At 36.5% G+C, this 71,776-nt stretch overlaps 6 protein-coding genes across 11 annotated transcripts; 5 read left to right on the top strand and 1 right to left on the bottom strand.

The window, feature by feature from the left end:
- Positions 1–16,448: 16,448 nt before the first annotated feature.
- On the top strand, positions 16,449–19,112 carry LOC104119109 (uncharacterized). Its single transcript, XM_009630527.4, has 2 exons — positions 16,449–16,922; positions 18,491–19,112. The coding sequence occupies exons 1-2, from the start codon at positions 16,569–16,571 to the stop codon at positions 19,049–19,051; spliced, it is 915 nt and encodes a 304-aa protein (XP_009628822.1). The 5' UTR covers positions 16,449–16,568; the 3' UTR covers positions 19,052–19,112.
- Positions 19,113–23,033: 3,921 nt separating this feature from the next.
- Positions 23,034–26,589, top strand: LOC117273163 (uncharacterized protein At5g23160-like). The gene is made up of 3 exons (XM_070200498.1): positions 23,034–23,091; positions 23,204–23,388; positions 26,398–26,589. The coding sequence occupies exons 1-3, from the start codon at positions 23,034–23,036 to the stop codon at positions 26,587–26,589; spliced, it is 435 nt and encodes a 144-aa protein (XP_070056599.1).
- Positions 26,590–32,120: 5,531 nt separating this feature from the next.
- On the top strand, positions 32,121–32,615 carry LOC138909313 (uncharacterized). The gene has a single exon (XM_070200497.1). The coding sequence runs from the start codon at positions 32,121–32,123 to the stop codon at positions 32,613–32,615; it is 495 nt and encodes a 164-aa protein (XP_070056598.1).
- Positions 32,616–46,425: 13,810 nt separating this feature from the next.
- On the top strand, positions 46,426–50,662 carry LOC104119112 (ankyrin repeat-containing protein At5g02620-like). The gene is made up of 5 exons (XM_018778595.3): positions 46,426–46,992; positions 47,120–47,278; positions 47,803–47,994; positions 48,273–48,709; positions 50,075–50,662. Exons 1-5 carry the CDS (start codon positions 46,761–46,763, stop codon positions 50,660–50,662), a joined length of 1,608 nt encoding a protein of 535 aa, XP_018634111.1. The 5' UTR covers positions 46,426–46,760.
- Positions 50,663–51,523: 861 nt separating this feature from the next.
- LOC104119108 (ATP-dependent Clp protease proteolytic subunit 2, mitochondrial-like) lies at positions 51,524–55,281 on the top strand. Its single transcript, XM_009630526.3, has 2 exons — positions 51,524–51,930; positions 54,725–55,281. Exons 1-2 carry the CDS (start codon positions 51,636–51,638, stop codon positions 55,141–55,143), a joined length of 714 nt encoding a protein of 237 aa, XP_009628821.1. The 5' UTR covers positions 51,524–51,635; the 3' UTR covers positions 55,144–55,281.
- A 4,983-nt stretch (positions 55,282–60,264) lies between these two features.
- Positions 60,265–68,210, bottom strand: LOC104119107 (ankyrin repeat-containing protein NPR4-like). Of its 6 annotated transcripts, XM_009630523.4 has the most exons (9): positions 67,939–68,149; positions 67,802–67,861; positions 67,209–67,322; positions 66,634–67,125; positions 65,790–65,951; positions 64,841–65,047; positions 63,785–63,838; positions 62,106–62,548; positions 60,265–61,116 (listed from the first exon to the last, which is right to left on the bottom strand). In XM_009630523.4, the coding sequence occupies exons 3-9, from the start codon at positions 67,273–67,275 to the stop codon at positions 60,502–60,504; spliced, it is 2,040 nt and encodes a 679-aa protein (XP_009628818.1). In that variant the 5' UTR covers positions 67,276–67,322; positions 67,802–67,861; positions 67,939–68,149; the 3' UTR covers positions 60,265–60,501. The 6 variants fall into 6 exon arrangements, with proteins under 6 accessions (XP_009628818.1, XP_070055692.1, XP_009628819.1 ...); XM_070199591.1 differs by having other exon boundaries at positions 67,802–68,149; XM_009630524.4 differs by lacking the exon at positions 67,209–67,322.
- Between the last annotated feature and the right edge of the window lie 3,566 nt (positions 68,211–71,776).

The raw sequence follows: 71,776 nt of genomic DNA, 5'->3' as shown, positions 1-71,776 counted from the left end.
TTCCACTATGTCTTTCTTCATCCGCCTCCAACAATAGTATTGCCTCAAGTCCTGATACATCTCCACGGCACTTGGGAGAATGGAGTACCGCGAACTGTGAGCCTCCTGAAGAATCAACTCACGCAACCCATCTACATTGGGCACACATAGCCTTCCTTGCATTCGTAATACACCGTCATATCCAATAGTGACTTACTTGGCATCACCGTGCTGAACTGCGTCCTTAAGGACAAGAAGATGGGGGTCATCATACTGACGCTCTCTGATACAATCATAAAGAGAAGACTGAGAAACCACACAAGCCAAAACTCGGCTCGGCTCAAAAATATCCAATCTGACAAACTGGTTGGCCAAGGCCTGAACATCCAAGACTAAAGGCCTCTTTGCTACCGGTAAATATGCTAAGCTTCCCAAACTCTCCGCCTTGTGACTCAAGGCATCGGCCACCACATTGGCCTTCCCGGGATGATAGAGAATAGTGATATCATAATCCTTAAGCAACTCTAATCACCTCTGCTGCCGCAAGTTAAGATCCTTCTGTTTAAAAATATGTTATTGACTCTAGTGATCGGTGTAGACCTCATAAGGGACACCATATAAATAGTGCCGCCAGATCTTCAAGGCATGAACAATAACTGCTAATTCAAGATCGTGGAAATGGTAATTTTTCTCATGTACCTTTAATTGTCTGGACACATAGGCAATCACCCTACCGTCTTGCATCAACACTACGCCGAGACCAACACGCGACGTATCATAATAGATAGTATAAGACCCTGAACCTGAAGGCAACACCAATACTGGGGCTATAGTCAAAGTTGTCTTGAGCTTTTGAAAGCTCTCCTCACATTCCTCGGTCCACCTGAACGGAGCACCTTTCTGGGTTAATTTGGTCATAGGTGCAGCAATAGAAGAGAAACCCTGTACAAAATGGCGATAATACCCCGCCAAGCCAAGAAAACTCTGGATATCTATAGTTGATGACGACCTGGACCAATTTTGCACTACCTCAATCTTCTTTGGATCTACCTTAATCCCCTCACACGAAACTATATGACCCAAGAATGCCACTGAATCTAGCCAAAATTCATACTTTGAAAATTTTGCATATAACTTCTTTTCTCTCAAAGTCTGAAGCACAGTCCTCAGGTGCTACTCATGATCCTCTCGGCTCCGGGAGTACAACAGAATGTCGTCAGTTAAACACAATGATGAATGAGTCAAGATAGGGCTAAAATACATTGTTTATCAAATGCATAAATGCTGCTGGAGCGTTGGTCAACCCAAAAGACATCACGAGAAACTCGTAATGACCATACCAAGTCCTGAAAGCAGTCTTCGGGATATCTGGCTCCCGAATCTTCAATTGATGATAGCCTGAATGCAAGTCAATCTTAGAGAACACTCTGGCATCCTGAAGCTGATCAAATAGGTCATTAATACGTGGCAATGGATACATGTTCTTCACTGTAATTTTGTTTAACTGGCGATAATTGATACACATTCGCATAGAACTGTCCTTCTTCTTCATAAACAAGACAGGAGCACCCCAAGGCGACATACTAGGCCGAATGAAGCCCTTATCAAGCAACTCTTGCAACTGTTCCTTTAATTCTTTTAATTCTGTTGGGGCCATACGATATGGTAGAATAGCTGAGTGCTCGATAATAAATCAATGCCAAAGTCAATATCCCTGTCAGGTGGCATACCCGGAAGATCCGCTGGAAATACATCTGGAAAATACCTTACTACCAGAACTGACTCGATGGTAGGAATATCAACACTAACATCTCTCATATAGACCATATACGCATCACACCACTTCTAAACCATTCGTTGAGTCTTAAGAAATTAAACAACCCTGCTAGGAACATAATCTAAGGTACCTCTCCACTCTAGCCGCGGTAGACCTGGAATAGCCAACGTCACCGTCTTGGCGTAACAATCAAGGATAGCGTGATAGGACGACAACCAGTCCATGCCCAAAATAATATCGAAATCCACCATACTGAGCAATAATAAATCAGCTATGGTCTCAAAACCACTGATAACAATCAAACACGACCGACACATGCTGTCAACAATAATAGAATCACCCACAGGTGTATATACATAAACAGAAGAACTCAAAGAATCACGGGATACACCCAAATACGGGGCAAAATAAGATGACACATAAGAATAAGTGGAGCTTGGATCAAATAAGACTGATGTATATCTATGACAGACCGGAACAATACTTGTGATAACAGAATCAGATGCAACTGCCTTCGTCCTAGTAGGAAGGGCATAATATCTGGCCTGGCCTCCCCCTCTAGGGCGACCTCTACTTGTCCGACCTCCACCTCTAGCTGGCTGTGTAGGTGGAGTGGCAACCGGTGCAGTAATCATGGCCTGAGAAGCTTGAGGGCCTTGTGGAATAGATGGGGCCTAAGAAATCTGTGGAGGCGCACCCCTCCTAAGTCTGGGGCAATCCCTCATTATATAACGAGTTTCATCACACTCAAAACAAGCCCTATGAGGACGTGGCTGCTGGGACTGACTCAGGCCTGATCGGCTGGACTGACTACTGAAAGCACCCCGTGAAAGAGGTACAATAGACACTGGTGGTGCATAATATAGAACCTGAGGTCTGGGAGTAACTGGAATACCACTGGAAGCTGGAAGTGATGAATGAATAGGATGGCTCACATAGCCTCTACCATGATGGGCTGCAGCTGGGGCACGAAAACTGTTATATGTGCCAGAATCTCGAGGTCTATTGGCTTCCCTTTCTTCTCTCTCCCTAGTCCGCATACCCCCCAACCTCTTAGCGATTGACACCACCTATTGGTATGTAATGTTCATCTCCAACTCTCGGGCTATACTGAATCTGATACTAGGGTGGAGCCTCTCAATAAATCGATGGACACGCTCTCTAACAGTAACAACTAGGGCAGGTGCATGCCTGGATAGATCACTGAATCGGACTGCATACTTCGATACTTTCATAGAGCCCTGGCGTAACTGTCAAACTCTGCGTGCCATGTATCTCTGAGACTCTGAGGAACATACTCCCTCAAGAATATATCTGAAAACTGAGTCCAAGTGAGCGAAGCTGCCTCAGCCGGACTAGAATCAACCCTGCCTGCTAGAGAGCCAAACATGCTCAAAAACTAGGCAAGAATTTCCTGAAGTGCAGGGGTAGTAACAGGCGTCTCAAGTGCCTGCTCTCTAACTGGAGCTATTGTTGCTCCTCTGCAGCAACTCGTGCAGGTGCTCTGGCTGCACCACGTGGTCTTCCTCGGCCTCTGCCCTGACTCCGACCTATTGTGGCTCCAACAACGGGTGCGGGAGTCTGATCATCGGATCCAGTTGTACGTGTCCTCACCATCTGTGAGAGAATAGAAAGGCAATGGTTTAGAATTTCGAAGTCAACAAATGCTCACAATAAGGAATCAAAGAAGTGAACCTTTTCCTAACAGTCCCATAGCCTCCCGAAGATAAGTACAAACGTCTCTGTATCGATCCGCGAAACTCTACTAAACTTGCTTGTGACTCATAACACATATGAACCTAGAGCTCTGATACCAACTTGTTACGACCCCAATGCTGTGATGGCACCTAGTCCTTAAGACTAGGTAAGCCTAAAAATTATACAAAATAATGGAATAAAAAACTGAAACTCCAATCTCAACATATAAAATAAATAAAACCGCGATTCAAAATAGTTACAACTCCTAAAATCCGATAGAAATAAGTCACAAGCTTCTAAGAAGAATACTAAGTGTCTTTAAAATTCAGAGTCTAATGAAGATAAGGAAAACAACATAATAAATATAGAGGGGAACTCCGAGGTCTACGGACGCTGGTAGATGTACCTTGAAGTCTCCACGTACAGACTAGCTCACTGATTGATACTTAGTCTGGTAGGAAGTACCTGGATCTGCACAAAAAGATATGCAGAAGCGTAGTATGAGTACACCATATCGGTACCAATAAGTGCCAAGCCAAACCTCTGTAGAGTAGTGACGAGGTCAGGTCAGGGCCCTACTGAAAATAATAAAAGACAGGGCGAACAGTTTAACAATATAATAATAATAATGATAATGAAAGTGAATCAAGTAAGGAGTATGTCACAATTTAACTGCACAGAGTAAGGGCAAATAATACAGCACGGAAGAAAAACAGGAATTTACATATTTAGGGAAAAACAAAACAATCAAGAAGGGTACACCAATAGAAAAATATCAACAAGGGCACTCCCGAGGTACCGCCTCATAGTCCCAAATCATAAATAAATTCACAATATTCTTTTTTCTTATATCACCGCGGGAGCCTTCACATTTAATTTAAAAGAAATCATTTTTTTCCAAAATAGCATCCTGCGTTTTAGCCACCCTTATCACAGCGCATGGCTTCTAGTAGTTCCCCTACTAGCCACGCTTATCAAGCCCACCTTATCTCACCGCATGCATTTTAACACCCAAACCTTATACTACCGCATGCGTATTAATATCACAATCTGCACCTCAAGTGCCCAAATATTTTAACTTGCCAAATAATTCAACCACAACATTATTTTCTACAATAAGGAGCTCACGACTCAATCACAATGTATACAAAAATCTTAACAAAATATTCGGGTGTGAATAACTTAACAAAAATAATATTTCACAAATTTAACACTTTGCCTCAATACCAAATTTTAAATGTCAAATACTTCATATTAATAATTGTTCAATTAAGAAATTTAACTTTCAAATAATGAGCACAAAATAAAATAAACAAAGCTTCAATTAAACAGGTAAAGCAATTAGCAGAAAAAGGTAAAACAAATTTAAAATATAAAAATAGACCAATGATGGTGAGTATAACAAGATAAAATAATTTAATTAATAAGTGACAGAGATCTACACAATTTAAAATCAGAATTTTCCACATTTAGCTCGTGTACACACTCATCACCTCACGTACACGGCTTTCAATACATCACAATTTTCATAACAATACCAATCCTAAGGGGAATTTTTCCCACAAGGTTAGACAAGTCACTTACCTCGATCGTGTAATTCTTTACTCTACTTTGCCTTTGCCTCGTGAATTGTCCTCTGAAAGTCTCATATCTAGTTACAATTAATTCGATTCATTATATACAAATTATTGGAATTAATTCCATATGAAAACACTAATTTTCCAACAAAATCCGAAATTTAACTCAAAATTGCCAGTAGGGCCCACGTCTCAAATCGGATAAAAGTTACAAGATATGAACGAACATTCAACCACGAGTCCAACCATACCAAACTTACTACATTCTGATAACAATTCAGCCCTCAAATCTTCAAATTTATTCAAGAGGATTTTCAAAATTTTCCAACTTAAATTGCCAATTAAATGTTAAAAACAACCATAGATTCGGGTACTTTAACCAAAATTGAGTTAAGGACACTTACCCCAATATTTTTCTTGAAAAATCTCCTGAAAATCGCCTCACCCGAACTCTTAAAATCCGAAAATGGGTAAAAATGACCAACCCCCAAATTATATGTTTTGTCCAGGTATTTTCGCATTTGCGGACCAATTGTCGCTTCTGCGGAGTCGCATTTGCGATCGCATTTCCGCTTCTGCGGAGAAGCACCGGAAAGCTTCCTTCGCACCTGTGGACAATGGTTCGCTTTTGCGCAACCGCTGGTGTGACCCCGTCTACCGCTTTTGTGCTTCTCTCGCTTCTGCGGTTCATTCTATCGCAGAATCGCCTCCGCTTCTGCGGAGCTCGTTCCTCTTCTGCAACTCCAACTGGGAAGCCCTTTGTCCTCTTCTGCGAGCTACAGCTCGCTTGTGCGAGTCCGCACCTGCGGTCAGTCCCTCCGCAGGTGCGATGACACTAGAAGCTGCAAATTTCAGAATTTGCCTTAGTCCAAAAATTAATCCGATTTCAATCCGAATCACACTTGGGGTACTCTAGACCCTGTCCAAATATACCAACAAGTCCCGTAATATAATACGGATCTACTCGGGGTTTCAAATTACATCAAACCACATCGAAATTATGAATTGCACCTCAAATCTCACTTATGAGTTTTCAAGTTTTAAATTTACAAAACTCGTGCTGAAACGTATTAAATGAATCCGGAATGGCTTCAAATTTGGCACACAAGTCATAAATGATATAACAGACCTATTCAAATTTCCAGAATCGGATTCCGGCCCCGATATCAGAAAGTCAACTCCCCGATCAAACTTCTAAACCTAAATTTTTTATTTTCGCCATTTCAAGCCTAATTTAACTACGGACTTTCAAATAATTTTTCGGACACACTCCTAAGTCCAAAATTACTATACAGAGCTATTATAATCATCAAAACTCTATTCCTGGGTCGTTTATATATAAGTCAACATCCGATCAACCATTTCAACTTAAGCTTTCAACCTTGAGACTAAGTGTCTCAATTTATTTTGAAATCTCTCCGGACCCGAACCGATTACCCCGGCAAGTCATATAACAACTATAAAGTATAAAATAAGCAGTAAAGAGGGAAATGGGGCTACAGCCCTCAAAACGACCAGCCAGGTCGTTACAATAATTAATTATATAAAATTTATTTTTAGTTTATATATTGTTATAAATGTATCAAATTTGTATGAAATTTACTTTTAATTTGTATGTTGTTGTACCATACAATTTTGTATGCGGCTGCTATCACTTAATCCTAGATAACTAACTGGGTCAATTTCCTTTCATGTCTGCGGTAATATTGGACTTATTTTGGGATAAACATGTATTCATGCTGCTAGGTATCAGGTCATTGCACTTCTTTCCCTTTAGCTTTATAGTACACTAGCGAGACTAAAAGGAGTACACGCCCAAAAAGTAGGTTCCAACAATTACATTGCTTGACAGTGACAATTAAGGAAATGTTACAAGCAATTAAGGCCGCAGAAAAATAAGGAAAGAGGAAAGGAGAAAAAAAGAAGAAAATTGTGTAACTAAACCCCCTAATTTAAGGCACTAATAATGGATAATATATAGTTTGTAAGTAATCCTTGTTTAGGGCAGGTAATATATAAAACTAGGACAATTTTGGTAAATTAGTTTCAAATATAACATAGGAAGGAAAAAATTTCAATATTTAAACAAGGCCATGTGGAATTCAAATTAACTTGTAAACACGAAAGAAAGAGAAGAAAAGACATACAATATTAATAGAGGTTTAGCTATGAATTCTATTTTGAGAATGAGAATGCTAACCATATTTCTTATTGGAATGTTATGGTTTAGTTGCTTTGTGAGAAGTGAACTAAATACCAACGAGGCGAGCCATATATGCAATGGAAATCGGTATGATAAGAGTAGTCCTTTGACTCTAACCTTAGGTTATGTTCTTGAAGCTTTGACGAATAGGCTGTTTGGATTGACTTATTGTAAGTGCTTATTGGCTTTTAATCATTTTTTTAGTTTTTGTAGTATTTGACAATGATAAAAAGTGTTTAAAAATACTCACTTTTAGGCATGAAAAGTATAAAAATAAGTCAAAAGCCAAAAGATGGATATTACCATCTTATGACTTTTGGATAGGGGTGTACATAGGCCGAGTTGGTTCGGATTTTTTAGTTACCAAACCAAACCAGTGGTATTGGGTTTTTAAATGTATAAACCAAACCAAACTAACAAAGTCGGGTTTTTTAATCTAGATTTTTCTCGGGTTTTCAGCTTTTTTTTTCCGATAAAGTCTTCATAGCACAAAATATGTAACTTGTGCTCCAAATATTTTTTTAATCCTAGTAAGATACAACTATATAATGTATTTTCCAAGAAAACAACACAATAATATGAGATAAGTCATAGCATTATATTAAAATATTCAATAACAAAGATAATAAAATTGCATAAAGTAAATATTGTTAATTAATTAGACATAACAAAATTAACATAATCTAAAAGTCATGCTAAAATAAGTACAGCTAATTAATAAGTACTATTAATTACATAACTAAGCACTAAAGAAAAAGATAAACTAAGTTATGCATTTTTATTATAAACCAATGTAAAATTAAAAAATAGATATCCAACACTATCATCATTCCTAACGTTGAATTGAATTTCTTTTGTTAGCATTAATATTGATTTGAATTTTATTTGAGTTACTACATTTATGGGCTATAAAATTTATTTACCATTCAAGTCCAAACTTGAAATAATATGTTACAAGATAAAAATGTGAAAAAATTTAAGAAATATTTATATATTACATTACAATAAATATTTATATGTATAAATAGTTTTAAAAATTGTATAAATGTATTATCAGGTTGGTTTGGTTTCGGTTTGATTTTTTTTTAGTTAAAACCAAACCAATTATGGTCGGGTTATTTTTCCAAACCAAACCAAATCAAACCAAACGACAGTCGAATTTTTTTTTTTCGGTTTCACTTGGATTATTGGTTTGATTTCTCCGGCTTGGCCAAACAGACTATAAGTAGTGTAAAATCTTTCTTTGTTGACTGTTGAGTACTTGTAATGGTCCCATTGGAGGTCAAGTCAAGTTTGTTGACTGCTCAATGAGGTATGAACAGTACTCTTTCAGCCAAATAAACCAGAGGCTTTGTTTGTTAGCTCGTGTTCTACCACGTGTACATTTTCCTGCAAGGGTACTGATAACGAAATTAATTATCGTTGATCTTCTAGTATTGTCTTTCTAGTGATTGTTACCATCCATCATCTTATTCTTTTCGTTGCCATTGTTTTACTACTGCAATGGTATTGTTGAGTTCAAAATTTTATGGTGTGGTTGACTTATCCTCATAATTAATGTGATTTCTTATGTCTGCTAAAGTTGCAATATTTTTCCAGTTTATGTTTGAAGATTCAGTACTCCAACTACATTTCTCACTCCGTCCGTTTCAATTTATATGTCTTAGTTTAACTAGATACAAAGTTTAAGAATGTACAAAGAACTTTTGAATCTTATAGAGTTATAGTCTTAAGCTAGATCATGTGTATAACATACAAAAAATTAACAGAGCTAAAGACGAAAAGTAAAATTAAAATTTTTAAAAAAATGAGAAAGAGAGGAATAAGCAAACGTTAAACGCATTAGTACCTTCTCTTGCGAGCTGATGCAAGTAAGGTGGCTCACGGACGGAATATTGGGCCTGTTCTGGGCTCCAACAACCAGTCCCCCCCCCCCCCCAATAAGAGAGGCTTAGTAAAGATATGAGCCAATTGAGAAGTGTGAACTTAACGTGGACCTATGTTACGCAAATTTTTCAAGATGCTACTGTATTCATGTCAGATCCTTAAAAAATGCAATATTTTTGGAGGATCCGACATACATTCGCTGGTATTTTTGAAGAATTCGAACAACATAAATATAGACTATACTAATCGATCAATTGGTGAGCATCTCCAGCACATGTTAGTTCATTTCCATGTGCTTCAGCAGATAATAAGGCATTATTGATAGGTTGTTTCTTAAGACTCCAGGACACAAGGCTGCCACCCAATAACAAGAGAAGAGATAACCAATTTACATGGTCATCCCAGGTGAAATTTTAAGTTACTTAACTAATTTCACATTAATACACAAAAAAATACTAAACTATTTTTTGCGAGAAAAAAATCACTTAATTTTATCTAAGTATCACGAAAATCACTAAACTAATTTTCCAAAGAAAATGTCAGTCAACTTTACCTAAGTATACGAAACTCACTAAATTATTTTTGTAGTAAAAAAAATCACTTAGTTTTGCTTAAATATTGCATAAAGTCACTAGCTATGAGGAAACAAATAAGAAATTTTTCATGATACTAAGTAAAATTGAGTGACTTTCTGGTTACCAAAAATAGTTTACTTAAGACTTGTGATACTTAGCTCGAGTAATCTTTTTATTACAAAAATAGCTTAGTGACTTTCATACAATAAATTCAAAGTTGAGTGACCAACCGTTAATCACCCCGACGATAAGCACCACCTAGAAAAGACTTCTCTCTCTTCTCCATATAATTGCGTCCACGCCAAAACTGAACCAATATTCACTAAGATATAAGCAAGACCATGCCAAAAATAGACAATCAGTACGAAATGGAGATATATATGCCGTACGTCTTTGCCGGCGACGTATACGTAATATTAAAAAAAGCATACATTGTATGTTATCTATATATAGCGTGGAAAAAGACAAGCCAATTAGACCTAAATAATGGAGTATTTAATTTCATTTGGTGGAGAGATCAATGAATGGTTAAATTTATTTAAACAATTAAGAACATGTGAAACGTAACTCAAATTTGTAACACAAAGAAACAGAGAGGCTAGCTATGGATTCTATCTTGAGAATAAGCGTGCTAACCACATTTCTTATAATTGGAATGTTAGGGTTTAGTTGCTTTGTGAGAAGTGAACCAAATACCAATGAAGTGGACCATATATGCAATAGAAATGTGTATGATAAAAATGGTCCTTTTGCACTAAGCTTGGCTTATGTTTTTGAAGCTTTACAAAATGTGACTCCAAATCAAGGTTATACTTACTATTCTACCTCTCCTTATCCTAATAATGCTTTAGCTTATGGCCATGCTACTTGCAACCCAATTTTAGAATTTTCAGACTGTGGCCTTTGTTTAAGTAGTGCAAAATCTTTCCTGTTGAGTACTTGTGATGGTCGTATTGGAGGTCAAGTCAAGTTTGTTGATTGTTCAATGAGGTACGAACAATACTCATTCAGCAAATAAACCAAGGGGTGTGACCAGGAAATTTCTCGTTGATCTTTTGGTGTTATCATTTGTATCTTTTTCCGTTCATCTTCTTTTCTTGCCATTGTTAATGTGTTTTATTAATGGTGTTGTTGAGTTTTAACATTAGTGTTGTCGTCGACTTTCCTTGTAATGTGACTTCTTATGTTTGTTAAGGTTTCAATAATTATTTCCCGTTTATGTTTGAAGATTCACTCCTCATTTCCTGAGATCTAATTTAGCCGGATATATGGAAGAATTGGATATAAAAAGAAAAAGGTGCTACTTTAGAATGAGTCAAGCTTTATCACTTTAATTTATCATTAATTCTTAACTAAGATGAAATTACCCACTAATTAACTCATAATAGTAAGTATATATTGTTAGGATCGGGAACCCGGGTAGTGCGGAATTTAGCCAAACAACGGTATAATGACAATAACAAAGACAATTGAAGTTGATAACAACGACAATTAAAGCATATAAAGAAGACACCAATTTAACGTGGTTCGGTCAAAGTGACCTACGTCCACAAGCGGAGATGGACAATTTACTATAACAATAAGAGTACAAAAGAGAGTACAAAATTAGAGTAAATACTCTAATTAATCCTAAATACCCTAAGGGAATAACCTCACAAGATCAATCCAAAGAAAGGGTTCACACAAGTGCTTCCCAACACTAACTCTCATACAAAACACTCTTAATAAAGGAAGAAACAAGAAATGAAGACTCAAGTCTTGTTGGTGTGTATTCAAATGAGTTGAGAGTCCTCATTATATAGAAAGAGAAGAAAGAAATGCTTGGCCAACAATTGACCACATCCTCTCAAAATACAAGGCCATTTATTTGGCCAACAAGGCCTTAAATAAAAGGCTTCCCAACAAGGCTCACAAATAAAAAGCCTAAAAATAAGGTCACCTTTTACATATATTGAAACAACTGAAATACGAAAATTAAGACAAGCAACAACCATGAAAAGTAATAGCCCGGACCACCAATTATAAAGAGAAAAGAAAATGAAGAAGCTGAACTGAGCAATTGTAGATTTTGATATGTATTCGGAAGTGGAAGGGGGCTTTTACGTCGCGAGATTTTAAAAAAAAAATTAATTTGAGTCCCATATTGGTGGAAAAATATATATGGGACTGCTTATATGGTTTTGGACAATTCTTACCTTATGAGCTAATTTTTGGATTGAGTTAGACCTTAAGGTTCATTTCTTTAATATGGTATCAGAGCCCAAGTTTATCCCAATTTACCCGATGTTGGGTCTACTAATTATATGGTCTTGGGCAATTATTTTTCACTCTTAAGAAAATCTCTAGCTTGTGAGTTGATCCTTGTGTCCGCATCTGTTGGTTAGATATAGTTTCAATAACAAATATAATATGTACAAAAGTAACCAAATTAGGCAGTGGTTTTTCGACTCTTCCTCCAACATGCACATAGCTGAAACTTAGTTCATCGAGCCTCTATGTAGAGAGAAATTAAAGAAAATTTTCTGGCCAACTATTTGAATGGTTTGATGTGTCAAAGAAAGGTTTAAATTTCTGGCAAGTTATATGGTTGTACTAGTTTCTTTTCTTTGGCAAAGATTCTTTAGAATTCATTGGAGAAAAGTTCCTAATACTTATTCTTTTGTCTGTTTCATATTCACAAGAGTGGCATTTTGTTTTTTGTTTTTTTGAGATTTTGAAGATAGTTTGACAAAGTCACAAAGTTGGACCCGAAGGTATTGTATGCAGACACGAACTATGGCCGTCAAAGCTGTCAGCTTTGAGGTTACGCATTACTTCCATATATTCTCAGAAAACGACTATCGTTTGAGACATACATATCTTCATTCTTTTCTCAATATATATATATATATATATAGGGGAGGAGCTAGTGTGTAGGTTTTGGATTCGGTCAAACTCAGTAAAATTTATTAAATATGTATAAAATATTAATTTAAAATTTAATAACTTAAAAATATTAAAATTTTGAGCTCATAAATTTTAAATTCTGGCTGTGTATATTTATGTATATCTTAATATTCAATTTAATAGATCTTTCAAGTTCCAAGTCAACATTATCCAGAAGTGGATATTCAATGAAGGCATGCGATTCACGTCGAATTGAAATATATTGCTGCAACCACGTTTGGTATTATGATATTACTCCACTGGCTAACGTAACAAATGCTCTTTACTTTATATTTTATAGTGATACAGATTTGTTCAGTAAAAGAAAGATGCAAATAAAGAGTTAAAAACAGAAGAAGAAGTCTCAGTACTTACATACTTGTAAATGTTTGGATTGTTTTTTTTTTTTTTTTTTTTCCCACTCGGTGTCCGGTACCCATATTGGGGCCCGACTAAATCCAGATTCGCGTCGGGAAGTCCCACATTGGGGATAAAGCGCTCTCTAACAAAGACGACTTCATGCCCAAGGACACGAACCCGAGATCTCTCGTTAAGGATGAAAGAGTACTTACCACTTTACCCCAACCCTTTGTTTGGTTCTCAATATTATTCATCAAATTTGAAAAGTGGATATAAAATCCAAAACGATATTTTCCTAATGAATCGCACTTCTTTTGTATTGTACACAATTTGATCACTTGAAATTTTTCTTGCTAACACCTCAATTTAAGCCTAGTAATTGTACAACAATATATTAATGTGAAGGCGAAATTAATATTATAAATTTAAGGATCATTTTGTAAGTAATTATACACTAGATTAAAGCCAGTAATCTAAAATCCAAACAGCCAGGTTAATCGTAAATAATTATACGTTATTAGTGTATATAACTTAAATATATTATTTATAATGTAATAAATAAGTGATCATCTAGTAAAAGGAAAAAGAGAAAGTAAAGAGGGGCTCAATAGTAATTAGATTCCTCGTACCAAAGGTATGACCTAGTGGTCAATGAAGTGGGTTAAGAATCACGAGGCCGCAGGTTCAGCGGAGGTAAAAACATTAGTGATTTTTCTCATTTGTCCAAGCGTTAGGAAACAAAATTACTTGATACTTGTACTTTTAGAAGGCAACAAATATCTCGTAAAATTAATCGAAATACGCACAAGCTGACGTAGACATCAAGGTTATCCAAAGGAAAATAGTCATTAGATTCCTCGTGGAACGCCGTATATTGGTAACCAAACACACAAACCTTTAATTAAAGAACGATTAAACCATATGAAGCAAAATATAAAATTGCTATGCAAAACATGTACCTTCTTTGTTTTGTATTCTTTAAAAAAATATTAGGGTTTTAGCCAAATTTTGACTTTTAGAGTCATCTTTACCTAGACATGATTGAGTATTCGAGTTTAGTACACAAATATGGAATTGAGAAGTTTTGAGTTTTGGTTTGGACCCGCCAGTGGGAAAAAAAACAAATTTTGCATTATATTTAGGGCCCTTAAATGAAATTAACGGAAAATGAAGTGTTTGAATATAAGAATATTTACTTGTAGGCCCTCTAGTTTCCTTTTTTTGAAGAATTAACCCAAATAGCCGCTCACCCTACCACTTAAACTAAAAATAGCCGGTGAGTGTACAATATATGCATAATTTATGTATTACATGTGTATAATCTATGTATATGGCTACAAGAAGTAAACAATTAATATGGCCGGCTATTTGTGTAAAGATCCCTTTTTTTCCAATTAAGTTTTTTTATGTCTTAGAATTTTCTTCTAATTAGTTGTTCAAATTAATTGGGTGGAATTATCAAATAACTTGCATTCAGCCATGATTTAGGCAGAATTTTCAAATCGGCTCATTCTTTTTCCTCAATTTGACAAAGGCACTATAATTTAGTTTATTTCAAATATGAAATGATGCTTCGAAAAGCTTTTATTTTTTCTCCCCCCACTATATTACTTAGTGGACATCTTTTACATGGAAATGTTATTTTCAAACTTTGGATTATATTTTGTCCAATCAATTACTTGTGAAATAATTATCAGGACCAATAGTTGTACAAGCATCGAAGACAAAATAGAGACAAGTATAAAAATTGACTGCAATTTCAACTGCATAACATGACCGCTAACGCTTTCTAGAATTTTTTGTTAGTGGTAAAATTAATTTAACTTTAAAATCGTTGATTAAACTAACTTGGTGAATAAGACAATACATAAAAACTAAACAAAGACTTGAAGGGAAAAATAAAGCCAGTATTAGAGGATTAGGACAGTTTTCCGGCTAAAATTTGTATTTTCTGGTCACTTTTGTATTTATGTTAACTAAGCTATATTAAGATGAATTGTAGATTACAAAAGAAAGAAAAATGACTTTTATGTTACAAAGCATAACTTGAATAACCATTAATAAAATTTTGGTGGAAATGACATCAGTTAGCCACTTTTGAGCATGTTATTTAAAATATATCCACAATTTATAATGCATTTAAAGATTAGTCAATTCGACCAAACTTCGACGTCCTGAAATTTAAACCTCAATGTTCAAACTTCAGGACATCGTGTCCTAAAGTTCGAAAATTGTGTCCAAAAATTTGAATCTTATATCCTAAATTTGTAATTAGCAGCTCAAAAATTCAGGATACAAAATTCATGATACTTAGTCCTGAAATTTGGACGAATTAGTTAATCTTTAAATACATTATAAATTATAAATATATTTTATATAGTAAGCTTAAAAATAAATATTGGTACACTTCGCCCCGAAATTTACTATGCGATTAACCCAAGGAGAAAGAGATTGGAAAGGAACACAAAACAACATTAATCTCTTTTAGAAGCAACAAGCAATTAGCAAAACTATGACGTAAAAGCCAAATTCATTATTATATAGGTATCGTGAAACTGATTATAATTTGCTTGACGTAACACGACTATTTATATTTTTATGGCTAAGACCTAAGTTAGAATAAAATCAGTTACAATCAACAACCAAAAAGAGACAGACAAAGTGAGAAAGAGAAGAGGAGATGACACTCCACTTTTGTAGAGTCTATTTTCACGAATAAAATTTTCTAACGCTATCATATTTAAGGTGATTTCAAACAATATAGTATATCTTTCTGAATAGAAACTGAAATAATAATCTGAAAATAGGATAAAAACCTATTATAACTAGTTAATTTTTACAAATAATATTAAAAAAATTACACGGTCAGGTTGTTTATACAACTATAATACGTACTACTAATATTTAATTAGGAGTATAGAACTGCTAAGCCAGAAAAAAGAAGAATGAATGTAAACGTGCTCGTAGAAAAGTAATCTCTCCCACGAAGTCCAAGTCCACCTCTCCTCTCCCCCCCCCCTTCCCCCCTCCCCCCACCCCACCACCCAAAAACAAAAACCAACCAAACCCCAGTTTAGGCCCAAAAAAATTAAACTTACCATATTATATTCATTTGTATTTCCTTATAGTACAAAGTTTTTCTATTATTTAGACAAATTCTTGCAAAAAAAAAAAAAGTTTGACAAATATTTTAAAATATATTTTGTTATTATATTGACATGAGAAAAAATTACAGCTTATAATATTTTTTATATAGTTTTTGAATATTTAAATTTTAATTTTAAAATATTATGTTTAACTAATTTAATTTAGTTTCAAAATTTAATCAAATTGACTCCCAATAAGCTAAATGTGTTATTTAAATTGAAACAATGGAGAGTAAGAAGTTAGAAATTTACATGAAATTTCCGAAGTGTTTTTATTCATAAATACATTAGCTCTACCTACCTTAGACCATCTAGACGTATAAATTAAAGCTTGTTTCATTTAAGAAAATTTGGCAAAGACTTCAAATACACAGGCTAGCTACAGCCCCAAGAAAACTCCACTCTTTTTCTTCATGTCAAAAGCTCTTTTCTTGTTTTACCATGGCTCCAATGGAAGTTAGCTCCAAAGAGAGAAAACTCAGAAAAGCTTGTTTTCTGGGTTGTTTTGGATTTTCCATTAATAAAAAAAAGTTATCTTCTGATTATGTTAAGTCAGCCGGCGGCAAGAAAAAAAGGAAGTCTTTGTTGTTTATTTTTAAATTTGTAGGGAAGCATTCGACGGCGGTAAAATCTATTCCGGTGGACATATCGGAGAAGTTCAGCCGGAGTAGAGAAATTCATGTCGTGAAGTCGGAGAAGAAGGATTCTGCTAAAACTCCGGCGACGACCGCTGACATGACTCAGGTGCCGCCGGTTAAGGGTCAAACAAATGTCCCTGAGAAGGTTAATTATAAGGTATGTTAATAGTATTAATTAGCGGCGAGTTTTCGGTCAAGCTCTATCAGTTTGTCTAGTTCAGTTTACCTTTTCAGTGTAGTTTACGAGCTATTGCACACTAGGTTTAAAAACAAATTAGTGACCGCGAGTTCCTTAGTTTAAAAAAAAAAGTTTAGAGGCAATAAAGAGTAAAATTTGAAAGTTGGTATGAACACCACTATTATTTTAAAAAATTAGAATCAATTTTAACATTTGAATGAAAAAGGTAGAATATATTATATTTTGTATAAGTGTCTTCAACTACTTTTAGATTGAGACGTGATTTAATTTGATAGTAATTGGTTACACATGCTTTGTGAGATTGTCTAGAAACTGTATTTTCTGTTATTTAACTAGATATAACTTTAAGAACCCATCTTATGACAAAGTTATTGGTTACATCTTATTTTTAGTGGAGGATAAGATATAAGAAACGAAGCTGAGATGGTTCGGACATGTTAAGAGAAGATGGTTCGGGCATATTAAGAGAAAAAAACACGGATGATAATAATTGGTTATACATGCTTTGTGAGATTGTCTAGAAACTGTATTTTCTGTTATTTAACTAGACATAACTTTAAGAACCCATCTTATCACAAATTAACTTTGTGAGAGTAATTGGTTACATCTTATTTCCCGTGGAGGAGAAGATATGAGAAGCGAGACTCAGATAGTTCGGGAATATTAAGAGAAGAAGCATAGATCATGTCCAGTTAGGAGGTGCGAGGGATTTGCCCTAATGGGTATGAGGAGGGATAGAGATAGGCCAAAAAGTCTTGGGAAGAAGTAATTAGGCAGGATATGGCGCAATTGGAGCTTATTGATGACATGATGACACTTAATAGGAGGGTATGAAGGCCGAGAATTAGGGTAGAAGATTAGTAGGTGGTCGAGCATTTCCCTTTGTCTTCCTCAATTCGATAGCACTAGTGTTAATATGATATCATTGTATATTTAGATTGCTATTACTACCTATCGTTTAATTGCTATCTTGGCTTCTGTTTTCTTAATATTTTGTTGTTGTTACTACTTGTTGTCACTACTTCTTTTATATATATTTTCTTTAGATGGGGATCTATCAGAAGCAATCTCTAAGACTAATTATATCCTACCTTCCCCAGACCCCATATGTGAAAATTCATTGGGTTTTGTTGTATAACTTTAAGAACCATAGTATAAGAAGGAAGAAAGGAGTTGAAAATTATTATGTATTTCCTTAATGATCCAAGTTTAATTCATTTATTAACTTTGTAGATCATATGAAGGAGGTCATTTAAAAGTAAAAGAAATTTGTAGATTTTACACAATTTATGGAGTTTGTGGATATCACATTCACATATTTGTTTTCCAAAATCCATGTTGTTTAGAAAATTTTCTGTGGGAAAATTTTAATTTCTTTCTCTTTTCTGGATCTTGGATCAATGTTATACGTTTCTTATTAATGATTGGTTTACTAGCAATTTCGTCATATTTTTTTCTTGCCCTTCTTTCCTATTTCTTAATTGAGTATGTTTAACAATTTTATTTTTTGACCTCATTATTTTCAGACAAAGGACGATAATAAAATTCAGGACATCATCCACAGAAAGAACAAAAGTTTGGATCATTTGTTCGACAACGCACAAGAACATTCCACGTGTCCAAATGAATTTTCAAGGAGTGTTACTATTTCTAGTACTCATAATTTGAGCCACTTTAATTCACCAAAATACAAGCATGATATCAAGATTTCCCACTCAGTATCTCTGCCGCCATCAAAACGGAAGAAATCACCGGCGGCGACCACCACCGGTGAAGTCAACGACGAGAAGTCAAATCAACGACATGATCAAGAAATTAATAACTACTTTGATTCAATTATTGGGATGTCAATTCTAATGGTGACCCTATTGATAATGTTGTTTTGGGGCAAGGTTTGTGCCATTATTTGTACGTCTGCATGGTTTTATTTTCTCCCTCGGTTTCGACCAAAAAATGAAGCAATCGTCGCCGGAAAAAATGGTGGAGTCGCCGGCGATGTTGATGTCAACTCCGACGAGTACAAGAAGAAAGTTGTGTTGGAAGGGTTTTTGGAGAGAAACCATAGGAGTGGTGTTGGATTTTTGTAGTACTTTTGTTAATATTTTTCTTTTTTTATATATATATTTATTTTGTCCGTTTTGGGTGGAATATTTCTATTCATTTATTTTAAACCAAAAAGCAAAAAAGGGAAGGGAATTAAAAAGAAAAGAAAATGTTTAATTTATGTGAACATGTTTGATTGGGCACAGAATTTAAAAAAAAATGAAGACTTTTGAAATTTGTGGTCCTAAACAAGTCAAAAAGGGGCCTGAGTATTTCTGTGGTTATAAAAGTTTCTCATTAAGGGTAGAATTGTAAGATTAAGTTAAAATATTTCCAAAATTAAAAATGGATCATTCTTTTTTAAACGGATAAAAAGAAAATAGGTTCACGTGGAACGGAGATTTGAATGAATTGTTTATGTAAATTTTTGATGGGGGATTGTTCAAAAGAGATGGCTGTTTTCTTTAGAATACTATTGTCTAATTTCAACTTGGTTTAATTTTTTCATTCACTTGTTTATACCTAATTTGTTACTGAATTATGTTCATCGGTTTATGGTCTAAAACAATTCATACATATTTATGTGACTATAATTTATCTAATTAAAAGAAAAAATAAAATTTTAAAATTAAATTATTCTAAATTTAGAAACGATTCATTCTTTTCTAAAACTGACCAATAAGGAAAACGTTCATTCCTTTTTAAAACGATCTGAGTACTATTAACTTGGTATTCTCACAAGATTCCTAGGTCGTCAGCATATATCTCATGTCACAATTAATCTTTATCAAAATTTATAGCTACTTTTTCGTTTTGCCAAAAATACCAGAAATTGCACCTCAAAAAGTTGAATCAAATTCCAAAATTAGACCAAAAATAAAAGAAAGTGTAAAAATTGCACCTTCAAATGTAAGTTCCTATTAAATCTTTTTTATTTTTACATTTTTTGTTAAACTTAATAATCAGAGTTTAGAGTTTATTAAATATGTGACAGGTATCAAAAGTACTTATTTTTTACACACTTAAAAGACCAAAATTACTCCCTTATATATTTAAGGGAGTACTTTGAACCAATCTCAAACATAAGGTACCGTTTTTGTCATTTTCTCCTTAATTTACCATACTCTCAAACATCGCATTTATCCCCACTCTCACTTCTACTCTTACGATCCAAGAAAACCTCTTACCTTGCCCCCCACACTTTCATTCTTTTCTCCATCCAATGGTGATAGAGCACTCTTCAAGAGGAGAAAGGGCTTATGACATTTTCTCAAGGCTATTAAAGCAGCGAATTGTTTGCAATATTTTATACATGTTTAGATGAACCTATTTGACTGGGCACGGAGTTTAAGAAAAAATGAAGACTTTTAGAATTTGTGGTCCTAAACAATTTAAAAAGGGGCCAAGAGTATTTGTGTGGTTATAAAAGCTTCTAAGTAAAGGTAGAATTGTTAGTTTAAACAAAATTATTTTCAAATTTAGAAATGGGTCATTCTTTTTGGAACAGACCAAAAAAAAATATTAAAATGTATTTAAACTAAGGCTGTCCAACGGGACGGGATGTCCCGACCCGTCCCGTCCCACTTAATTTTAAACAGGATGGGTCCATGTTAAACGGGATACGGGATGGGACAGGATGGCCATTTCGTCCCGTTTATCCCGTCCCATTTCGTCACGTCACGTCCCGTCCCGTCCCGCGTCCCTTTTTTTTTTTAATTATAGCCGTTGGGCAACAACTATAATTGCAAAAATAGCCGTTCCCAACGGCTAAAAACGGTCATATTTGGCCCCCACTCCCCCAAAACACACCCCCTCCCCCAAATTTTTAATATAATCCTTAAATTTATTAAATTACACTTTGGCCCTATTTTCTACTATAAATATCCCGATCTTTCTTTATTTTTTCCCATAAAAATAAATCATTCTCTCTCAAATCTCTTACATTCTATCTATATTATTCTCTCAATTTTCTCGCAATCAAGTGATAAGTTTCAAGTATTTGGACAAATATTTGGAGCAACTTTCAAGCTTCAAATTAATTCGTCAAGTATTTGGAGTAATATTTTGGGCAATTTCTTCAAGTTTCAATATTTAATCACAATGCACTCGTTCCATCTCCTAATTTTAATATATATTTTTTGCGCATTATTTTAGTGCTTAATTTTTGTGTTTACTTTACGTGTTCTATTTTCGTATTTCATTTGTGTTTTTAATATTTGTGTTAATTTTTTAAATTTAATTTCATATTTAAATTATGGCACCTAAAAATATATTTGGCGTATTTAAAAAAACTAGTAAAAAAAGTAGTAAAGGTGAAAGTAGTAGTAGTCCTAATCCTAGCCCTTCTCCTATAATTAGAAAACATATAGATGAAATGACTCATGTTGATGAAACTTTATTTTTCCACCCCCCGCATGTTATAATATTAATTTCGGAGAACAACTAGATCATGAAACTTTACAAAGACAAATTGGCAATGATATTTTTATTGAGGACGAAGAAAATGAGAAAGAAGAATTAGATGAAACACCCACTAGTCCTGCAACACAATCTCCAATACAGAGTCAATCTCGGTCTGGAGCTTTACCCTCTGTATCTCCTGTAAGGGGTAAGCCTAAAGATGAACGTCCCAAAATATCACTTGTATGGAAATTTTTTAAACATGATAAAGTCAAGTCAATGTGCTACATGTGAAATATGTAAGTAACGAACAACTTTTGGCATGGTGGAAGGAGCGTGGCAAGACTTTTCCAACACTTTCAATAATGGCCCGAGATATCCTTGCTTTTCAAGCATCACCAGTAGCATCGGAGAGTACTTTTAGCGCGGCAAGATTTCAAATCGGAGATCATAGACATTCATTAGCGGAGGACAGCCTAGAGATTTCCGTATTATTCAGAGATTGGATTAATTCAGAAAGAAGAAATCTTGGTTTTGAAAAATTAACAACTAGGGAAGAAGAAGAATACAATGAGATACTTAGCACTGGGATGACGACATGGAACTCATGGAACATCAATCAACATTGCCAATTCCAGAACAATGTCCGAGAGAAATTATAGATAAGTTATAACGAAGTTATATAGGAGCTTACAAATATTAGTATGATAATTTGTAATTGGCTACTAAGAGGCCTAGTTCAAACAGAACCCTTCTTAGAAGGTGGCTGCGTAGATTAGGTGCTATTCAAAAGAATTATATTTGTATGTGAGATTTGAAAGTTCTATTAATAAAATAAAAGGCTCTAAGCATTGAATTTGTTTTATGAATTGTCTTACACTCTTACTTAGTTACTTAATGGCTTGAAATTATATTAAATAAATTATAACTCTATTATAAATTTATAATTACTAGAATATTTTATTACAAGTCTTTTGTTTTAATATTTTATAATTCTTTACTTAGTTTCCTAATATTCGTTTAATTTTTAAGTTTATTAAATAAGTCAAAAAATTAGATGTTGTAAACTTTAAAAACTTAGTCATTGTCAAAATAATATCGTTGCCAAACTCAATGCTTAAATGTTTATTTTTTTTAAAACGGCACTTAAGGCCCGCGAACCTGTCCCGTCCCGTCCCGTTTGTTAGCGGGACGGGATGGGCCTACCGTCCGTCCCGTCTCATCCCGTTTGTTAGCGGGACGGGATGTGCCTACCGTTTCGTCCCGTTTGTCCCGTCTCGTCCCGCCACCGTCCTGGCTAAATGTCTTCCCGTCCCGTCCCGTTAATTTTGTCCCGTCACCTGTTGGACCGCCATAATTTAAACATAGAAGTATCTTCTTTCTTTTTTAAAATGGACTAAAAATGTATCCCTAGACAAGTAAGAGAAATTGACATGAAATTTCCGAAGCGCTTTTGTTCATAAACACATATATTAACTAACTCTATCTACCTTAGACCATCTAGATGTATAAATTAAAGCCTTGTTTCATTTAAGAAAATTTGGCAAATACACAGGCCAGCTACAGCCCAAGAAAACTCCGCTCTTTTAATTTTCTTCATGTCAAAAGCTCTTTTCTTGTTTTACCATGGCTCCAATGGAAGTTAGCTCTAAAGAGAGAAAACTCAGAATAGCTTGTTTTCTGGGTTGTTTTGGATTTTCTATTAATAAAAAAAAGCTAGTATCTTCTGATTATGTTAAGTCAGCCGGCAGCAAGAAAAAAATGGAAGTCTTTGTTGTTTATTTCTAAATTTTTAGGGAAGCATTCGACGGCGGCAAAAACTATTCCGGTGGACATATCGGAGAAGTTCAACCAGAGTAGAGAAATTCATGTCTTGAAGCCGGAGAAGAAGGCTTCTGTTAAAACTCCGGCGACCACCGTTGACGTGACTCAGTTACTGGTTAAATGTCAAAAAAACATCCCTGAGAAGGTTAATAATAAGGTACTATATGTTAATATTTAGCTGTGAATTCTCGGTCGAGCTGGTTGTACTGGGCTTGCTTAGTTCAGTTTACCTCTCCGGTGTAATTTGCGAGCTATTGCACTAGAGGAGTTTTACCTACACTGCAGCAGAAGCATGGCCGGACCTAGAGTGCCTCCGAGAGGGTTCGGCCAAAGTCAGTAGCTTTGGTTCGAACCTTGTATTTGTCTTAAAAAATTTATTGAATATATATATAAATTATTAATTTAGAACTTATTAGCTTAAAACGATTAGAATTCCGAACCCATAAACTTGAAATCTTGGCTCCGTCTCTGACCAGAAGGATAGCGGCCGCAGGTTCCCTAGTTTTAAAAAAAATGCGGTGGGAAGTACCGGTAAAATTTGAAAGTTGATATGGATACCATTAGAGGTGTCAATGGTTCGGTTCGGCCGGTTATTTTACAAAATTTGTACCATACCAAATTTTCGGTTATTTCATTTTATATAACCAAAATTAGACTTTTCGAAACCATCTCAATCATCTCGGTTTCTCTTCGGTATCAATACGGTTCGGTTAATTTTTCAGTATTTTTAAAAAATGTCATGCAAGAGTCGTTAGTTAAAGTTAGAATGCGATAATGTATACTTGCATAGTTGCATAGGACTTTGGTAAAACTCTCTAGCTAGATATTTTTATTATTTTAAAAGTGATAATCAAAAGAACATGAAAGATAACCAGAATAGAGATGCATCCCACTATTCTATGGTAGTGTAAAATAAATTAAGCAAAGACATGAGAATTATAAATCATACGGGTGGATATATAAATTGAGTTGGGACTCGAGAATAAAGCTTAATAAAATATTAGTATACAATAAAAGAAACCTAAATTATACAAGCAGAAAGATATCCAATGCACCGTGACTTACTACTGAAGATGGTTGGAACACCTAGTGGCTTGCTACTCAAGATGTTAGAACTAATTTAGTTTCGATATGAGTAGTAGAATAGGTTTGGAAATTGGGACCTTGGATATTAATTATTGGTCACTTGTAACTATTTCCATAATCCCAAGACCCAAGAAATAAAAAATATATTTTTTAGTTTAAAACTTAGTATTTAAAATATACTTTTCATATATAAATTTATTCGGTACGGTTCGGTATTTTTTCGGTTTATTTTTATAAAATTAAAAACCTACCATATTATTCGGTATGATTAAAAATTTATATAATAACCTACGATTTTATTAAAATAAAACTCATAATCGGTTTGGTATGGTTCGATTCGATCGATTTAGTCGATTTTAAATGATCCATTGACATCCCTAGATACCATCGTTATTTAAAAAAAAAAGTTATAACCGATTTTAATATTTGAATGAAAAAGTAGAATATATTGTATATTTCTATGAGTGTCTTCAACTAGTTTTAGATTGAGACGTGATTTTGATAGTAATTGGTTACATATGCTTTGTGAGATTGTTTGGAAAATGTATTTTCTGGTATTTAACTAAAGAATCTGTAAGTTTAAGAACCATAGTATAAGAAGGAAGAGAGTTGAAAATTATTACGTACTATTTCCTTAATGATCCAAGTTTAATCCATTAATTTACTTTGTAGATCATATGAAGGAGGTGGTTTAATAGTAAAAGAAATTTGTAGATTTTACTAGGGTGGCCATAATTTGGGCAAAACCAAATTCCAAACCGAATTTCCGATTTTTTTGGATTTTTGGTTTGGATTTTCGGATTACATATTGGATTTTGGATTTCGGATTGGATATTAAATTTGATATTTCAAATTTTTGGATATCCGAAAATCCAAAATTCTTATACTTTATATTTAGTCCATTATTCATATGTAAATAGTAATAAGTTCAATACCTTATCAATTAGATATTATCTCATATATTTAATATTAATTACTAAGTTATTGTGATACTACTTTCTATTTGAACATGGTTTTACTATTTCTACTCCTTATCGACCATAATAATGTCTCTATTATTTTTTTTAATAATAATTTCATTACTTGAATAGTTCATTTGGATAATTGCGGTGAGAATGAGGAATTTTATAGGCAATTTAACATGAGGACTCATTTGAATATTTATTTTCATAAAAAGAAGAAACTTCTCAACTTATAAACTCAAAATCGAAGATCCAAAATATCATTAATCCGAAACCGAACTTAAAAAATCGGATCCAATCCAAACTTATTTGAATTGAATTTGGATTGTCATTTCTTCGTAAAACCGAAAATCAACAATTTATGGAGTTTGTGGATATCACACTTACCTTCTTTTTTTCTTTTCAAATCCATATTGTTTAGAAAATTTTCTATCTGAGATTTAAATTTCTTTTTCTTTTCTGGATCTTGGACCAATGTACGTTTCTTATTTATGATTATTGATTGGTTTACTAGCAATTTCGTCTTATTTTTTTCTTGCCCTTCTTTACCTATTTTCTATCAGTGATCCAAACTTTTGTTCTTTGTGTGCGAACAAAAGTTTGGATCACTTGTTCGACAACACACAGGAACATTCCACGTGTCCAAATGAATTTCCAAGGAGTGTTACTATTTCTAGTACGCATAATTTGAGCCACTTTAATTCACCCAAATACAAGCATGATATCAAGATTTTCCACTAAGTATCTCTGCCGCCATCAAAACGGAAGAAATCGCAGGCGGCGACCACCACCGATGAAGTCAACGACGATAAGTTAAGTCAAAGACATGATCAAGAAATTAATAACAACTACTTTGATTCAATTATTGGGATGTCAATTCTAATGGTGACCCTATTAATAATGATATAGTGTAATAGTTATGGATTCAATTGGATCTATAACTTTTGACGAAAAGTAAAAAATTAATGTATAAAAATTTATTAAAATTATAAAAATAGTATATATTAACTCATAACTTAATAAATATAATGGGTTCAATTCTAAATATTTTATAACTTAGAATTCATAGAATTTAAATCATGAATTCGCCTCTGCTGATAATGTTGTTTTGGGGCAAGGTTTGTGCCATTATTTGCACGTCTGCATGGTTTTATTTTCTCCCTCGGTTTCGACCGAAGAATAAAGCAGTCGTCGCCGGCAAAAATGGTGGAGTCGCCGGCGATGTTGATATCAACTCCGATGAGTACAAGAAGAAAGTTGTGTTAGAAGGGTTTTTAGAGAGAAACCACAGGAGTGGAGTTGTATCTTAATTTGCAGGTCTTTTGCTAATGTTTTTTTTTTTTTTTTTGGTAATTTACCAAAACCTATTTCCTTAATTTTTGTTCTTTTTGGGTGGAATATTTCTATATTTTTTAAACGAGAAAGAGAAAGGAAAAGGAGAAACACTTTTTTCAGTTCAAATCGATTTTTTGTGTACAATTTTGACATGTAAGGCGTGTTCAAAGAGATGGCTGTTTGCTCAAGAAGACTGTCTAATTTTCAACTTCCTTTAATTTTCTTATTCACTTGTTTATTATTCCCTAATTGTTATTCTTGTTTTACTAGCAGTTAATGTCTCGTGATGTTGATTAGAGGAGGTACGTGCCCCAATGAGAGAAAATAGATTATTACAGGAGGGGTCAGACTGTAATTACGAATCTTTTCATCCAAAAGAGTAATAAATAATTAAAGTACGGAAAAGAATTTTGGAAAAGAAATACTGCAGCATGATATATTTGTGAAGTTTAAGAATGAACGTAAGACTATTAAAACTTGTGATTTAAAATAAGTTATAGAAAATTCGGTAGCTATAAGTCATCACATTAAGGATCAAATGAGAAATTTAAGTTAAATTGTTACGAAATATTAAAAAATATTATTTTTTTTTAAACAGACTAAAAAAAAAAATATCATATAAATTAGGACGAAGCCAGTAATATTATTGTCAACGGCCGAACCCGGTGAAATTCTAACACTAAATATAGGGCTGAGTTTGGACTGTGCTTGATTAGTACCTAGGTAAGAGAAGAGTAGAGGAATATTGTATTTCCTAAAGAAAGAAAATAGAGCCACTGCTAGAAAGAAAATAGAGCCACTGCTCGAATTCGCTTTTGGGCCTAACTATTTCCTTGTATGCTTTGGTGCTCAATGTAATGATTTGTCGTGTCTCATGCCACATAGACGTCATTTGGCATATATTAATGTCATGTGTAAGTTTACATAGGAGGAAAGCTAGTATTTGTGAAAAAATTCTAAAGAAGTATGGACATTTCCTTTGGAAGACCCTAAATACCTATGGATTTGCTAGGAAAGTCCTTGGAATCTTCTAGGCTTGTAGAGAAATCTAGAGAACGCCCTTATCTTGTAAATATTAAAGACTTGTGTAACAATTAATATTTACACACTAGCCCCTAGGAGACTAGTATATAAAGGGGGCCATTCATTTGTATTTCACCAACCAAACAAGTCAAGTTCTCTCTAATACAAAGCTTCCTTTAACAATTCTCTTGTGTTCTTTCTACCATTCTCTTAGCGATCTTGAGTGTGGTAAGGCTAACTTGGCATAGCAAGAACGTGAGCAAGTTGTGCAAGATCGTGAGCGAGTTGTGAAGTGCCGCACGCGTACTTAGTTAACAACTACGGACGTGACAACGTGATATCAGAGCAAAGGTTGAAACTAAGGGAATGGCGAACGCTGCCAACACCCAAGCCAACATCATCCAAGATGTTGCTGGCAAGAGTGGTCGAAACAAAAAGAGAAATGCCACCAATAAGAGCAAGGAGGTGTCACCTAAGGTTGTGTCAAACGAAGAGCTTACATCTCAAGAACCATCTGCCACTGAGGCGAGCGAGGATGAAGTGGAGGTCCTGCCCGAGGACGTCTCACTGATGAACGCGGAGATGGACACCGTGGAGATCTTTGGCCAACGCTTGGGAAAGGTGGAAGACACCCTTAGCGTTTTTTAGGGGCACACTCATGAAGAGATTGAGAGTATCCGAAATGACTTGGAGAGAAGTACACATACCGAGATAGAACTAAGGCAAACCATCACTGCCTTAGAGTGCAGACTCATGGAGGCTTTGAGTACTATTGATGCTATGAAGGCAAAGATAGAGTCACTCGACGAGCATGTTAGTGCTGGCGTGACCGAGCCAGCCAACAATGTTGTGGTGACGAGGGAGGCCAAGATCGAGACTCCCAAACCCCCGGTGTTCAAAGGTGTTCATGATGCACAAGAAGTGAAAAACTTCTGCTGGCACTTGGAGAACTACTTCAGGCACGGCAAAGTGAGGGACGACGAGGCCATGATCAGCACTGCAGTGTTGTACTTCTCAGAGACTGCCATGCTATGGTGGAGAAGGAAGATGGCCGACATGGATAAAGGTCTATGTACTATTAGCACGTGGGATCAGTTCAAAGCCGAGTTCAAACGATAATTCTTTCCAAACAATGTCTTGTACGAGGCAAGGCGCAAGTTTAGGAAGTTAAAGCAAACATGGAGCATACGTGTCTATGTCAAGGAGTTCACTACTCTTATGCTTCAAATCCCCAACTTGACCAATAATGACTTGTTGTTCCACTTCATGGACGGGTTGCAAAATTGGGATAAGCAAGAGTTCCAACGCTGGCAAGTTGCAGGTATAGACCAAACCATAGTGGAGGCCGAATCATTGATGGATTTCAGGCATGACAAGCACAACAAAGTCAAAGGAAAAGAATCAAAGTTTAACAATGTCAAAGGTGGGAGAGACTGTGGCAAAGGCAAGGAGATACAACAACAATACTACAAGACTCAAGATTCCAAAATGTCGAGTGGTCGTTAGGGCTACGCCGAGAAGAAGGCGCTGGCAGAGAAGAAGGCGCAGGCCAAGAAGAAGGGATATTACAAATGCGGAGGGCCGTACAGCTTCAGGAATTATCCCGATCTAAAGAGCCTCAGCGCCATGGTCCGTGAACGGAAGGAACAACCGCAAGGAGAGAGCTCGAGAACTGCACAGTTAGGTATGATCGGATTATGCAGTGTTATCACGAAGCAATCTATCTAACCTACCGAGAATGGAAATCAGTACGTGGATCTCACTATCAACAACAAGCCTGCTCGTGCAATGGTGGATACTAGAGCAACTCATAATTTCTTGACTAAGGCTGCCGCAAAGAGACTAGAATTGAAGCTTGCTCTAACCAACTCTCGCGTTAAGACTGTGAATGTCGAGGTACAGAATGCTCGTGGGGTAGCTAATGGAGTTGGTGTCAAATTGGAAACTTGGAAAGGTATGACAAACTTTATCGTAACTACTATGGATATCTTTGAAATTATATTGGGGCAAGAGTTCTTTAGATATTGTCATACTTTGATGGACCCATAGCTCCAACATCTCTTGGTTATGGAGCGAGAAAGAGCTTGCATGGTACCTACAGTGACTATGCCGCACGGACAGATCCAAGCACAACTCTCATCTATACAGGTTGTCAAGGGGATCAAGAGGTGGGAGCCGACGTTCGTGGCAACCATCACAAGTTTGGAGGAAGACAAGTGTTTTCAAGAGACACTTCCGCCTTGCATAGAGAAGCTGCTTGAGGAAAACAAAGACGTCATGCCCGATGAGTTGCCTAAGCACTTGCCACCTAGGCGAGAGGTGGATCACAAGATTGAGTTGGAGCTAGGTGCTAAGCCATCCGCATTTGCCTCATATCGTATGGCACCGCCCGAGCTAGAGGAGCTCAAGAAATAATTGAAAGAGTTACTAGATGCTGGTCACATTCGCCCATCAAAGGCACCTTTTGGCACACCAATATTGTTCTAGAAGAAGAAGGATGGATCGCTACGCTTGTGCATAGACTACTGAGCACTTAATAAGGTCACAATGAAGAATAAGTATTCGATCTAGCTCAATGTTGACTTGTTCGATAGACTTGGGCAAGCCAAGTACTTTACCAAGGTGGATCTTCACAAGGTCTACTACCAGGTTCACATTGCAGAAGGGGATGAGCAGAAGACAACATGTGTGACGCGATATGGAGCCTTTGAGTAGTTGGTGATGCCCTTCGGCTTAACCAATGTACCGGCCATATTTTTCACCCTTATGAACAAGATTTTCCATCCCTACCTTGATCAGTTTGTGGTAGTCTACCTAGACGACATAGTCATTTACAGCAACACCTTGGAGGAGCACATAGAGCATATAAGGAAGGATTTCCAAGTCTTGCGGGAGAACGAGCTATACATCAAGAGGGAGAAATGCGAGTTTTCACAATCAAAGGTGCACTTCTTAGGCCATGTAGCAATGGCGAGCTACGCATGGACGAGGCTAAGGTACGTGCTATCCAGGAGTGGGAGGCACCTATAAAGGTAACTGAGTTGAGATCCTTCATTGGCATTGTTAACTACTATCGTTGGTTCATCAGTGGATACTCAGGAAAGGCCGCACCATTGATTGAGTTGCTAAAGAAGAACAAGCTATGGGTTTGGACGGAGCATTGTCAAAAGGCATTTAAAGGCCTTAAAGCAGATGTAACAGAGGAGCCAGTCTTGGCGCTACCAGACTTTTCCAAGACATTTGAGGTGCATACAAATGCCTCAGACTTTTCCATTGGGGGTGTCCTGATGCAGGATAAGCATCCCATATCATTTGAGAGTCGCAAGTTAAATGAGACGGAGCGACGTTATACGGTGCAAGAGAAGGAAATGGCTTCCATTGTGCATTGCCTTCGTACATGGCGACATTATTTGCTCGGGTCGTGGTTCGTGGTCAATACTGACAATGTGGCTACTAGCTACTTTCAGATGCAGAAGAAGCTCACACCAAAACAGGCTAAGTGGCAGGATTTCTTAGCTGAATTTGATTATGTGCTAGAGTATAAGCCGGGCAAAGGTAACGTTGTAGCCGATGCCTTGAGCCGGAAAGCCGAGCTTGCTGCAATCACCTCAACAAGATGGGACATTCGTGAGACTATAAAAGAAGGCATGCAACATGATCCAACAGCCAAACAACTTATCGAGTTAGCCAACCAAGGCAATACAAGACGTTTTTGGGTCGAAGACGGCCTACTGCTTACCACAGGTCGAGAGGTCATAAGGGAGAGTCAAGACATAATGTGGGTTGGTCATCCAGGCCAACGTCGCACTAGGGCCTTGGTTGCGTCAGTCTACTATTGGCCACGCATGCAAAATGACATAGAGTGTTATGTGCAGACTTGTCTTGTCTGTCAATAGGACAAGGTTAAGCAACAAATATATGGAGGACTTTTGGAGCCACTGCCAGTTGTAGAGCGTCTATGGGAGAGCGTGACTATGGACTTTATCACTTGCCTACCGAAATCCAATTGTTATGGTACTATTATGGTAGTCGTGGATAGATTTTTCAAATATGCCACCTTCATGCCCGCCTCACCATATTGCACTGCCAAGGAAGCCTCCGAACTATTCTCTAAGAACGTAGTGAAGTATTGGGGCTTACCAAGACATATTATCAGTGATTGAAACCCCTGTTTTACTGGAAACCTTTGGAGAGAGTTATTCGACATACTTGGCATGTAACTGCATTTTTCACTAGTTTCCACCCACAGACGAATGGACAAACAGAACGGGTCAATGCCTTACTAGAATGCTACTTAAGGCATTATGTAAGCACGCATCAGAAAGAATGGGCAAGGCTCCTAGATATCGCCCAATTCTCTTATAACTTGCAGTGGAGTGAGTCCACAGGGCAGACACCATTTGAACTAACCACAGGCCAACAGTCATAAACTTCACATTCATTACCAGTCACGTTCGAGGGAAAGAATTTTGGGGCTTATCATATGGCCAAAGGATGGGATGAGCAACTTGACACTGCTAAGTCCTACTTGGATAGGGCAGCTAAGAAGATGAAAAAGTTTGCGGACCGTAAGCGGCATCCCATGAACTATAGAGTTGGGGACATGGTCATGGTGAAGTTTAACCCAAGACAATTCAAGGCACTACGGGGCATGCATCAGAATCTGATTCGCAAGTATGATGGGCCATTTAATATCGTCGCCAAGGTAGGAAAGATCTCATACAAGCTTGACATGCCATCATATCTTAAGATCTGCCATGTCTTCCATGCTAGCATGCTTAGGCCATATCATGAAGAGAAGGATGATCCAAGTAGAGGACAATCAAGTCGAGCGCCTATTACTATCACCGTCTCGTATGATCGGGAGATTGAGGCCATCGTGGATTACCAGGTTAGGCGAAAACAAGGGCAACAAGACACCGCTATGTTCCTCGTCCATTGGAAGGGGAAATTACTGGAGGAGGCCACATGGCAATGATATGAAGACTTACAGCAATTCAAAGATAAGATCTGAGAGTTTATGCAGCAGCATTGCGCCGCGGTCGTCCAACATTAGGTGGGGAGAGTGTGATGACCCATCATGTCATTATGCCACATAGGCACCATTTAGCATATATTAATGCCATGTGGAAGCTTACATAGGAGAAAAGCTAGTATTTGTGAGAAGATTCTAGAGAAGTATGGACATTTCCTTTGGAAGACCCTAGATGCCTATGGATTTGCTAGGAAAGTCCTTGGAATCTTCTAGGCTTGTAGAGAATTCTAGAGAAAGCCCTTCTCTTATATATTTTAAGGACATGTGTAATAATTAATATTTACATACTATCCTCTAGGAGACTAGTATATAAAGGGGGCCATTCATTTGTATTTCACCAAGCAAACAATTCAAGTTGTCTCTAATACAAAGCTTCCTTTAACGATTCTCTTGTGTTTTTTCTACCATTCTCTTAACGATCTTGAGTGTGGTAAGGCTCACTTGACATAGCAAGAACGTGAGCAAGTTGTGCAAGATTGTGAGCGAGTTTTCAAGTACCGCACGCGTACTTAATTAACAACTAAGGACGTGACATCAAGCTATAAATCCAGAGCAAAAAAATGTCTTAAATGAGATGCAGCGATTGACTGCATTTTACTTGTTGATAGAAGTTCTCATATGTCTGATATACATGATTTTTAGCCTGCAATGTCACGGACTAATTTGTCATATGTCTTCTCAGTTGATCTATTTATTTTCAGTATTTCAGTTCTGAATTGTGATAGAAGTGCTAAATGTCTTATAATTTGTTTTGCTGCTCTGATTCAGTTTTGGGATTCATTGGCTCCTTTTCTTATGTTTTGTAAAGGAGCCAACCCATATTTTTGTAACATGTTGCATCCTCTGGGTGTTGTTTGTAATAAAATTCTATCTACTTCATCCGAGAAAAGATTTGTGATAGAAGTCGTATTATTTAGAAGTGTAGGGCAAGCTAAGCTCTCTATTAGTTATGCCATCAAGATTATCCTGGTGTAAAAGGACAGTCTGATGCACTAAGCTCCAGGGGCGGCTCAACAAAGGTGGTGGCCTAAAGCCAAACCTTGATAAGAGGCCCAAAATATTTATTTATTTAAAAACTTATATCTATTTTATTTGAACTTTATTTTCTTAACTTTTTGAAATGAAATATATATATATATATATATATATATATATATATATATATATATATATATATTCTCTTGAGAATTTCTTAAATTTTAAGTAAGATTTTATCAATTCTAATTTTTAAAAGCTTCTTTCTGCATATGCAATTGTTATAGGAATTGTTAATAGTATTCTATAAGTAATATATGCATTTGAAAAAGAATCAAATCTTTTTATTTGATTTAGTATATCAATTAAAATATTATTGTCTACTTGTACTACTTTTCTTAATACTAATTCGAGAAATATATCTAAACTATCAATATTTGAGTGACTATTATGTTTAAAAGAATTTTTGCGATCTAGGCGATTGTCTCATTATATTCTCATCACCTAGTGATCTCAAATTTTTACCACTAAAATAGAAAACCAAAAATTCTCTTTATACATTTTGAATTGTTCAAATTAATTTTGAAGTTTTCTTCTCCTTTTTATTAAATAATTGTACTTTTTACTTTAAAATACTCATTTTTTAATTAAAAACATTTAATTCATAAACCTAATACCGGTGAAAAATGGGGCCTCAAAACTTTAGGGGCCTAAAGCGCTTGCTTTACTTGCCTTGCCCAAAAGCCGGCTCTGCTAAGCTCCTATTATGCGCAGGGTCCGGGGAAGGGTCGGACCACAAGGGTCTATTGTATGCAGCCGATATGTTTTTCGGCTCAAACGGGCGGGGGCTTTCTATTTGCTTGCAATGTCGGTTGTTCACCTTTAGTTATAGTAGAAGTAGAGGGCACCGTTTTTTCCACACTTCAGAAAAAGTAAAAAAGTATGGATGAGGTAAACAAAAGTACATAAGGAGTAAGAAGGAAGAACTTACCCTACATTTCTGCAAGAGGTTATTTTCACGGCTCGAACTAGGGGTGGCAAGTGGGCCGGTCCCGGACCTAAATGGGCTAAGTGGGCCGGTCCAAACGGTCCCGGGCCCGGTCCCCGGCCGGTCCCAAATTAAACGGGCCAAACGGTCCCGGACTAAACGGTCTTTTTGTAGGGACCGGGACCATTTGGTCCCGGGCTAAACGGTCCCGGCCCACGGGCTAAACGGGCTAAGTGGGCCCAACATATATTTAAAAAATAAATTAAATAGATATTAGAGACAAAATGATGTTAAAAAAAATATCTAAGGCAATGCTTTGTAAATTTTATTATAGAATTATAACCTAAATTTTATTTAACATCCTAAATTTTAATATTCAATATTTAATATCGAATATAACTTTTATATATATATACACTGTACTATACTATATATACATCTTTTATCGAATATAACTTATATATATATATATATATATACTATACTATACTATATTATACGATACTATACTATACTATACTATACGTACATCTTAAAAAGTACCATACTTTGGTCCTTTCATGTTACTACTAAAAAGTATATATATACTAAGTGTATAGTATATAAGCTATATAAGATGTACATATAGTATAGTGTATATATATATATATATACATATAGTATAGTGTATATATATATATATATAGTATACCAACTACACACCAATTCACCAACTTCACAATTGTTTCACAAATTGTAACAATAAAGTAAGCAATAGTAGCAATTATAGAAGAAAATTAGAGAGAGATTGTAATAGATTGATGATTTTGTAAGAAAAAATGAAAGAATGATGGGGTATTTATAGTTGAAAATAGGAAAAAAGTGTAATTATAAAAAAATTGGGATTAAATCAAAGTTGGGGGGGTTAAATGACTATTTTATAAATAGCCAACGGCTATTTTTGACAGCTCAACGGCTATATTTTTAAAAAAAAAAATTAAAAAATAGCTGTTGTTACCGTTTGGCCCGCTAAGGGACCGGTCCTGGTCCTGGCGGGCCTAAATCATAGGACCGACCCACGAGACCGGCCTAGGCCCACTAACACCGGGCCACTAACATCGGCTCAGGCCCACTTGCCACCCTTACCTCGAACCCATGACCTCCTTGTCAAATGACACCAACTTTAACAGTTATGTCAAAGCTCCACTTCAAGAGTATCTTTGTGTAATATCTAATAATAATGAATGTAATCAACTTTAGAATTCAGCTTACGTGTGCATAATCTAGAAGGGAAAGGGAACTTCTCTCTTTTGAGTGGCGATTCAAGGAGATGATATCTGTTTGACCAAAAAATATATAGATCTTGGTTCAACTAATTAAATTTATACTAAGGAGGGTTAATCTTAGTTAACAATAATACCTAAAGATAAAATTCATGGAAGTGCAATAAATGATATGCATATTTTCAATAGCAACGGCGGCACACAATCAATATTTAAGAAGTCAAAAGAACTAATATAGCATTAAATAGTGATGAACAACAATAAATGATACTTATGTAAATAGAATAGATGAGTCACCCAAGAAAGGATGAAATCAGTGAATGTTCCTTCTAACAATGATGAGTGATAGATAATTCTTTGAATATATGAGTTATTCTCGGATCCAGAGGAAAAGTGCAGACAAGAATCTTAGTAAAAAGATTGTTTGTGTATGCTTGCAATAAGATCTGATTCTCTCTTTTAAAGTCAAAGTGTATTTTACAAATGAATATCACATGTTCCCTATCATTGTGCCTCTTTATATTTATAGGGAACATGTTCCTAAAAACTTTAACAGTACAAGTACAGAGAATATCCACTAGAATATATTTTTTTATGTTCTATATAGAAACTAGTCGTTATAACTCTGTCAAGGGTGCTCGACCTCGGCCTTGATCCTTGATGACTCATCGGCTTCAGCCCTTGCTGACTCTTTCACGTTTCTTAGATTACTTCGACAAGCGGCAGCTTGGAATGTTCCACTAATACTATTTTGACTTAAGTATTCTAAAGATAGATTTTGACCCATATAGTTATTCTTACGCTTATTGAGGCAGGCTTCGCGGACGGGTTCGATGAGCGGATCATGTTATTGGTGGCCGAGCTAATCAAGAGAACTACATAGGTCAAGTATGTTGCGGCGAGCAAGTAACGTGGCCCTATGTGGGCCGCACATTTCAAATGCTTCGGATTTCCTGGGCGATTTACTGGAGTTATGTTGTCCACCAACCTGGGTATTGCGCCCTCTACGCCTATCCCTTCCAAATAGGCTATTCTTTTCCCATTCTTCCGTTGGTAGAGGAGTTCTGTCGTCACTACGACATTTGTCCTACTCAGCTCGCGCCATATGTCTATAAAGCTATAAATATGCTTATTAAGTTTGCTGAGCTGGCCGAGGTCGAACTCACACTGCGACACTTAATTCATCTATTCGCTCTTATAGAGGAATGATGATTAACCTTCGCCACCGAGGGGACAAATGCTTGGTGGTGAAAATGAACAACAAGGCCAGTCATCAATTCTGGTTTAACTTTATTTTTGTCAGAACCGAGGACGTTGTGGCCAATCTCAACGACTTTCCTGAGGCTTGGAACTATATTCGTAAGTACTTTGGTTTCTCTCCCATGTTCGGTCCTAAATTTTGACCTCTCGCCTTCTTCTTTTGCATCCAAGACCTCGCTTCCTCCTTTGGACGCTCATATTTCTGACTGGGTCAAGCGACTCCTCCCTCACATCGTAGGGATTTGGGAATGGCCATGTTTTTTCAAGAAATTCAGGCATGCTCTCCCTTCGACTAGTAATTTCCTTTTTACCATCAGCGTCTTGATTTCTTTTCTCTTTTTCCTATGTTAATTTTCCCTTTTCATGTTTTTCCTTAGCTTCGGCTAGGGGGTCTACGAGGAGGTCGAAAGCTCCCACACCCTTATTCTGGAAGAGTAAGGCCACTACGCCCTCAGTTTTCGCCCTTGTTTTGATCGCGACTGATCCTATATTCGTTCTAGTTCCCCTTGTCGTTGCGTCCGAATTTGTGACCGCTTCGGTCGTGGAGACTTCTGCTTCTCCTCTATATTCTCTCATCGACGAAGATGATGAACCTTTGGCTAGTGATGGATATCTCCTGCCTTAAAAGAGTAGGTCTGTGGATGTTGGTGACGGAGTCACCCGGTCCATTGATGCGGCAGAAGGGGACTTTTTGCTGCATGAGATGGCGACCATTCTTGCGGGACATGATATTGAGATGAGTACCGAGGTTCCGAGGTCGATAGGAGCCGATATGGATGTGTCTCTTCCTTTTGCAGTGATGGAGACAGAAGGGACGGCTACTGATGTCCTTAACACTTCGCGATGAGAGGAAGCATCGACCTCTCGAACAACTACAGATACCTCCTTGCCGGCCATTGAGAGGGGAAAAAGCATTGCTGAGGAGGGCGATTAATCAGGTTCCAACGTTGATGTGGACTACTTGAGGATGATACAAGAGGGGCTTACCCAACTTGAGGTAAGAGTAGAGGGGTCTACGAGGACTATCGTGATCCCCATGGATCGTTACCTATTGGTGAACACCGAGGAGGTTGTCCCTGCCCTCGGCCCTCTCTGTTCTGAAATAGAGGGTAAGACCCCCAAAGAGATAGATGATGGTGCTTTATCGAGGAGTATTGCTAGCCTTGCTCTTAGGGTGAGTGTTTGTGTTTCAACCTCACTTTTTTGATTTTCAGGGCGTCCTTGGTTATGACTTCTTTTTTCTATTTCCTTTTTATGATTACGTACGGTAATCTTGGAGATCGAGACCACCTAGAGGGAGAATAAGCGTAAATACATCGTTGTAAAATTGAAGGATAGTACTTTGAGTATCGTGGCAAGTATTGAGATCTTCGCATGCATTTTCGTGAGGGTGGCGACATGCATGCCCTTCGTGACGAGTTGAAAGAGAAGGATGATGAGCTGTTGTGGGCTATCGAGAAGTGTATCATCCTCGAGGGGATGTCGAGGAGTAGGGACGAGAAGCTAGAGGTCACCAGGGGCGTGGAGGCCCATTGTAGTAACATTCAAGCTCAAGTGATCGAGTTGCGAGGGAGTTAGAAGAGTGTCAACTTCAGCTGGAGACCATCAATAGTGAGATTGTCGAGAAGCAAAAAGAGCTCGAGAAGGCGAAGTCCTATCATTTGGATGCTCGGAGGAAGACGGAGATTCTTGAATTGGCGAATAGGACTCTACGAGCCGAGTGTGAGTACGATCAATCAACAATGAGACCTAAGGAAGATCGACTCGAGGAGAGGATCGGAGAGCTGGAGAAAGATAACTCCGTTCTTCATGATCAAGTGGCCGCTTTGGAGTCCGAGAAGGCCCAATTACTCCACAACTGTCCTCTTCCCGTATTCCAAATTTTCCTAATGTACCTCGAGAGTTATATGAAGAATGGATTCATGCCACGACCCAGTTAGATATATTTAGAGATTTGCATGTGACGGGTTCCATTTATGAGGTTGCCCTTGAAAATGCTCGCGTTAAGGCTCGTGAAGCTCGAGTTGCTTGTGGATATGATCCCGCTACGCCTCAGGCCGATGAGGAGGATGGGGATGAGGGTGTAAACTGACTTGAGGAGAACGCTTGGTATGACACCTCTTATCCTCAGGGCGAAGGTGGCTATAGCGGGGGGGATCGATATGGTGAGGGTATTTATGGTCAAAATGGTGACGTTGTTGAAGACCGATCTGGAGAGGGCACTAAAGGCCGTAATGGCGATGACCAGTAGTCTTCTTTCTGACTTTTTGTGTATTTTTGCTGACGTCTTCACGAGATTTTGTAAATAATTTAAGTATGAAATATCAAAGTTGTTCCTTGCATCTTCTTCTGTTCTTGTGGTTTATTTTTTGTACTTGTAAGTTTTTAAATTCTGTTGTTTGCTAGTTTCGATTTTTGTCCTTCTTATTGTTGTTGTCTTTTAGCTGGCTGTGATTTTAGAGCTGAATATTCATGGGTCATGCCAGCCCCTTGTTTATATGGGTCGTGTGTCTTTCTTCATTGAGATATGGTCGTAGGTCGATAGGTGTTTGTTCGAGCGAGGTAGAACATACCCTTTCATTAAATCGCAGCCGAGGGCCGATAGGTGTTTGTTCGAGCTAGGTCGAACATACCCTTTCATTAAATCATGGCCGAGGGCGGATAGGTGTTTGTTCGAGCGAGGTTGAACATACCCTTTCGTTAAATCGCTGTCGAGGGCCGGTAGTTGTTTGTTCGAGCTTAGTCGAATATAATCTTTCGTTAAATCACGACCGAGGGACGATAGGTGTTTGTTCGAGCGAGGTCAAACATACCTTTTCGTTAAATCGTGGTCGAGGGACAATAGGTGTTTGTTCTAGCTTAGTCGAACATAACCTTTCATTAAATTACGGCCGGGAGCCGGTAGGTGTTTATTCGATCTTAGGCGAACATAACCTTTCGTTAAATTGCGACCGGGGGGACAGTAAGTGTTGTTCGAGCAAGGTTGATTATAACCTTAATACGAAAAAGGTGTCCTGATAAACGCAAGTTTCTTGTTACTTTGACATTGTTTCTTTGGTTACATACTTGGAGAAAGTTACAAATTTTGGGTGTTGGCTGATGTTCCCGTCCCAGTCCTAGGCTACCTAGTCCCTTCATTGTTTAACTTGGAGAGTATTGAGGAGTCGATCAATGAAAGAATAACAACGGTCCCTCCCTTGCGTACTTTGACTAGAAGTGTTCCCTTCGCCGCCTCGTTAAAAACCTTTTTGAGAAAACCCAAATTGGACAAAACTCAAGTGAGGAAAAAAGAGTACGACTTGGGGGACACTTTTTCTCTCAGAAGTTGAAGTATTTGAGGTGGCTGGTATTCCAATTGTTTGATAGTTGCTTTCCTTCTATTGTATCTAGTCGGAATAAGCCCTTGTTTTCTTTAGCTATGATTTTGGACGAACCATCCCAGTTTGTTCCCAGCTTGCCTTCCCAGTGGGTTTTGCTCGCTTGAGTTTTGGCTTTCAGCACATAGTCCCCGACTTTAAGCGGCCGAACCTTTGCTTTCTTGTTGTAATAGCGTTCTTCTTGTTGTATGATGGAGGGGATGGATCTCATAGGATGTATCCATGGTCATCCCACTATGGCGTTGTACGCAGTGGCCTGGTCCATGATGTGGAATGGCATCTCCAGAGTCACACTGCCGTCCAAGACGGGGAGTTTAATTTCCCCGTATGTCTACTCAACTACATTATTAAAATCGGTTAGCGTGATATAACACAACACTATCTTATCCTCGAGTCTCATTTGGGTAAGGACTTGGGGATGCATAATGCATGTGCCACTTCTCGTCCACCATGGTATTTAAAATACGTAAAGTAATAACGAGGGCATCATTATGAGGAAATGTCAAATCGTCGGCATCCGACTCATCGAAGATGATACTTTCTTTGAGTCCATCGTACCATTCGCGGGTGATAGACTGCTTGAGCTTGTGAGATGTGGTAAACTTCACATCATTGATAGAGACGTCGTCGCCGCCACCAATGATCATATTGATAGTACGAGCTGGAGATGGCGGCTTCGGCATGCCTTGGTGTTCGCGTCCTCTGGTGTAGTTCTTTCTCCTCTTGTCGTTTAAAAGCTCTTTGAGGTGTCCTTGTCATAACATGTTTATGACTTCTTGTCTGAGGGCGATGCAATCTTCTATTTTATGCCCGCGTTCCTGGTGGTACTCATAGAGGGCGTCAGATATTTTGGTGTTCGGGTCTGATCTCATCTTCGGTGGCCACTTCACATTTGTTCTGTGTTTCTCAAGAGTGTAGACTATTTTTGTAGTTGACACACAAATATTATGAGCAGATAATAAATGGGGAACACCTCTTTCGTTCATGTGAGTCCTTTTTCTTGGCTTGGATGGGCCTTCTTCACAGCGAGGGGATGGTGTAGCGACTGCCCTGACATATGGTTGGTGTTGTTCCCTATTCGATATCAAGACCCAGTGATCCCTCCTGATGTTGTCTCTTTATTCCTTTCTGGATTCAGTTTGTACCGATGTTAGCCGGTGAGTTGGTCCGTTGAGGTCGTCTTCGTCTACTCGAACCTCGGCGTAATAAACATTATGGGTTTCGTCCCAAGTAGTTGGGGATATTTCATTAATTGGCTCAACAGTTTTCTAGTCGCTCTTGAACCATCTCTACTCAGCCCGTTCTGGAAAGCTGCGACCGCCATCCCTTCAGATACGTTCGGCAGAGTCATCCTTACTCTATTGAATAGGACGAGAAAGTCCCTCTCCCAAGGACTTCTTGATAGCGAATATGTCGTTTACTCTTGCTTTGGCCTTCTTGGCTAAGGCATTGGCAGTTACAAACTTGTCGGCCATTTCCTCAAAAATTTCTATGGAGCGGGTTGGTAGTTGTGAATACCATGTTAATTCCCCACCCTTAAGGGTTTCGCCAAACTTCTTCAACAAAATAGAGGAGATTTGTTCCTTGGAGAGGTCATTGCCTTTCACGACGGTGATGTAATGAGTCACATGATCCTCATGATCGGTCGTTCCATCGCATATCCTGAGGTAGGGCGGCATTTTGAAGGTTTTTGGTATGGCGTGCAGGGTTGTGTCATTGTTGTATGGCTGCTCTACGAACCTACCGGCGTCCCTTTTTGGAAGCAACTTAGGAGTGCCCAGTATCTTGTCGACTCATTCTTGGTGTTATTTCATCTCATCTCAGAGTGATTCCATTGCTTCCATCCTCTTTAGAATGGCAACAAAGGCGCTGTCACATGTACTGTTAGTAATATTGTGAGTTATACCTATTGTCGGAGGGCTTGGTCGGTTGCACTGCTCGTCTGATGCAAGCTCTTTGCCGTTTCTATAGTCATTCCTGGAGAGGGTTTGTTGAGGATGCTTACTAGCATGTCGGTCAGCCATACCTCGAAAGTTTGTTTACAGCTGTGGGCGTCCCTTCTACTGCGGACATGGAGGCCCTTTTTCCACTGGGTTTTGTTATGCTGTAGTGGGGGGAGGTGACATATCGCTCTTAGGGGAAGTGTTGGCCGTCATGTCCTTACCTATTGTTTCGTAGCTCTCGTTGATAGCGTTCATGAGGTTGCTAGGGAAATTACTTCTTATTTTGTCCTTTCTCCTTGGTTACCTGCCATGTAGGTTTTTGTACGTACAAAGAAAGAAGATCTCGGGGTTTGTGTGGTTAGTGACTTGCGTTAGCTGTAGATCTAGAGGAAACTAAAACCTTAACTAAGAAATCAACACAGACGACGCCAAATTGTTTGACCGAAAAATATATAGATCTTGGTTCAACTAATTAAATTTATACTAATGAGGGTTAATCTTAGTTAATAATAATATCCCAAAGATGAAATTCACGAAAGTAGAATAAATTATATGAGGATATATTTTCAATAGCAACGGCGGCACACAATCAATATTTAAGAAGTCAAAAGAAGTAATATAGCATTAAATAGTGATGAACAATAAGAAATGTTACTTATGTAAATAGAACGGATGAGTCATTCAAGAAAGGATGAAATCAGTGAATGTTCCTTCTGATAATGATGAGTAATGGATAAGCATTTGAATATATGAGTAATTCTCGGATCCAGAGGAAAAGTACGGACAAGAATCTTAGTGAAAAGTTTGTTTGTGTATGCTTGCAATAAGATCTGATTCTCTCTCTTAAAGTCAAAATGTATTTTACAAATGAATATCACATGTACCCTATCATTGTGTCTCTTTCTATTTATAGAGAACATGTTCCTAAAAACTCTAACAGTACAAGTGTAGAGAATTTTCACCAGAATATTCTCTTTTATGTCCTATCTAGAAACTAGCCGCTATAACTCTGTCAATGGTGCTCAACCTCTGCCTTGATCCTTGATGACTCCTCGGCTTCATCCTTTGCTGATTCTTCAACCACGGACTTCACAGTTTCTAAGATTACTTCGACAAGCGACAACTAGGAACGCTCCACCAATATTATTTTGACTTAAGTATTCTAAAGATAGATTTTGATCTATACATTATCGTTTATTTTTGTATCGTGTTGTCCTTTTTTCTTCAGGGATGTAGCACAACAACGTTTCTTTTGTTTAATGAACAACTTAAGTCTGTCGCAAAATACTTGTATTTTTTGTTTTAAATGTAGAATAACATTTTTCTCATCCTTGCTTATCTTTCAATTGTGATTTGTATGAAAATGTTATTGTCACGATCCAAAATCCAACTAGCCGTGATGACACCTAACCCAACCCGCTAGGTAAGCCAATTAACAATAAATCAATTCAAATGAGATTCATTAAGAGAAGTAATGATAAAATAACTGAAGTTCTATACAAAAAATTCCCAAGGACTAGTAGTACAAATTACGAGCTTCTAAGATTTAGAGTTTACAAAGTTGGTATGAAATAAATACATCATGTGTTTGAAATATACATGAATAGATTAATAATTCTAAAGCTACTAAGAACAAAAAGGCAGCTATGACCGGAATACAGGTACATTTTCAATGACAAATCCCGCCATACACAGCAACATCAGCATCCAAAATCTACACGCAATGCGCATAAGTATAATCTGAGTACAACCGACCCCATTTACTGAATAAGTAACAAACCTAGCCTTAGGTTGAAAGCAATGACGAGCTTGGACAAAGTTTAGATTCTAACACCAATAGCCAGGAACAACTCACAACAATATAACTAAAGCAGTACAGGTAATAACTCAAAGATAAAATGCTCAGTTCGTTTACAGTTCTGGAAAATAGGCATGCTTTTCAAGTATAACAGTAAAAAACCCAATTGTTTTATCGAAATCACCAAAATATGAGTAAATCTGAAAAAGTGTGATTTTTTTCAAAAACTTTCAATAATAGGTAAGATGTTTCATTTACAGATGGCATGAGGAAAGTGCATCTATATGCCTACATGTCAATGTGTATGTGAAGTCATGAATGACACAATACCGTACACAATGAGAAAAATGTATCTCTATGCATGTATGTCAAATGTGCATGTCAAATGCAATGCAATGCAACGCAATGATAAAACCGTATGCACACTCTCAGAGTATCAATTCACTCGCCCTCCCAGTCACTCGGCATTCTCTCTCGGCTCTCGCAGTCAGTAGGTACCTGCACTCACTGCTAGTAAGTCAGACTCCGGAGGGACGGATCCTGCCCAAGCGCTAATATAAGCCAATCATGGCGTAAATCAACAAAATATGTTGCAGCGTGTAACCCGGTCCCATAAACATCCTCATAATCAGGCCATCGACTTCACTCAGTCATCAATCTCTCTGGTTGTCACGACCCAAACCGATGGTCTGCGACGGACACCAGGTACCTTACTCAACTGAGTACCAACGTAACACATCTTTCGTATCATACTATCATAAGTAATTGAGCCGGAGAGGATGTCGTGAGATAAGTAGAATAAAACATGAGGAAATACTCAATATAGGGTGACCCAACTTGATATTTAAACACTTAAATACAGAAAGTACACGTTTTCTTAACTATGAAGTACCTTCCAAAACTCAAACCACAAATAAAAAGAGAGGCGATATAGCGATACTTACATCGTAGGGATCGTTTTAATGTTATCACTTCTTGATTCCGTGCCCGGGATGATAATATTGTTTGAAGCTCTTATAGAGAGCTTAAGAGTAAAGTTAGGGGTGTTATTTGGGCGAGATCTTTGGAAAATTGGAGAAAAAGACGAGATGGGATGCAAATATCCCAATTGTTTTAAAAGTCATAAAGGTGATACTTGGCACCCTTTGATTGGCCCTTCTTCCAACACTTATAACTTTTTATCTGGGTGTCGTATGAATGAACGGTTAAGTGCGTTAGAAACTAAATTCCAAGACCTTCAATTTGATATATAATATGTCCTAAAAAGACCTCATATAGCACACGAAATATATTTCTCAAAAAGCTCTATTACATGGCAAATCCTTAGTCGGTGTTTCCGCAACTTTAATCCGATTTTTCTCAAACTTCATATTTTCTATTCAAACATCATATATAGCCATATTATGACTTTAAAATTATTTAAATCATGATTAACAAGTCTCATATTCATTACGTCACCTTGGGACGCACAGGGTGTAACAATCTTCCCCCTTAGAAACATTCGTCCTCGAATGTTAAACTCTCAGAAATCTATAGAAATTTTGGCAGAGTCTCCTCTGTAATGGTACTACTACTAACTTGCCACATAGAAAACCCAACAATACAAAACCACACAGGGCCACAATCATCAATAACACCAATGGCCTCACACGACAAATAACAGTAACTAGCATAAGAATCAAGTACCATATACATACCTAAAGGCTGTGATGTCTCAGTCTGATCCTCCTCCGGAAGTGGGAAAAAAAAAGGATACCCAGTCTTTATTTCTTCTTCAGCTTCCCAAGTCATCTCCTCCACATTATTGTTAATCCAAAGTACTTTAACTAAATCTACATCATTAGTTCTTAATCTCCAAACTTGTCTATCTAGTATAGCAATGGGAGCTTCCTCGTATGATAGTTGCTCTGTAATCCGGATTTCCGATCCTAACACCTACACCCAGAGGAGGACCTACATTGTAGGCAGAGGGGTCACCAGCACCCTTAAACTTCGGCAAAAACTCCATATATACTTGCTAATTTCTTCAAGAAATAGCCAGATATTAACAAAGGTCATCATACCAATTTTTATGAGCAGTGATAGATTTATATTGAATGTAATGAATCTTGGGTCTGCCTCTGCCTACACCCCCTTCCCAATTACTTCCTCTGTGCTCATTGAGAATGATTTAGCTATACTTTGAACAGAGAACATAAATGAGGAGAAGAAGTTGTGGAGATGCTTGCCTTTATACCGTGCATTACTCAGAGAAAACCAGAGTGCTTTTGAAAAAGAAGCTAAAGCTCTCTCGAGATTTCCCCCAGATGTGACTATATGTAGGAAGGTAACAAGAGCTGGGGATACTGGCCTTCACGTACTTGTTGGTGCTGGAAAGTGGTATGATTCTGTGATAAGTAAGCCGAAAAGTTATGCATTAGAAGGATTGGTTATTCGTAACAACAATGGTCATACACCCCTTTGTGTGGCTAAAAAGGTTGGGAACATGGAGGCAGCCAAGAAGTTGCTGCAACTCGAAACGGAAATCCGGAGTGTGCGAGCGACTGACGACGATACTGTTGGGCGGTATCCGATCATAGAGGCTGCTAGATATGGCCATAAGGAGATGGTTTTACTTTTGATTGGGGATATGGCCACAAAGATGGCAGACTCCCCACCAACTAAAGAATCAGCTGCTTCCACCTTTCTCCATCTGCTAGTAGTAGCCGAATTCTACGGTAAGTTAGTAGTATATACTGGTCCTATGCATCAATATTGAGTGTTGTATATATTGGTTTTGCTTTTGATTGGGATATACTCCATTTTACCGACTCATCTTTTGAGAATCTCTTTTGTGTAAAATAGATGTGCTGCTAGCTCTGGTTCGACGTTTTCCTGGTTTGGCCCGGGCAGAGTTTTATGGTGACAAGGGTGATGTATCGCTTCTGAGTTTGATGGCTGAGACACCTTCTGCATTTCGGAGTGGGACTCAGCTCCCCTTTTGGCAGCGCTTACTTTATTCTGGTAATATTTCTACTATGTTCATATTATCACCTGCAATAGTATTTTCTTCTGCTTATGTTCTGAAAAAAAGGCTATTTGGGTGGTCTAGCCTAGGTGAACTCAGCTCAATCTCCTCCTTTGGTAACAAAATCAAATTAGTACTGAACTAAGGAATTTTAAATAGCAAGAAAACCAAGAGTAGAACAAGTACTACGCAACGCTAATATCTCGTACTCGCATTAGTAAAATATATTTTGCATTTTGTTACTGCTTGTTGCCGGTGCTTCTTTTCATTCTTTCTTTAGCCGAGGGTCTATCGGAAACAACCTCTCTGTCCTCCCATGGTAGGGGTAAGGCGTGCGTACACACTACCTTTCCCATACCGCACTTGTAGTTTTTATAGAATGATGATAATCAAATCTGTAATTTTGAAGGGAAAAAATCTATAATGGGACATTCAAGATTGAATAAATAAAGAAGATGAACGATAGACAACAAAGTGACAACATGTACTTCTAAGCATTGCTTTGTATTTTCTTGTGAAGTCTCACAGGCAAACTTAGAAAGCAGGTTATCAGACATTGAAAAGTCCTTTGTTGCAAATCAGCCCTCAGTCACAACACCCTCAATGGAATTGCCACAGCCCGCTAATGAGTTAACATGGGAGTGTTTCGTGAAGTATCCACGCAATTGTGTCATCACAATTCAAATGTGGCTCGCTAGGATGATTAATATAGGTAAGTACTTCCTTAATATTTATGTTTAACATGTCCTTTTTCGCCTTTGTATCAAGAAAATCAATAGTAACAACTCTTCTCAGACATTATTACTATTGTCGTTATTGTTATGATAATTATGATTAACAGCAGTGACTACGATATGAGGAAAATACTTGTAAAAGGGTAATAACTTCCTCTGTTTGGAAATTATTATATATGGTAATTCCTCTGATATGTATTTTCTATAACATTTGTTAGTTCCTTCTCATGTTCTGATAAAGTTTCCTTGTTTACAGCAGCAATATTCAAGCACATTAAGGATAAAAAGTTAATGCATAAAGAGACTCTTGATATCGTGGAACGTCTTTGCAAGGAGCTTATGAAAGAGTATAACGCTAAGAATATTGAGCCAGTACTCAGAAAGGCAGTACTGTTGGCAGCAAGTTCAGGAATTCCTGAAATCATAGAAGAAATTGAAGATTGCTACTCAGACGCAATTTGGTTTGTTAATTCTGAAAATCATAACTTATTTCACCTTGCAGTAATAAATCGTTATGAAAAGGTGTTTAACCTCATATATCAGTTAAGTTTGTATAATCATTTGGTAATAACTGATGAAGACACTTCAGGAAACAATATATTACATATGGCTGGAAAATTAGCACCTCTTAGCCGACTCAATCTTATCTCAGGTGCAGCTTTGCAAATGCAGCGCGAACTTCAATGGTTCCAGGTATGAGCTTCACTATTATAACCTGGTTCAAGATCTTTATTGAAACATAAAAATATTGGTGCTTTGGTTTATTAAGAGGCATGGAATATGTATGAACTAAGGGAAAAAGAGAACTTTTTTCTTAAATTGAAGTAAATGAGAATTTCAACAGATATACGAGAAGCATAGTAGCATAAGTAGGAAACTGAACATAAAGAGTTGGCTCGAGCTCGATTACATTGTACTATTGTAGCAAAACTTGGTTGAACCCTCAGCTCAGTCTGGTAGAAGCTTGGTTGGACTCGATTCAGTTCGATAATAGTACAACAAATTCAGTTAGGCTTGGCTTGACGACCGGACCTATTCTGCATTACTCTTAGTGCAAGGGGTACTTGTTTAATACCATCAACACTCGCATTTCATAGGTGGAGTTGACAAGGGGGGCATTCTATGTTTTCACCATATAGCTTTATGCAGCTAGGATTAATTTTGTTTATTGTTTTCAAAGGAATCCCAGACTCCACGCTGTGGGAATACACTGGATATGTTATTATTGTTGTAGTGTTTTCATAGGAAGTTGAGAAGGTAAGTTAAGGTAAGTGCTTGCGACAAGCGAGATGCCCGTCTTTAGGTTTTTGAATATGGCTTAAGAATCATGTGGTTGAGTAACTTTATTAAAATAATACTCCTTTGTTTCAAAAAGATTTAACATATTTCCTTTTTAGTCAGTTTAAAAAAGAATGAACCTTTCTAAATTTGGAAACAATTTAACTTTAAAACTCTCCTTTTACCCTTCATAAGATGATATATAGTCACACAAATATCTGTGGATTATTTTAGACCACAAGTTTCAAAAGTCTTCTCTTTTTTTCTTAAACTCCTTGCCCAGTCAAATAGGTTTCAAATAAATTAAAACAGAGGAAGTATGAAAATTAGTAGGAGAGACAACAAAATCTGGGAAAATAATGTTATCAAAATGGATGAGGTGAGTTTGAGCATATGGGATGATTGTAAAAGATAAACCTGTGAAGTATCTATTGTGGAGTAAGCCTTTACAACTAAATAATCTAAAATTCTTCTATCTGTAAATTATGAAGGAGAGCTAATTAATAAAATTCCTGCCATGTGACCTCCAACCTCTGGCAGAAATGTAGGGTAAGACTGTGTACAATAGACCCTTGTGGTCCGGCCCTTCCCCAGACCCTGCGCATAGCGGGAGTTTAGTGCACCGGACTACCCTTTTCATTCTATTCAATTAGCAAAAAAGGAGAGAGGGATTCGAACCCTCGATAGTTCTTTGTTAAAACTATACCGGTTTTCAAGACCAATTCTATGATTGCTTCAACACTTGCATTAACATGAGTACATGCATTTACGTGTATGCAGGAAGTGGAAAAGTTTGTTCATCCAACTTTGAGGACAAATAGAAACTCATATGGAAAAACACCAAAAATGGTGTTCACTGAGGAACACAAGGAATTGGTCAAAGAAGGAGAGAAATGGATGAAAGAAACTGCAAATTCATGCACATTTGTGGCAGCCTTAACAGCAACGGTAGGATTTGCAGCAGCCATCACTGTGCCAGGAGGAAATCAAAGCAAAGGTTTCCCAATCTTCTCCAAAGAACCGGCTTTCACAGTTTTTGCAGTTTCGGTTGCATTCTGTCTATTCTCTTCTGTTGCCTCTGTGCTAATGTTTTTGTCTATCCTCACAGCGAGATATGCAGAAATGGATTTTCTTAGATCTCTTCCAAAACGATTAATTATAGGCCTCGGTACACTGTTTATTTCAATGACATCTCTGATGATAGCATTTGGTGCTTCAATTTACCTCGTTTTCGGTCAGAAAAATGGGTTGATACTCATTCCAGTAATCCTCTTTGAGTCCTTGCAATTTCGTCTTTTGCTGGATATATGTATGTCCACATATGGCCCAAGCATTTTTCATAAACAGAGCTCACGTTTACTCTACTAGCAAGCATTTTTCGTATGTTCTTCTTGTATTTGTGTTTGTACAAAGGGAAAATGAAGTTTCGACTAGTTTCTGAAATTGGATAGTGACGCTAATACATTTTTATTTGTGTTGGAAGACAATTTATGTTTGTCTTGCTTTGTTTTCCTCATATTTCCTGATACATGTGTTTTCATGGTGTTCTCTAATAGTATAATTTTAACACAATTCTGCTTTACAGCTTAAAGAAGTTTTTCTTGGGGCAACTTAAATTCCCCAAGGGAAATAAACGAACTTCCTTTGGAGATGGAAAACAAATGCATTTCTTTATTCAGGACAATTTCCAGATATTAAGTAGTAGAATCAAGAATCATGTAGCATTCCATCTCTTTTTCGTATGAAACCAAGAAAAGAATCAATGGTCAGCAACCAAATGAAAGTCAGTAAAGGAGGAAAAAGAACTTGTTCAAGCAAAGAGCTAAGAATTATCAGATAGTAAATATTCATTATATCGTAAGACATAAATAAAAATAAAATAATCAAAATCCCTCTTTTAATCAATATTTCCTTAAGGACCAATAAAATAGGAAACAAAATAGCAATCTGGAACTCGAAACATCTCGAGTTCATGCAGAGTTCGAGAAGGTTCGTACCTTAAGAAGGTGTAAGTAGGCAGCCTACCATGATATAACTATCGATTGCTGATTTCACGACTCGAACCCGTTCTAATGCATGTAAAAGAGGAACACGACAAATAATACAAGACGAGAGAGTACATTTGATAAGAGACCAAAATTACTTAAAAGTGTATATTTATGGGACTATTTTGAACCACCCCAAACATAAGGGACGAGTTTTGTCATTTGCTTTTAAATTTACCATACTCAAGAATCACATTTCCTCCCCATTCGATCCAACAAAACCTCTGACCTTGCCCCTCCCATTTTCCTTCTTTTCTCCATCCAAGATTCATCCCCAACTCTCAACACATTCAGCTATGCGCACCCAAATTGTTCACAAACTCTTGAACCGGAGAATCAATGGAACCCCTTTGAATAGTAGTAAGAGATTTTATGGGGTAATACCAATGGTGATAGAGCACTCTTCAAGAGGAGAAAGGGCTTATGACATATTCTCAAGGCTATTAAAGGAACGAATTGTTTGCATTAATGGCCCCATTGATGATGCCACTTCTCATGTTGTCGTTGCTCAGCTCCTTTTTCTTGAATCTGAGAACCCTTCTAAGCCTATTCACATGTACCTCAACTCTCCAGGTGGCGCTGTTACAGCTGGTTAGTTTTTTCTGCAATTGTTTGTTTCTCTTTGATTTGGGCTTCCTTTTTAGCTAAATTTGATTTGGGTTTTTTTGTTTGTTTGTAAAATTTTGGTTTTTTTTTTAGTTTGATATACTTTGTGGTTGTGGAAATGAAATTGGGGTTTAGCTTAAATTGGAAGTGAAAATAGATTTTCAATGTCAAGATTTGATTTTTATCTTGCTCTTGGTTGTCTTTGGGATAAAACAATTGAACGTAGTGTCAACAGAGTTACCGGTATCTGTGCTAACGGAGGTAGCAGGCACCCCGTGGGATAGTCAAGGTGCCCCAAATTAGCCCCAGCACCACTGTCGTTAAGGAAAAACAATTGAAGGTATTTTTGTAGAGGTTTAGTTTTTGCATCTCCTTAAAGTAATATAATCTTTAAAGAGAGAAGTAAAAACGGAAAAGTGACTTGTGAAAAGATTTGATTCTTGAGAAGAATAAGTAGATAGCCAAATTATTGTTTTGAGGACAGAAAACATTACATATAACACTTCCATATGGGCTGATTAAGGTTGAGATTCTTTTGTTGTTATATTTACATTAGGTTCAGTGTTACGAGCTTTATTTGTCTTTTTTTAGTTTTGGTTGAATCTGAGAACCCTTCTAAGCCTATTCACATGTACCTTAATTCCCCTGGTGGTGCTGTTACAGCTGGTCAGTGTTTTGCTATTGTTTCTCTTTGATTTGGGTTTTTTTGTTTGCTGTAAATTTGGTTTAGTTTTGCCTTTAATTAGCTTTGTGGGTGTGGAAATGAAATTGAGATTTAGCTTAAATTGGAAGTGAAATTAGATTGTCAATCTCAAGATTTGATTTTTATATTGTTCTTGGTTGTCTTTGGGATAAGACAATTGAATGTAGTGTGGTCAGAGTTACCCGGTACCTTGCGCTGAGGGAGATAGCAGGCACCCGGTGAAATAGTCGAGGTGTCGTAAAAAAAATAAAAATTGAAGGTAGTTTTGTAGAGTTTTAGTTTTTGCATCTCCTTCGAGGAGAATAATCTTTACAGAGAGAAGTAAAAAATGAAAAGTGGTTTGTGAAAAGATTTGATTTTTGATAAGATTTCAGTAAATAGTCAAATTACGATTTTGAGGACACTAAACATCATATAGAACACTTCCATATGGCTGATTAAGGCTGAGAGTTTTTATTTTTTTGGTTATATTTACGTTAGGTTCAGTGTTATGAGCTTTATTTGTCTTGTTTAGGTTGGTTGGAGACTGTATGTACCATTGTAGGGAAAAGTGTTTAGATTCAGAAAATTCCTAATTTTTCCATAAAGGGCAATACAATGTACTAAGCTCCTGCTATGCGCAGGCTCCGGGTAAGGGCTGGACCTTATTTGGTCTATTGTAAACAGTTTTACCTTGCATTTCTGCAACTGCTAGAGGTTGTTTCCATGCCGTGATATCCCGGTCACACAACGACAACTTATCTAATTTAACCTAAAATGGAGATATTTAGTGTTGAGATAAAATGGAAATCTATTGAATGGAATGGATAGAGACAATTCGTATCTTACTCCACCTAATTTGGGACTGAGGTCTTGTTTATAGATATAAAGCATCAGGACAAAGGGAGAGATTGTAATCTTTGGGTTTCAGTCAGCTGCTCTTATTCGTTTGATTTCTTTGGGATGCAATTCTATCCTCATTTATTTCATACCTTTTTCCAATATTATGTGTTTGTTCCCATTCCTTAGATGGGTATGTTTCTAACTTTTCCCTTTTGCTTTATTTTACAGTATTTCTCGACCTTATAAACAAGAAAAAGCACTTTCTTTTTATCTGTCTTTCCTTGAGTACCATTTTGGTTTAATTAATCATGATTTGCTTCAAGTTTGCTTTCATATTTGTTGTGGCAGTTGGAACTGATAGTACGAGAGAAAGATAACGATCTCCAAGTGTTTTAACTAACCTGCCACAGGCAAAAGCCTAGTATTTTAGTGGCAGAAGGATAGAGGCACAGTCACATTGCGCACCGAGTTTTGAACTGTACGCCACAGGCCTCGGCAATTTATCAATTTAAAGAGAGTTAAAATTTAAACTTGCATATTTGGGTTTTAATTTTCTCTCATACCTCTGGTGAATCAAGAGAGAACAAGTGCTTGTTTTATGTGATTATGGAGAAAGATTCTCGGAGTAGTTTTTTAATCTTTTGCAATTTTGACTTCATTTCTCTTCTGTAGAATGCATGCCTTGCTGATACTGAGGCAGTAGTACAACACTGCAGTCAGTTTCATCCATGATTTGATTCCAAAGCGCAATCAGTATATTGACTTTGAGACCAATATGCCTAATATTACTCAGCCTGCGGTAACTCTCAGCATAGTTGGTCTGCAGTAGATCTTAAATTATAGGAAATGTCTTGGGTCTTACTATAATGACTAGTGGGACTACCTTGGCGAAAGATTGACACTAAGGACTATACTTATGGCCGTCATTTTTCAATCAAAGGAAAGCATCATTGTGCTAATAAGACCTAAACATTACATCTTTTTGCCCAGTTTGGACTAGACATTAATATTACATATGCAATGTTTGTTGATAATATGCTTGGTTCTGTGTATGTGCTTATAGCTTGATCTGTACTTTGGTCAGAGTGCTGTGGCGATGCTTTTGTTCTGTGATTAAAGCTTGACAAAAAGGTCTGGCATTGGTGTTGCAGTGAACTTGAAGCTAAAATAGAATTTGAGGTTTAGTTGTTCTTTAAGGACATTGCTATAGTTATCCTAAAACGCTAACTGAGTTTATCTTTTTGCTGTTGCTAGGTCTTGCGATATATGATACAATGCAGTATATCCGATCTCCAATTCATACTATATGCCTAGGTCAAGCAGCTTCAATGGGATCCCTTCTCTTAGCTGCGGGTGCAAAGGGTGAGAGACGATCTCTCCCTAATGCTTCAGTTATGATTCATCAGCCTTCCGGTGGATATAGCGGGCAGGCTAAAGATTTGACGATCCACACAAAACAGATAGTTCGGGTATGGGATACTTTGAATGACTTATATGCAAAGCATACGGGACAACCTATAGAAATAATTCAGAAGAATATGGATAGAGATTATTTCATGACACCTGAAGAGGCGAAGGAGTTTGGAATAATCGATGAGGTTATAGATGAAAGACCAATGGCTTTAGTAACTGATGCTGTTGCGAATGAAGCCAAAGATAAAGGCTCAAGCTAGAAATTGCAGTAATACTGATTTTATTGCTGTCTTCTTTAACATTACCATCACTAACTAGTTCTCCATTTTTCTTACTGGTGTATTTACTTTCAAGTATTTTATTTGATGAGGCGATATCTCATTACTTTTGTTTTTCCAGTTGTTTGCTTTAGTGAATTTATATGCTGGAAGGATTTGAGGTATTAGATAGAAAGCATCCTCTGATTTAACTTCAATTATGTGCCTAAACTTCGCTTCAGCTGTCAGATTGGTTTGCTTGTTATAGCCCCTTCTCTTTACCTTTTTGAGCCGAGGGTCTACCTAAAACAACCTCTTTGCTTTCTCAAAGGTAGGGGTAAGTTTTACGTACACTCTACTCTACCCAGACCCTACTTGTGGAACTAAACTTGGTATGTTGTTGTTGTATGTGCCTAAAATTGCTGTTCTGATTACTAACAGCAATTGAGTGCCAGAGCTTTTTACCTTATTCCCTTCAGTAACTTTTGGAACTATTTTTGGCAGAACAGGTCTCAGATAAATCTGAAAATCCTCAGGGCAGGGGCTGTTTGGTTTGAATGCAAAAGTTATGTTGGGATTAGTTATCCTGGTATTATTTATTATTGATTGTTTGGTATGTTGTATTAATTTTGGGATTGTCAATTTTACTACTTTATCCTGCGATTACTATTTTACCCTCTGGCAAGTATAAAGTATTCCATCCTGTGTATAACTTATCCAACGATTAGTAACCAAACAAAGGATAATGCAGTATTAAATTTTTATCCCAGAATTTGCTTATCCATCATACACTTGAATAAGTTAGTTATTTTTCCTCCTTTAACTTTTCCTTCGGTTGCTGACTATATATTCTTTTCTTGGTTTCATGCAAAAAAGAAGTGGAATTATGGCTGTCCGACGGGACGGGACAAAATTAACGGGGCGGGACGACATTTAGCCGGGACAGTGGCGGGACGGGACGAAACGGTAGGCCCATTCCGTCCTGCTAACAAACGGGACGGAACGGGACGAGACGGGTTCACGGGCCTTAAGTGCCGTTTTTAAAAAATATTATTTAAGCATTGAGTTTGGCAACGGATATTCTTTTGACAATGACTAAGTTTTTAAAGTTTGCAACATCTAGTTTTTTGACTTATTTAATAAATTTAAAAATTAAACGAAAATTAGGAAACTAAGTAAAGAATTATAAAATATTAAAACAAAAGACTTGTAATAAAATATTCTAGCAATTATAAATATATAATAGAGTTATAATTTATTTAATATAATTTTAATCCATTAAGTAACTAAGTAAGAGTGTACGACAATTCATAAAACAAATTCAACGTTAGAGCCTTTTATTTTATTAATAGAACTTTCAAATCTCGCATACAAATATAACTCTTTTGAAGAGCATCTAATCTACGCAGTCACCTTATAGGAAGGGTTCTGTTTGAACTAGGCCTCTTAGTAGCCAATAACAAATTATCATACTAATATTTGTAAGCTCCTATATAACTTCGTTGTAACTTATCTATAATTTCTCTCGGACATTATTCTGGAATTGGCAATGTTGATTGATGTTCCATGAGTTCCATGCCGTCATCGCTCCCAGTGCTAAGTATCTCATTGTATTCTTCTTCTTCCCTAGTGGTTAATTTTTCAAAACCAAGATTTCTTCTTTCTGAATTAATCCAATCTCTGAATAATACGGAAATCTCTAGGCTATCCTCCGATTTGAAATCTTGCCGCGCTAAAAGCACTCTCTGATGCTACTGATGATGCTTGAATAGCAAGGATATCTCGGGCCATTATTGAAAGTGTTGGAAAAGCCTTGCCACGCTCCCTCCACCATGCCAAAAGTTGTTCGTTGCCTTCTTCGTCTTTAATACTTTCCAATCCTTGATTAAGATAAGAATCAAGTTCATCATCAATAAAGGAATCAAAACCTGTTATATTATCCATATCTTCCCATAGAACTTCTACTCTAGACTTAGAAGTAGAAGGAGCAGTTTCACCACCTGTTGTTTTCATAGATTTATATTTATCAAACATTGATCTAACATAAGAATATATGTTAGCTTGGCATTCTTCGAGAGATGGTTGTTTATTTTCTTGAATTGCTAAATTCTCATAAATTTTACGAACAAGTCTCTTTGCACCTCTTAATTTTAAAGATGGGTTAAGTATAATAGAAATTTAAAAAAGCTTGGGGAATAGGAAAAAAATACTTTTTAAATTTTGTAATCATTTCATTAATGGCCGGTGCATAAGTTGGATTAATTTTATACTTACCAAATACAATAAAAATTCCATAAATATACCATAATATTTGTGTAATAGTAGGATAATATATACCAGAAAATTGTTTTGTAGCATAATAAAATTTTTCTAAAAATTTAGTAAGCTCTTTGATCCGATCCCAATAAGAATCAAAAATTTGATCTGATCCCAATCAGAATCAAAAATTTGATCAGCGGGGATACCATTATGCATATTAAATACCTTTTGTATAGGCACCCGATAATCATAAGCAACTTTAAGCATTTCATAAGTAGAATTCCACCTAGTACAAACATCTTTTGGAACTTTTCTATATGGAAGGTTAGCACTAGCACATTGTTGAGCAAATTCACGAATTCTACTCACTTTATTAGCCCGAAAAATATAGTCGCAAGCATGTTGTACTTTACTACAAGTATCAGAAAATAAATTAACACCATCTTTTACAACCAAGTTAAAAATATGGCATGCACATCTAACATGAAAAATTGCCGGATTAATTGGACAAAGTCTAGTTCTTAAGCTAGTTGCTGCAGTTGTGTTAGCAGAAGCATTATCTAACGTGATAGTTAAAACTTTATCAATGAGTCCATAAAAATCAAGTATTTGTAGAACAGTAGTTGCAATATATGCTCCAGTGTGTTTTGAATCAACAAATTTATAACCAATAATACATTTTTGCATGTTCAAGTGATGATCAATCCAATGACTTGTAACTGTTAAATAATCACAACCATTAGGACTACGACCTATATCAGATGTGATAGACACTTTACAATCTAAGTGAAAAAATACACAACGAATATACTGAAGATATTCGGTTTGAAATTTAAAAACATCATTTCTAACTGTAGTTTTAGGAAAATCTTGAAAAGCAAGATTATAAGTTTCTTGTATATAATGCACAAAAGCAGGGTGAGAAGGAAAAGTAAAAGGTAAGCCACAGACAACCACCATTTTTGCTAAGTTCTCACGATCTCTATCTTTGTTATAGGGGCGTAAAATAGTACCAGAAGTAGGGTCAAGCTGTTGTTGTAAAAAATTAGAACTCCCGCCAGATCCACTAGGATTGCTAGTACCGGTGCTAGGATCCGGTATTTGTTCGGCTTCTATTTTAGCTTGTATCCATAAAGCTTTGTGGTCCCTACCTAAGTGCCTAGATAAACTCCCCGTCCTACCACTTTTGGTGTGCGCAAATCGTTGCTTACATATTTCACATGTAGCATGTTGATTGACTTTATCATGTTTAAAAAATTTCAATACAAGTGATATTTTGGGACGTTCACCCTTAGGCTTACCCCTTACAGGAGGTAAAGCTCTGGACCGAGATTGACTCTGAGTTGGAGCTTGTGTTGCGGGACTAGTGGGTATTTCATCTAATTCTTCTTCCTCATTTTCTTCATCCTCAATAAAAATATCATTGCCAAATTATCTTTGTAAAGTTTCATGATCTAGTTGTTCTCCGAAATTAATATTATAACATGCGGGGGAGGGGGGTTGGGAAAATAAAGTTTCATCAACATGAGTCATTTCATCTATATGTTTTCTAATTACAAGAGAAGGGCTAGGATTAGGACTAGGATTAGGACTAGGATTAGGATTACTACTACTTTCACCTTTACTATTTTTTTTACTAGTTTTTTTAAATACGCCAAATACATTTTTAGGTGCCATAATTTAAATACGAAATTAAATTAAAAAAGTTAACACAAAAATTAAAAACACAAATGAAATACGAAAATAGAACACGTAAAGTAAACACAAAAATTAAGCACTAAAATAATGCGCAAAAAATATATATTAAAATTAGGAGATGGAACGAGTGCACCGTGATTAAATATTGAAACTTGAAGAAATTGCCCAAAATATTGCTCCAAATACTTGAAGAATTAATTTGAAACTTGAAATTTGCTCCAAAAATTTATCCAAATACTTGAAACTTATCACTTGATTGCGAGAAAATTGAGAGAATAATATAGATAGAATGTAAGAGATTTGAGAGAGAATTATTTATTTTTGTGGGAAGAAATGAAGAAGGATTGGGGTATTTATAGTAGAAAATAGGGCCAAAGTATAATTTAATAAACTTAGGGATTATATTAAAAGTTTGGGGGGTAAGGGAGTGTTTGGGGCAGTTGGGGGCGGGGGGAGGGGGAGGGGGGAATATGGCCTTTTTTGGCCGTTGGGAACGGCTATTTTTGCAATTATAGCCGTTGCCCAACGGCTATAATTCAAAAAAAAAAAAGGGACGTGAGACGGGACGGGACGAAATGGGACGGGATAAACGGGACGAAATGGCCATCCCGTCCCATCCCGTGTCCCGTTTAACATGGGCCCATCCCATTTAAAATTAAGTGGGACGGGACCGGAACGGGACATCCCGTTGGACAGCCTTAAGTGGAATACTGAATGATTCTCGACTCTAACAACGTAATATTCGAAAACTTTCCTAAATAAGACATGTATTTGGTTTCCTTCTCCAAAGGAAGTTTGGTGTAAATTAGTACAATCTCGTGCTGGAATTGAACATCACAACCTACATGAAGTTTTTGTACAGACATACGTTGATCTTTCTTGTGAGTTGTAAGTTTTTTATTTCCTTGCTACGATCACTTATCATGCAAAATTATAACAAAAATTCCAAACCCACTGAAGAACACTAAAAATGCAAAATTAGAGTACTAGCATATGACATAATCTCCTCTTAAATCTAATAAGCTAATAGTCGTTAATCAAAGTGAACCAAAAAACATATTGAGTTTTCATGTTGCCTCAGCATCTTTCAGAACTTTTTCTCAACATCTTTTATATCTGTGTGATAAATGTTATACTAAAGGCAAGCTACAAAATTAAGGCAAAATACAATGATTAATAGTTTCCTTCTGAATAGAAATAAAAGCAGAGGAAAGCTACAATCTCCTCTGTGAGCCAATGAAAATGTAACGATGAAGATGTTTGTTTCAATCTTAAATGAATAATAAAGCAGGATTGGCAGGAAATAAAAGGAAACAAAGCAAGACAAACATAAATTGCCTTCCAACACAAATAAAAAATGCACTAGCGTCAGTATCAAGACCTGCACTTCTCCTCTTTGCCTTGCTAGAGAAGTATACGTGAGCTCTGTTTGCGAAAAATGCTTGGACCATAAGTGGACATAAACATATCCAGTAAGAGAGGAAATTGCAAGGACTCAAAGAGGATTACTGGAATGAGGGCTGCTATGCCCACTGGAATGAGTATCCATCCTTTTCTCTGACCAAAAACGAGATAAATTGTAGCACTAAATGCTATCATCAGAGATGTCATTGAAATGAATAGGGTACCCAGGCCTAGAATCAATCTCTTCGGAAGACGTCTAAGGAAATCCCCCTCTGCATATCTCGAGGTGAGGATAGACAGGAACATTAGAACAGAGGCAACAGAAGAGAACAGACAGAATGCAGCAGAAACTGCAAAAGCCGTGAAAGCCGTTTCATTGGAGAAGAGCGGAAAACCACTGTTTTGATTGTTTCCACCTGGCACGGTAATGGCTGCTGCAAATACTACTGTTGTTGTTAGGGCTGCCACAAATATACAGGAATTTGCAGTTTCTTTCATCCATTTCTCTCCTTCTTTGACCAATTCCTTGTGTTCCTCAGTAAACACCATTTTTGGAGTTTTTCCATCTGAGTTTCTCTTTGTTCTGAGCGTTGGTTGAACAAACTTTTCCACTTCCTACATAAACATAGATACCAACACATATAAATGGAATTGTTGAAGCAAGAATGATATATTTTTTAATAAAAGAACAATTTAAGATTTTTTTTTTTTTGACTCATCTTTTTCACCAAGTCACTTTACGTGTTTATATCCATTAAGGGCCTACATATTCGAATGTTCTAAAAGTTCTTTTATTGTAAGGAGAAAATTCGTAGTCACAGAGATACTTCAACTGACTTGATAAATGGGTGTGGTTGAGCCACATACTATACACATATGTAAACACATTTGACATCGAGATGTGTGGTTAAATGGATGTCAAAGGAAAATGAAAGAAAAACTACTTCGCAAATGGCAGTCATACGTTAATGATATTCTTTTAAGTTCAATTTCTTATCCTTATCATAAAATCCATTTTCAAATGTCTGATTATTTTGGATACCTCCATTGTTTGCACAAGCAAAGCATTGATCCTTCATCACCACAAATGCATTCGTAATTTACAGATCAAAGCTGACATGAGCACAAAACTGTTTTTTCTCATCTTTCCCTATACCTGCAATTGTCCAAAGATGATACGATGCTAGTCCCTTTCATAACCCTAATCTCAATGACAATATGCTTGCACATACCCGTCCTAACATTTCCTTTCAATTGGTCGAATATCACAAATTATGCACAATTATATTTACTCCCATTTACTTAAAAAGGACCATTCATCATGGATTACGATAGTCTGATATTTCCTTGACAAATTTGCAGCATTTTCAGATGCCGAGGATGCTGACATTCGTCATACTACATTTGACTATGGTGGAAGTTTCTTGGCAATTCATTAATTTCCTAAAATAGCTTATGGTATGAGCTCTATGATACCACTATAAACTATTCTCGGCTTTTAAGGTGTGCTATAATTATTTCCCTTCCAACAACGCGACTTAAAAGAACACCCAGCAAAACCTAAAAAAGAACCGTGCATGAACGTAGTTATGTGAAACTCATACCTGAAACCATTGCAATTCACGCTGCATTTGCAAAGCCGCACCTGAGATAAGATTGAGTCGGCTAAGAGGTGCTAGCTTTCCAGCCATATGTAATATATTGTTCCCTGAAGTGTCTTCACCAGCTGTTACCAAATGTTTATATACACTTAACTGATATATAAGACTAAACACCTTCTCATAACGATTTATTACTGCAAGGTGAAATAAGTTATGGTTCTCAGAATCAACAAACCAGATTGCGTCTGGGTAACGTTCTATAATTTCTTCTATGATTTCAGAAATTCCTGAACCTGCTGCTGAAAGAAGTGCCTTTCTAAGTACTGGCTCAATATCCTCACCCGTAGAGGAATAATGTTTGGTAAGTTCCTCGCAAAGACGTTTCACAATATCAAGAGTCTCTTCATGCATTAATTTTGTATCCTTAATATGTCTGATTGTTCTTGCTGTAAACAAAAACACTTTCTTAGAACATGATAGGGCACTAACAAATAGTACATCATGTTATGATAAATTATCTTAGTATATAGATTTCCATAGGAACAACTCTATCACAAAAGTACCATAATAATTCCCAAACACAGGAAGTCATTGCCCGTCTACATACTACTATTTTGCTCTTATTGAAGTCACTATTATTAACATTATAACTTTTTCTATGTCCAACTCCCAATCATGCTACGGAGAAAGGAAAATAAAATCCCAGTCATGTGTCTAAGTGCATTCGTCATTCAGCTCTATTAAGTGCCAATGCTTTTTTAAGGCATGCAATTACAATTCATTACTTAACCTAATCAAGTACAGCAGGCAGATCTGCACTCAACAACCTTTATAGCATGTTTGGCAAACTTCTAGGAGATTAGAAGTGCTTATTTTTCAACAAAAAAAATGCTTATTTTTTAGGGTTAAGGTGTTTGGCCAAACTTCTGAGGGAAAACTGAAAAGGCATCTTTGAGTAGTAATAAAAGTTGCTATTTGCTGTTGGAAAGAAGTTCAAAAAAGCAGATTCTCTGTAGAAGCAGAAGCTGAAGTCGTGTTTAATGTTTTCAGGACGAAAAACTATACTTACAGGAAAATTTCTATTTACCAAATTATTTGAACAGTATAGTCAAAATCTAAACTCATGTGTTGTCAACAACAGATCTATGGCCAAAGTCTCATACTCCCTCTATATATATTTTGATCTTAAATTTTACATTTTAGCTAAATGGAATTGGAAAACTTTTCTAAGGTCTCTCATAATTAAAATTTCAGATCATGTATCTACTTAAAAATGATACTAATTATAAAGTGGATCTTTACACTCTTTTCCATAATTTGACGCTCAAAAGATCAACTTTTGAAAAGACTGACCAAATATAAACTGCCTCCATAATACTAATGAAGGTGCTCATCAAATGTTTTGGCAAAACACAAACTGCTATTAATCAAAAGTACTTTTTCTGGAACTCCATTTGGTAAAGTACTTCTCAAAATAAGCAATTTGAAAGTTTTGCCAAACATATTCTTAGTCTATATAGGTAAGAGGACTATATGACAAATGTAGGTGTAACAGGAATTAAAGATATTATCAACAATATAGTTTGTGCTAATACGTGTGAATTACTTTTCTAGACAAGATTTAGGCCTATATTAAATTTCGAAATGCTAATGTCACAATAAGCGAACAAATATTAACTTACTTGTTGTTTTCCAAATTTCGCGAGCTGCATGAATCATTGACTTTATCATGATCCCTGTAAAGTAGAATGATCCAACAATTACTCAAATAATCCCAGAAGTAGACGTGTGATTTGTTACCAGTAAATAAGACAATTTTGTTTTAATGCTAATGTGCAAAAACTTGAGAGTCCAATTCAAAACCTTAATTTAAAAGCTGCTACAATTCATATAAGACAGTAAGACAACTATAAGTCGTACCAGCCTGCATGTGAAACTCAATTTTGGGGTTCAGACATTATTTATTTTTTGCTTGTTAAAGGTAATATATTGTTTTCAGCAATTAGAAAGCGATGTGGAAGTATTTACAATAATAGACTACATTACGAGTTTTGTAATGAGCTCAAAAGGTCAATCATGACCTCAATGTCATTTGCAATAGCCACGTTGCACCAAAAAAATAAACAAGATATAATGGCCAAAATGAAGTGGTGAGAGTGGAGGAGGAGAGGAGTGCATGAACGAGGAGGTAATGGTAGTGGTAGCAATGGAGGTTCAAGTGAGTTTAGAGATAAGGAAGAAAGAGAAAGAGAAAAAACAAAGTAAAGGGAAAAGATTTATAAAAAAAAAAAAAAAAAAATGAAATTTCTAAGTCAAGTATAATTAGTTGTATAACAACCAATTGGAAAATGATACATGGACAAATTTAGTCCACTTTTAGCATTCTTCGTGCCTTTCAAACGCTTCAAAGAAGGTATTTACACTTTGTCATGTCATCAGTCAAGGAGGAATAGTTCCACTTCGGACAAGAATATGGGGTAAGGGGTTGCTCGTAAAATTTTAGTGTGTAAATTACTTTTTGGGGCAAGTTTAGGGGGAAAATATGAATTTTCCAAGCCTTGGTGGATAGAGTTACCCGGTACCTGTTGCTGGTGAGAGTTATCCCGTGGAATTAGTTGAGGTGCGCGCAAGCTGGCCCGGACACCACGGTTATCCAAAAAAAAAATGAATTTTCCCTTAATTTTGTGTGACAGAGGCCAATCATGTCATGTTACATAGAGTATTAAAAAAGTACTTACCGACGTGATTCATGCAGCTATAGATCGGTGTAACAAGCCATTTTGGACAGACAAGGATGCAACAGTTTACTAAACGTGTACAGTACTCCCATGTTAACCCACTAGCAGGCTCTGGTGATTGCCTCGAGGGTGATGTAGCTGACGATTGGACTACAACAAGAGACTTTTCAATGTCTGCCAACCTGATCTCTAATTTTGCATGCATGACTTCACAAGAAAAAACAAGGTAATTAGGTACTCACATACAATCCTTTCAGAAGTACATGCTTTCACTTTATTTTCTATCATTTGTTTTCTTGAGTTATTCATTTAGATGTCCTATTAAAGATTCCTATTCATTCAAAACTATAGATTTGGCTATCATCATACTCTAAAAACTATTTAACCTTGTGGGTTCTGATGGTTTTAATGGTAATTTTACTGATGTTACTACAAGATATTAGGTCTATGTAGTGCTAGCTTGTTGTCCTCTCTATATGAATATTCCTAAGTTCTATATACTAGCTTGATTTTGATACCAAAGAAGGAGATCCTGCTGATTTCACCTATGTTATATCCATTACTCTCTTTCGTTAGTGACAAGAGAATCTCTAAACTTTTTCTTTTATGAGATTGGGGAAGGTGTTCCTTAACTGATATAAAAGTTTTGCAAAAGGAATGTCTAAATAAGAGAACAAATAACTTAAAGATGAGTTATATATCAACAAAGAAGACTAATAGCAATTACTGGGGCTCCATAAAAAGTTGTCTTGATTGGTTAACATTAGACCAGGCTACCAGCAGGAAGCTCTAAGGAACCCAAATCAATATAGATTGGTCTGGGGCAGGGGTGGAGACTAGTTTAGTCCCTTGGGACTTCTCACAAGTGTAGCATTACTATCTCCTGAAAGCACATAAAGAGAAGAAAATACTATCGCAGGTGATAACATGAATATAGTACGAATAGAACCTGAATAAAGTAACTGCTGCCAGTGCCAGAATCTTAGTTGAGTCCCACTCCGAAATGCAGAAGGTATTTCAGCCAGCAAGCTCAAAAGGGATTCGTTATTGTCACCATAAAACTCTGCTCGGGCCAAACCAGGATGACGTCTAAGCAGAGCTAGCAGCACATCTGTTTTACACAAGGAAGATTAAACAAGACATTATAAAATCTGGTAAAAAGTGAGCTACGAAGTACATAAATTGTATTAGAACATCATATTCTCATAAGCTTTAATCAGTTGCTAAATTCTTTAAATATAAGTTTATAAATAAAAAGACGCTTAAGGATTTAGCAAAGACTTTCCAACTTGTTAAAGCTTCTTTACTAAGGAGAAGAAAAGATATTTTAACATTCTCTTCATCTTGAAAATATTTTGCAAGCCCAAGATCAAAACAGTTCCACTTCATTTTTTTCTTCCTATTCATGTTGAACAAATCGGTCAAAGAGAAAGAAAATTGTTGAACTTTTCATTTTCTCCAACCATTCACTAGCTTTCATGTAACATGTGGCAATGTGATAATTATTGTGGGATTACACTTATCCTATTTGATTTGTTGTGTTATTTTTGTTTTATTAAATACTGAGGGCAAAAATCTAACTGATAAAAAATAGATGGCTCATTTCTGATATAATGGTGTTACTTCTCATGGATATGAAAGATCTTTAGTAAAACTAACTAGACCTCTGCTAGAATTCTGAAGTTTCATGATCTTGAAGAGATATTAGAATTTTGTTTCAAATTGTTTAAATTTTTACCATCTATAAATGAAGAAAACACTTGCATTAATCATAGGACAAGAAAATATCTTACCATAGAATCCAGCCACTACTAGAAGATGGAGAAAGTGGGAAGCAGTCGATTGTTTAGTTGGTGGGGAGCCTTCCATCTTCCTTTCCATATCCCCAATCAAAAGTAAAACCATTTCCTTATGGCCATACCTAACAGCCTCTATGATCGGGTATGGCCCAACAGCATCATCAAGAGATCCCAATCCCGGGTTGAGTTGCAGTAAATTCTTTGCTGCCTCCATGTTCCCAACCATTGCAGCCACACAAAGAGGTGTGTAACCATCATTGTTACGCGAAGTGTAAGCTGATGGACCCACAGTCGGATCATCAAACCACTTTCCCGCACCAACAATTACATGAAGGGTGGTGTCCCCAGCTCTTGTTATCTTACAATCCCAGGCTTTATATAGGGGCCCCATAGGTCGAGCAGCTAGCTCAAGATCACATTGGTCGCCTCTGAGTAATGCACGGTATAAGGGCAAGCATCTCCACAACTGATCCTTCTCGCTTCTGCCTGTTCAAGTATAGCCAATGCATTCTCAGCAGGGACAGAGGAAGTAATTGGCAGATAATGTAGGAATGAAGAAAAGCTTTTACCGGGACTGGGCGAATGGTGAACATTATTGTTGCTCGTGTTGGCTGCTAGATTTGGTAAGGACGACATGCTTGTCAGTATCAGAGTTGATTAAGCGAGTGTTCAGCCTTCGACTACTGGATAGTTGGATCCAAATACTTCTTTTATCAGGAATTTATGTTTTCAATTGGCATGCCAAGATTGTTGTTTGTTTTGTCTTTTTCTTTCTTTATTTATATTTCCCTTCATCTTAACAAATATTCCTCTCCACTTCAAACATTAGTATATTAATGTAACACCTGAGCTAGCTTTAGGTAGAATCACAGCAATGAGAACAGAAATGAAGATTACAAGGAAGGAAGAGAGAAGAGAGTAAGTGTTGGATAAATTTTTATCCCAGATGAGTGGTCTGTATAATAGTATAATACTCCTCTCCCCTCCATACAAAGCTCACATCATTTGCTAAAACAATAATGATGCTAAAAACAATAAATTTGGGAAATCAAAAAAATACTACAGGGACCAAAGTTTCAAAATAAAAACTTCTAGTTTAAATATAACTGGGATTAAGTGCATTAATAATAACTTCAAGGGCGGTTTCCATTTCTGTAGTCACCTTCCAGTGCGACAATCATTCCCCATCTTGAAACCTTGTCCTCCAGGTTTGTATTTGGAGCTGAAATTAATTAGGGTTAGGGTTTCGAAAGGGGAAATTGGATTTGATGAAATAATCATTAGCCCACTGCACTATACCTGCTTTACTGTTGCATTGCCTCTTTTGACGATCCTTCGATCAAGAATTGCCTTACTGGCGAACAACTTGGAGGTTTAATACATTGTATTTTCCCAAATGCACTAATCAGTTGCTAAATACTTCAAATATAAAAATTTTATAAATAAAAAGAATTTCCAACTTGTTAAAAACTCATTCAAATTGGGCGACTGGTTTCCATCGAGTCCCCCCCCCCCCCCCCCCCTCGCGGAAGTTGACGAGGCTTCCTCCCTACTTCCTTTAAGTCTTACCTTACCTGTACATTAGAGTAAGGCTGTCAACTGGGCCGGTCTAGGCCCGTAACCGCGGGTCAAACGGACTAAACAGGTTAGGCCCGTTAGGATCGATTTTAATGGGTCCGGATCAATTTTGTGGGTCAATTTTATGCTGGGTCCGTCAGGGTCCGGGATCGGACCGGTCCCTTAGTAGACCAAACTGTCCCAACAATCAACTTTTAAAATTTAAAAAATAATAATAATAATTTAAAATATAATCGTTGGTCTGTCAAAAATAACCGTTAACTATTTATAAAATATTCATTTGACCTATATATATATATATAAGCTATATATATATATATATATATATATATATATATATATATATATATATATATATCTTATATAAGATTTATATATAGTATAATATATATGTGTATAATATACCAGCTGTATTAAACAATTCAATCTAACATGAAAAAGCATTTCAACTTCGATCCAGATTCATTTTTCGGTTGCAATGCCAAAAGTAGATAGTTTGTTATTATTATCTTTTTTCGTCAAAGATAGTAGTTATTAGAGTTAATTGAAAATATCTTATGTCCAAGAGTAGATTTGAAAGTCTTGGTAACAGCGTGTTATTAAGATATGTGTATGTGTGTATTGTTTTTTAAATTACTTGCAATAATATAATAAGATAACCATTTTATTCTCAATTATTTCTTGTCCCCTTTATATAATAATATAATAAGATAACTTATTTATTTTTTATTATTTTTTGTCCCCTTTATATAATAATATAATAAGTTAACTATTTTATTCTCCATCACTTCTTGTCCCTTTTATATAATAATAAGATAATAAGATAACCCCTATTTATTTATTTTTTAAAAAATCTGTTAGGCCCACTTAGCACATGGGTCGGGACCGTTTAGCCCGGGCCCGGACCGGTCCATACAAAAAGATTGTTTGGCCCTTTTAATTTGGGAACGGGACCGGGACTGTTTGGACCGGCCCACTTGGGATTAATTATTCTAGTATTACTCCCTCTATTCATTTTCACTTGTCCAGTATTCTAAAAATAAATTTTTATTTTTACTTGTCACTTTAGCATATCAAGAGAAGACAATTTCGTTTATCATATTATATCCACGGTATTAATTACTCATTTCAAATCATTTTCTCAAATCCATTAAATATATGCATAAATTAATATGGTTATCATGGTAAATTATGCACTTCATTTATTATTTCTTAAGATGTGTGCAAAGTCCATAGTGGATAAGTAAAAGTGAACGGATGGAGTATTTTTTATTGACTGTGGGTAATGTATTATTAATTTGGAGTTGTTAATTTTACTGTTTTATTTTGGTATTACTAATCCAACCTTGGTAGGTATAAGTTTTTTCGATACTATTTTTATTTTTGGGATAACTTATTCAAAGATTAGTAACCAAATAAAGGATAAGTCGGTACTAAATTTTTATCCATAATTATTTTTGTTTATCTATCATACCAAACGACCCCATTTATTATAGTTTATATGACTATATTTTCTCTTGGCAAAATACATAGGCAGCCCCTTTAATTTGTTTTCACTTTTCACTTTAACACTTATTCTTAAGATCGTTCCATTTAAATACTCCAACCAGCCATTTAGTGTGTCATCTAGACACAAAAGGCCAACATGGCAAGGCGAATGTTTCATACATTTTTCAAGCGCGTGAAATGATAAAAAAAAATAAAATAAACTCCTCATACTTATTGCCGGAAAATAAATAGTTTTTTTCAGAAAAATTTCCACTAAACTTCTTTTTAAAATTTTCAATGTAGGATTTAATACTATGTACACAAAGGAGTAATTTTAAGTTATGCCAAGTTTCTGTTTCAAGATCGAAGCTTCTGCTTTAATACATAGAATTTAATGATTATCTCATTTTTAAGATCCAAGCTTCCATTTCAAGACTTACTCAAAAACGGCCATGGCTAAGAGTAGCGTTTTGGCCGAAAAAATTTAAAGTTCATATATGGACAAGAACTACTCAAATTGGTCCAACTGTTTTTTCTCAAAAACTATATGGGGAGGGGGGGTGTATTTGATAAGAAGAAACATGTACAATATCCGAGCCCTGTTGAAATGGTGTGTAATTAGTATTTTGTCGAACGTGTATACTCAACTTGCCAAATTCTCCATTTTTCAAATCCGTCGCAGTTGAGTGGGTTAAAACCTCAAGAATAAGGGTTAGAAACACGCCCCGAGATGCATAAACTGTTGGGCATTGGTTTTGCTGTATTTGATTGGCTTGAATACCTTTTTCTGGCCAAATAGAGCTCGCTGGAGCTTGGAGCTTCATAGGAGTTGTCGTTTTTTAAGTTGGAATGCTCCAAATTTTAGTGGGGAGATAGATTACACCTAGGAAGAACCTCCGGCGCTTTATATCCATCCAGGTAATGATCGTGCAATTCACTCACTTCTAAATTTATTTATGTCCAAATTAATAATTTTCTGTTTTGTTATATTTCAAATCTACTGAATAATTAAATGTATAACTTGGAGGTTTGTGGAGGAATTTGTTTGATTATTTAAAGGAAAGATGAAAGATTAGTGAAGAAGAGGCTCGCGTTTTTACTGTACTGACAAAAGAAGTTTGGGTTGGGGGTCGGGGGTCGGGGTCGGGAAGATAACGAGGGGTTCTTTTCCTTTTAACTTTTTTCTTCTTTTAAAAGTTTCCTTTTGAAGTTAAATCTACGTGTCTCTTTCTTATTGGTTATTTTGGCGTGTGAATTGCACGCGCATCTATTGTATTTGGCTACCTAAAATTTTAGTGTCTCGATGACACATTAAAGGGTTGGTTGGAGTATTTAAATGGAACGACCTCAAGAATAAGTGTTAAAGTGAAAAGTGAAAACAAGTTAGGGGGGCTCGTGATGTATCTTTTTAGTCCGAGTTTATATGATTATATCTCTTTTATAGTCTATTTCTATTTAGATTTGAAAGAAAATAACTTAAATATTTCATTTTACACTTATGGTGTGTTTGGTACTAGGAAAAATAATTTTCATCATATTTTTCTAAAAATTAAATAACTTTTTACTTATTTTTTTGTGTGGGACAAGTAAACACAATATACTATCACAAAAATATTTATATATAATCTAAACAAATACTGTCTAGTTGTGATAGATGGTGAAATGGGAGGGTGGGCGGGTAGTGGGAGTGTGAGGTTGGTCAGGGCATGAGGTGGTTAGGAGTGGAAAGGAAACAAGGTTGATGGGGCTAAAAGTGGAAAGGAAACAATTAACATGGAATGCCATTTAAGAAACTCATTTTTCCTACTCCCAACGTCATTATCCTGATTCTTAAGAAAGATGTTTTTTCCAGATAAAAATATTTTTTTCTAAATATTTAACCAATCAAATATGGAAAATTTGAAAACCTTAAACACCCTTCATGAGAAATTTTTGCATCCAAACAAATATTATTACATATTTAAAATAACAAATTTTAAAAAATTTATAGTTTAAGACCACAAATTTTAAATATGTCCTTTTCTTTTTTAAACTCTAAATGGGTTCGAATAAATTGAAAATAGAGGAAGTA

Source organism: Nicotiana tomentosiformis, chromosome 4, assembly GCF_000390325.3.
Source record: "Nicotiana tomentosiformis chromosome 4, ASM39032v3, whole genome shotgun sequence".
Classification (NCBI taxonomy): Eukaryota; Viridiplantae; Streptophyta; class Magnoliopsida; order Solanales; family Solanaceae; genus Nicotiana; species Nicotiana tomentosiformis.
Note: the sequence above shows the minus strand (reverse complement) of the source record. Positions and strands in the feature narration are given on the sequence as shown.

Bases quoted from the DNA above. Each gene is read 5' to 3' on its own strand.
- LOC104119109 (XM_009630527.4), top strand. From the start codon at position 16,569: ATGGCTCCAATGGAAGTTAGCTCCAAAGAGAGAAAACTCAGAAAAGCT. The intron at 16,923-18,490 runs GTATGTTAATAG...CATTATTTTCAG, and splicing joins CTGAGAAGGTTAATTATAAG to ACAAAGGACGATAATAAAAT.
- LOC117273163 (XM_070200498.1), top strand. From the start codon at position 23,034: ATGGCTCCAATGGAAGTTAGCTCTAAAGAGAGAAAACTCAGAATAGCT. The intron at 23,092-23,203 runs GTTGTTTTGGAT...CTAAATTTTTAG, and splicing joins CAGAATAGCTTGTTTTCTGG to GGAAGCATTCGACGGCGGCA. The intron at 23,389-26,397 runs GTACTATATGTT...TTTTGGGGCAAG, and splicing joins CTGAGAAGGTTAATAATAAG to GTTTGTGCCATTATTTGCAC.
- LOC138909313 (XM_070200497.1), top strand. From the start codon at position 32,121: ATGGCCAAAGGATGGGATGAGCAACTTGACACTGCTAAGTCCTACTTG.
- LOC104119112 (XM_018778595.3), top strand. From the start codon at position 46,761: ATGGAGGCAGCCAAGAAGTTGCTGCAACTCGAAACGGAAATCCGGAGT. The intron at 46,993-47,119 runs GTAAGTTAGTAG...TGTGTAAAATAG, and splicing joins AGTAGTAGCCGAATTCTACG to ATGTGCTGCTAGCTCTGGTT. The intron at 48,710-50,074 runs GTATGAGCTTCA...ACGTGTATGCAG, and splicing joins GCGAACTTCAATGGTTCCAG to GAAGTGGAAAAGTTTGTTCA.
- LOC104119108 (XM_009630526.3), top strand. From the start codon at position 51,636: ATGCGCACCCAAATTGTTCACAAACTCTTGAACCGGAGAATCAATGGA. The intron at 51,931-54,724 runs GTTAGTTTTTTC...TGCTGTTGCTAG, and splicing joins AGGTGGCGCTGTTACAGCTG to GTCTTGCGATATATGATACA.
- LOC104119107 (XM_018778591.3), bottom strand. From the start codon at position 67,275: ATGTCGTCCTTACCAAATCTAGCAGCCAACACGAGCAACAATAATGTT. The intron at 65,952-66,633 runs GTAAGATATTTT...TGTGTAAAACAG, and splicing joins AGTAGTGGCTGGATTCTATG to ATGTGCTGCTAGCTCTGCTT. The intron at 62,549-63,784 runs GTAAGTTAATAT...TTTTGTTTACAG, and splicing joins CGAAATTTGGAAAACAACAA to CAAGAACAATCAGACATATT.